Source organism: Aotus nancymaae, unplaced genomic scaffold (assembly GCF_030222135.1).
Source record: "Aotus nancymaae isolate 86718 unplaced genomic scaffold, 86718_ANA_hifiasm-v0.15.2.pri h1tg000049l, whole genome shotgun sequence".
Lineage (NCBI taxonomy): Eukaryota > Metazoa > Chordata > Mammalia > Primates > Aotidae > Aotus > Aotus nancymaae.
Window position 1 is genome coordinate 7,893,541 of NW_026988463.1, and position 72,089 is coordinate 7,965,629.

Below are 72,089 nucleotides of genomic sequence, written 5' to 3' on the forward strand. Positions count from 1 at the left end.
CTGGGGATTGCAGGATGTGTAGCAGCATCTCTGGCTTCTATGGGTGAGATCCCAGGAGAACCCCTACCCCTAGTTGTAACAGCTAAAACTGTCTCCAGACATTGTCAAATGTCCCCTTGAGACAAACAGTCCAGTTGAGAACCACTGGTCTAGAGGGTGGCTCAAGAACTAGACTCAGCCAATCAAATGCATTCTTCTCCAGAACTGGGAGCTTGAGAGTCCACAAAGAAGCCTCCAGGAAGTTTATCACCTCCATCAGCAGTGAGGGTTGCACCACCAGCAGCACCAGCCGTAGTCAGTTCTGAAATTATAGCAAACTGCAGGTGTCTTTGACAGGAGAGCCAGCAGCGTCCGGGCCAGCCAAACTAGCAAGTATTTAATGTCAGTGATGTCACCAAACTAGTCCTGGACCATGATATTGACTTAGGCACATTCCGCCTATATCCTGGCTTTAAAAAAGAAAAGAAAGAAAGAAAACACCTAGGTCTCCAGCTTTTCTGGTGAACCACCAAAATAGTCTTTCAGTAAATCCCTTATCTGCTTCAGTGAGCTATGGTCCATTTTGGTTGCTTAAATTAAGAGCCATAATAAATATCCCTTATATTTAACTGGAAAAAATAGCCAGGTCCAAGTATAGCATGGAAACTCAATTCAGAGATCATGATACAGGATACACCTAGCTGTATTCAGATCTAAGCTCCAATGGCTATAGAATGAAATAAATAATGCCTCCAGGAGTTTTCCTCCCTGCTCTACTCAACTTTGCCTAACCTACCTCTGAAATTTAAGGAAATACACAAGAAAATAGTGCATAGATGCTGTTTGCAGAAAGCTTACGTATTTTAGAGTGCACTGGGAGGCCGACTCTCTGGGTTTACATACAGGCATGTAATAGCAGGTACGTTTGGATATTTAACTGCCTTGTAATTCAGTCTCTTCATCTACTCTACAAAATGCAGGTGAAATTTCCAGTATTAAAGACAATGGATTAAAAACCAAACATGAAGGATGGCTGGGTGTTGTGGCTCACGCCTGTTATCCCTGCATTTTGGCAGGCCGAGGTGGGCAGATCACTTGAGGCCAGGAGATCAAGACCAGCCTGGCCGACATGGTGAAACTCCATCTCTACTAAAAATACAAAGATTATTAGCCAGGCGTGGTGGTGCACTCCTGTAGTCCCAGCTACTTGGGAGGCTGAGGCAGGAGAATGAGTTGAATCTGGGAGGTGAAGGCTGCAGTGAGCCGAGATCGCACCACTGCACTTCAGCCTGGGTGACAGGGTAAGACTCTGTCTCAAAAAAACAAAACAACAACAACAGCAAAAACCATGAAGGTGTTCTCAACTGATTTTGCCTGCTCTATATACATTTCTCCTTTTTGTCTGATTTTTGTTTTGTTGTTATTGTTACATCACGCCAGTTTTCTTTTTCCTTAGGTAAATCATTTAGGTATAAGAAATTGACTGAAGCCTACCAATCAGCATTTTCTATATCCTAAACCACAGTGATCAGTTTCAGGTGAAGTTATGACTCAAATGTGTCTAATCAGTCAGTTTTTTTTAATGCTGGCTGAAGCCAGCAGCAAGAAAGGCTTACTGTTTCCAGGACAGTTTCTGGGGATTGTAAATACAAGCGTGGTGCTTCTGGCAACCTTCCTGCCATTGTGAGGAAGGATTAGCTTGAGAATGGGGAGATAAAGAGAAAAGTGCAGCAGAGAGAAGAGAATAGAACACAGTTTTGATATCGGCATTGAAAGCCCTGGATCCAGCTGTACCTTAAGCAAGTCCTAGCCTTGCCCCTCCCAATGCATTCCCCCTTCTTGATTAGGTCAGTTGGAGCTGAGTTTCTGTCTCTTACAACACAGAGTAGCTGAATTACATTGCCACCTAGTGCATAGGGAGCCCTCACCACAAAGGTACCAACACTAAAACCACAATAAATGTTTGAAGAACTAATCGTGATGATTGTTCTTTGATTTGTGTTCCTGGCATCTGGCACAGGAGACATCAGTAATCACGTATTGTATTGGAGTTTAATTGCATGAATGCAAGAAGCCAGGTCTCAGGATGTGAAATGATGAATTTCCATTTGTCAAGGCTACCGAGTTGAGACAGTTGAAGTCTTTGGGGAAAATGAGCCTCTTGCAGTTGCACAGAGGACATTTGTGCTGCTCAAACACTTTACAGCTCTCCAACTCTGCGGGGATTAAGGTTTGTATGTCCAGGAAGGTTTTTAGAATGCTTTTTTTCCAGGATGCTTTTAGGGTAATGAAATTACAACAAGCAATACCAACCTGGGAGTGTTGCCCAAGGCTGAGTCACAAGGTCCTCAGCCTCAAACTCTGCAGCCAGGCGCTCTAACGTGGTCTCTGGCATAGAATGCCCATATTTAAAAGTCACTGCCAAAGGACTTTCAGATCGATATTATCCCCCTGTAGCATTTCCTCACATATTACATTAAAAAGACTAATTCCTTAGAGAGTTGTAAAGATGTTTTAGTGCAGAGCATATATTATGAATGTTTCATCGTTATTCCTCAGGATTTATTTAACATTTTACTCGACAGTCCCTTTGGATTTTTGATTGATTACTAGGCAAATTAGATAAGAAAACTCTTTCTGTAAGAGATTCCCAGGCAGCATCCATAGCAGTGGTGGTGATGACGATGACAGCACAGTGCTTCCTGTGTCAACAACCACACTAAGCAGTTCACACACACTGCCGTCATTTAGTTTTTACCCCATTTGAAGAAGATATTATCTCCATTTTACAGATCAAGAACCGAGGTTTAGGGAGTTCATACGTCAAGGTCAGGGTCTGCTGCACTTCAAAGCCAATGTTTTTAATACAGGCTCTTTTCAAATTCACTTAGTCCCCATAACGTTATCATGCGCTGGGTGGTCTTTTTATCAACCCATTGTACCAAGCGGGTAAGAAATATTCAGACACGCATCTAGTACCGGCAGAGACTAGTTTCATCCCCAATAGCTGAGATCCCTAGCTAGTGCAGGAGACGGTTATGCTTCATTGTCACCTGATACACCCTGATTCTCAGTATGTATGCCTTTAGATTTATGTTGTCATGAAAAACAAGTTTCAGGTTCAAATAAGACAGGGAAGCATGGTTTACTCTCTGTCCTCTCTTTGGGGTTCACAAACATATGCTCCAATGAGAGGTTCTGAGAGAATCTATGGAGGAGAATCCAGTTTTAAGTTTATTTTATAAATGCATTTGGAAGTATCGGGTTCTGGAACTTTTGGATTTGTTGGTTATGTTTGTTGGTTTTCTCCTTATAACAACAACTTACATACTTGAGTATATTAAAAGAACAATCGGGCCCTTGGTATCTTCCCTTAACACTCCTCAGGTAACACTACGGTGAGACGGTGGGCTCGATGTAGACATGAGGAGCCCCATGCGTGATGGCAGGTGTTAAGTTTCTTTGCTAAGTACATTGCAATCATTAGATTGACTGGCTCAGTTTTCTTCTCTCCATGGAAATATCATCCTAAGGGATATATGGCATATATTCTTACTGGTGGTCCTGCTAGAATCTAGAGAGGACCGACAAGTAGTTTATCTTCGTATGGTTTTGGAACAATTTTATAACGTCTGTAGCTCTATTTTTCAGTATTTCAGTGAGTTTGCAAGTCATTAGGATTCTTGATGCACAGGGTCCAATGGATGTAGAATGAAACCAATATGTCCCCAAGGCATTTTTTCCCTTGCTCCACCCAACTTTTGCCTAACCTACTTCTGAAACTTCAGGAAATACACAAGAAAATGGTGCATAGATACTCTTTGCAGAAAGTTTATGTATTTCAAAGTGCATTAGGAGGCCAACTTTCTGGGTTTACATACAGTAATGGAATAGCGGGTATGTTTGGACATGTAACTCCTTTGTGTTTCAGTCTCCTTATCTACTCTATCTATAAAATGCAGGTGAGATTTCCAGTATTAAAGACAATGAATAGAGAACATGAAGGGGTTCTCAACTGATTTTGCCAGCTCTGCATATATTTCTCTTTTATTTGTTTGGGTTTGTTGTTGTTGTTGTTACATTATGCCAATTTTCTTTTTCCAGTCAGCCTGGAACAGCGGGTCTCAATGGGAGTGATTTTTAAGCTCCTCCCACTCCCAGGGGACACTGGGCCATGTCTGGAGGTAGTGGTGGTTGTCACAACTGAAGGGGGCAGTACTGGCATCTAGTGGGTAAAGCTAACTATTTCACAGTGCACAAAACAGTTTTCTGCAGCAAGCAAATGTTCAGACCAAAATGTCAGTAGTACGGAGGCTGACTCAGTACTGTGGGCTAGACTATGTGAAGAAAACACATAAACCTCACATTTCAGGGGCTTAACATGCTATGCTTTTGTTTTTGTTTTCTCACTTATGCAAGACCTAATGGGAATGTTTGCAGCTTGTCACTTTTCTGAGAGATGCTTCTCCAAATAGTATCTGAAGGATGCAGACTTCCAAGCTTCTTCCATCAAGTGAACTGCTGATTTAGAAGCCATAATTTCCAACTAGAAATATAGGTGAAAGAATATATGGATGATCGTGTACATCTTTCAGGGCTCAAGCCCAGAAATGAGGTACGTCCTTTCCACCTGTGTTCTTACAGCCAGAACAGTAATGTAGGCATATCAAAACTCAAGGAGGGCGGGGATCAGGGGTCTGGGAAATAGCCTTCCTGCATTTTCAGAAGGAAAATGAAATGTGCCAATGAACACATCATATCGTCTCTGGGCACAAGAGCCAAAATATTTATATAGCAATTAAACAGTGGCAAAACATAATTTTAATTTAAGAGACTAGCATTGTTGCTGAGAAAATAGTTCTCAGGCCCATGCATCAAGATTTAAGCAATAGAATTAATATTTATTAAGTACCCACTACAGTCACACACTTGGAGTGTGTTAGTCCATTAAATCCCTCTGTGATATAGCTATGACACCTGTGTCATAGATTAGGTAATTGAAAATCAGAGAGTTCAAGATTCCAGCATGAGTACACACAGCAAACAAGTTACAGTGCCAGTATGCAAATCAAAGACAGATTCCAAGACCCTGTTCTTTCCTTTTCATCAGCATCTTTCCAACGGGTCTTTGTCACGCACTCTTCTTATGACATGATCCTGGCCAAAACCGTCTCATGAGCTAAAGCTTTTGAAAAATTCTAAATACTGTTTTATTTTCTTGAAACATCACAATGCCTATTAGCTATTTAAAGCATATACGGCTTATTTTAGAGAGACCAATTAGGCCAATTAGGAAGATTTCTTTATTTTCATTATACATATGAATATTCCATGCAATTAAGTAGAATCAGTCTTGGGAAATATTATTTTCTTGCAACAGTTCTATTTGCAATTTGGAATTTAATTTTATGCCCACACCAATGTGTACAATAGGTACGATTATATCTAAATCACTATTTTTGGAAAGCGATTTGATGTACCTATAATGGTACGAGCTGGGCAACTCAGAAATAGAGATCTGGTTCTTACTATTTTTAATTTTATATAATTTTATTATTTTTAATTAGCACAATAATTTTCCCCTAGATTTTACACTTTATTTGGTTAGGATATTTACTTTCCTAGATTTGAGGTTCATCATATATGATGGGACGTGGTAGTGCTGAATTAGTTTAGGGGTAGCACATAGGTCTTATCTTCTATTCCAAATAAAATATGACTTTGTTTTCTTTTGCTTTATCTGGTTTTATTTTGTTTATTCAGCGTCTTTGGGGATCAGCTTCAGTTTAGAGCCAGTATCAATTAACCCTGAAAACATTTTGACCTTTCATCAATTTACAGTCACACTAGCAAATGGCCCTACTTGTGTCTGGGGAAAGTTTTACTGAAGATTCATAAAATACACCTGTGTTCACACTGCAGGGTCCTTTGGGGCCCCAAGGATGTGAGCAGGTTTAGTCTTAGCAATCAGATAAGAGGCTGTGAATCCCCACCACAGTGACTTAAGCTGGGTTCCTGCCCACCAGCGTAGAATCATTGCCTGAATATATCAGGAAGCCCCATGGTTGGGCTTAATTCCTAAAATCTTGTGACCAGTTAATTCCTAGGGTCTTATGTACTAAATTTCTAAGGTCTTGTGACCAATTATATATTGTCACATATCCCTAGAGGTCCTGCACGCTGATTACTACTTCCTTTCTGGGTTATTCTGGTAATTGTACTCGCTTTGTGTTAAGGGCTACCTGTTTGTGTCTCTGACAAAAAAAAAAAATTCCGAATCCAATATGTTGACTGTGACTGCCTGGAACAGTGTGTTGACAAAGATTCTGAGTCCAGATTCAACAGAAATGAAGAATCCTCTGAGTGGTGCATAGTGTCCTCTTGAGCACAGATGGCAGAAGCAGTATCCCATCTTGTGTAAATTTGCCATGTCTGAACTAAAGGAAGCCTGAGGTCATTTTCAACTCTAATATCTCTGACTGCTGTGGAAAATTAGGTAATGATATACTCCTCCTCCTACCTACAGATATGATGTGCTGGGAGAACAGGGTGGGTCATCGGCCAAGCATAATCTACCACGTCCATGGCATGGTCTAAAATGCAAGTAAAAGGGAATGCTAACTCTATAGATAGATCAGAGAAATACATTGCTGATAGAGGCTGTAGAGCATTTTTTGTAAGAAGCGAGATTTCAGCTGGATTTTGAAGGATGTATAGGAGCTTGGCAGGCAGAGATGAGGGAAAGGCATTCCAGGCAGAAGAAATAACACTGCTAGAGGCTGATAAAAGGAAGGTCTGTTTGATGACAGTGAATGCCCTGACTAGTGGGAGCATTTAAAGACTTTGGGCCTGGAGCAGGGACCACTGGAGACAGTGGAACAGACTGAAGCCAAGTAAGTGAAAATCAGTTCTCCACACACTCTGAATGCTGAACTCTGGAGGTGGCTGACTTCCTGGTGTTTCTGTAGCTGTGGGGACTCATGCTGATTGAAGCAGCCTCAACAGAGTATCCTTGGAAGAACTGTCCTTGCTGGTGGCCTGATCACTTGCCCACTGCTGACGGGGTTGGCTTGGGGCGTCTGTCCCCGCTGCTTTTCCTCACCGCCCAGGGCTCCCTTCCTGAGACTGGGCCTAATGAAATGTTTCCCGTTTTAATTTCAGCTCTGCTGGGAGGAGCTCTTTTATCTCAGCTGCTTCTCTGCCATCAAAGCCCACTCAACTGTGAGTAGCTGCCCGCCCCCTCGCCAGTCCTGTCCTCCCCAGAATCCTGCCTGGAGGTTTTAATTCAGAGTCTCAAAAGACAAGCAAGGGGGTTGCTTTGATTGATCAGTCAAACACAATCCCTTCACAATGGTCTTTGGAGACTCAGGCTCTAGACATGAAAGATAAAAACAAGAGATGCCAGCTTGGTTTAAGATGGAAGTTTGTGCTGGATCTTTCTGTTCTTCCTTCAACTCAGAAAAAATAAAATAAGATAAAATAAAATAAAAGGTTTCTCTCTCCATTCATTCAGTACCTTGTTTTCTTTTCTACCCATCTTGTTCCATTTCCCAAGGGAATTTTTACTTACTTTAGAAGTAATAAAAGCCATCCAATCTTTATTGAGGTTCCTCTGATCACTTTATGTTTATTCTAGGCAATCTACTTACATAACTTATATAATATTAACCAGTATCTTATGAAGTGGGTACTATAATTAACCCAATTTTACAGATGGGGAAACTGAGTCAGGAAGTGCTTAAGTAATCCATCCCTGGTAATGCAGCAGTTAAGTGATGAAGCTGAGATCTACTATCAGCCAATCTGGCTCTCCAGTGTCCCTGCTTTTTACCAACATGCTATGCTGTGTCCCTGACAGTTCACTCTTGGAGCGATATACTATATGTTGACTTACCACAAAGAAATTTACTAATCTACTACTACTTAGTAACTGAAGTGTTTGTTGTTGTTGTTGTTGTTGTAACAGAATTTTGCTCTTTTTGCCCAGACTGGAGTGGAATGGCATGATCTCAGCTGACTCACTCCACCTGCAAGGTTCAAGCGATTCTCCTGCCTCAGCCTCCCAAGTAGCTGGGATTACAGGTGCCTGCCACTACAGCAAGCTATTTTTTTTTTTTTTTTTTTGTACTTTTAGTAGAGACAAGGTTTTACCATGTTGGACAGGCTGGTCTCAAACTCCTGCCCTCAAGCGATCCATTTGCCTCAGCCTCCCAAAGTGCTGGGATTATAGGTGTGAGCCACTGCACCCAGCCTGAAGCATTTTTTATATCACCTGGATGCATGAACAAAGAATAATGGGTTAAATGAAATGAAAATATGTAATCTCAAGGATATCAACTTTGTGGGAGGTTTCTTAGGTGTGCCTAATTTAATATTTTAATTTAGAAAGTGGACAAAATCTGACAAAGGGCTAATATCCAGAATCTACAAAAAACAAAAACAGATTCACAAGAAAAAAACAAACCCATCCAAAAGTGGGCAAAGGATATGAACAGAAACTTTTTAAAAGAAGACATATATGAAGCCAACAAACATATGAACAAATGCTCATCATCACTGGCCATTAGAGAAATGCAAATCAAAACCACATTGAGATACCATCTCATGCCAGTTAGAATGGCGATCATTAAAAAATCTGGAGACAGCAGAAGCTAGAGAGGATGTGGAGAAATAGGAACACTTTTACGCTGTTGGTGGGAGTGTAAATTAGTTCAAACATTGTGGAAGACAGTGTGGTGATTCCTCAAGGACCTAGAAATAGAAATTCCATTTGATCCAGCAATCCCATTACTGGGTATATACCCAAAGGACTATAAATTGTTGTATTATAAAGACACATGCACACCCACATTCATCATGGCACTGTTTACAATAGCAAAGACCTGGAACCAACCCAAATGCTCATCGACAATAGACTGGACAAAGAAAATGTGGCACATATACACCATGGAATATTATGCAGCCATAAAAAATGATGAGTTCATGTCCTTTGTAGGGACATGGATGAACCTGGAAACCATCATTCTCAGCAAACTGACACAAGAACAGAAAAGCAAACACCACATGTTCTCACTCATAGGTGGGTGTTGAACAATGAGAACATGTGGACACAGAGAGGGGAGCATCACACACTGGGGTCCACTGGAGGGTGCTAGGAGAGGGATAGTGGGAAGGAGGGTGGGCATGGGGAAAAATGTCAGGTATAAGTGATGGGGGTATGGAGGCAGCAAACAACCTTGCCATGAATATGCCTGTGCAACAATCTTGCATGATCTGCACATGGACCCCAGAATCTAAAGTACAATAAAAAAGTGAACAAAGAAAATATGCAAGATTCTTCAACCTACTTCTATGCTTCAACCAATAGAAGAATCATAAACACAGGGTAAATAATTAATACCATAGGATCGTGTCTTAGTCCATTTTCTGTTCCTATAACAAAAAACTGCTTAAGCCCGAAGAATTTATAAAGAAAGGGAGTTTATTTTGCCCCATGATGCTGAAGGCTCAGAAATAAAGGATCAGATGGCCATACCTTCTTGGCTCCTGGTCAGGGCCTCATGCTGCATCATAGTATGGTGGAGAAAAAGAAGCAGAAGAGATTAAGCCAAAGGGGTCAACAGGAGAGCCAGCTTCACTGATAATAGCTTGAATATATGTTCTCACCAAATCTCATGTTGAATTTCAAAACCCAGTGTTGGAGGTGAGGTCCAGAGGAAAGAGTTCGGGTAATGACGTCAGATCCCTCACAGCCTGGTGCTCTGCTCACCATAGTGAGTGAGTTCTCGTGACATCTTGTCGTTTGAATGTGTTTATACATCCCCACTCCCTCTCGCTCCTGATCTCTCCTGTTCCTGTTGCCACGTGAGACAGCTGCTCCCCGTTCACCTTCACCATGATTAAAAATTTCCTGAGGCTTCACCAGAAGCCAGGAAGATGCTAGTGCCATGCTTCCTGTGTAGCCTACAGAAGTGTGAGCCAATTAAACCCCTTTTCTTTATAAATTGCTCAGTTTCAGGCATTTCTTCATATCAATGCAAGAACAGCCTAACACACTCACTTTGTAACAACCCACTTTCATGGGCACTAATCCATTCCCTCAAGCACTAACCAAGTCTTACTAGAAAGATATTAATGCTTTATTTATTTATGTATTTATTTTTTTGAGATGGAGCTTCGCTCTTGTTGCTCAGGCTGACGTGCAATGGCATGATCTTGGCTCACCGCAATCTCCACCTCCTGTATTCAAGTGATTCTCCTGCCTCAGCCTCCTAAGTAGCTGGGATTACAGGCATCTGTCACCATGCCCAGCTAATTTTGTATTTTTAGTAGAGACGGGGTTTCTCCATGTTGATCAGGCTGGTCTCAAACCCCCAACCTCAGGAGATCTGCCCACCTTGGCCTCCTAAAGTGCTGGGATTACAGGTGTGAGCCACTGCACCTGGCCGATATTAATCCTTCTTAACAGCCTAATCACCTCTTAAAGGCACCACTTCTCAGCATGGCCACATCAAGGACCAAGTCTCACAGTGAGTTTTGGTGGGGACCAACTATATTCAAACCATAGCTACAAGAAACAGTCTTATAAGAGAAGGGGATTTGGCTATTTCAATTCACTCTCTATAGCTCCAGCTAAAATTTGAGACTGATAAAATATTAAGGAGTTGCATCTACAATGATGAAATTTTCTTTGCATAAACACGCTCTAACACTCACATCCAAAACTCCACTTACAATGTATATGGAATGCAGAAGCCAAAAGTCAGTTACAGAATATGAACGAAAAATAAAAACAACACACTTTGAGCTCAAAATATCCCCCATGGAACATCAGACATCTCCCAGAAGTGTCCAGATTCTTAGATTGCACAGAGAGCTCTATTATAGACATAAATGCATAACCAGCAGAATGGAAAGGACTCACTGAGACTTCTTGGTTTGACCTGCACGGATTTGGTTCTAATTGTATTATTTGAAAACATTTGACATTTGGAATCATTTATATCCTGTTGATAAAATGGCAGATTCAGAAAACTGACTTTAAAAAACTATTAGGAAAATATTTCACTAAAGGTATTGAAAAAAGTTGGAATGGAGTAGCAGCTGCATTTTATGGAGTGTCCATGATCTTTGGTTGACAAAGGGCCCTGACACTTTCTTTATTTTCTTTACCCAACATGCTTTTCACTGGTGCACTTTCTTTGCTGGGACCTCATATATCCCACAGGAATATCTGCTAAAAGGGAGGTGATAAAATTATCTGCTTTCTGCTTGCTGGGCTGCTCCTAGAGTATAGTGTTTCATTGTGGCTAAGAAGGATCAAGAAGAGGCAGAGAATATACAAGAATGAATGATGATTGTTTTCTGTTGACCTAAGTGTCACTGAGCAGAAGCTTCAGGAAAATTATTGTCCCAAATGTAAAGACTTCTTGGACAAATCTATTAGACCTGGATTGGACTGCTTTTAGGTGACAGAGGGCTTTCTTACAGGAAGTTAATAAACTGGATCTGGGATGTTGGTGTTTTCAGAAGATTATAAACATTCTACAAACACCATGGTAATAATCGTTGCAGGCAGGAACCATCAATAGATGCTTGAATTAGTGGAAAAAGTGCAATGACAACAGGATATGTATGTAGTCCCAAAGTATCTCCCCACCATATACTTATTAATTAAAGAGGGAAAAATATTCACTTGGCAGTGGAGAGGTCTGACAGCTATTGCCTTAGCCAAGAGACGAGGGCTAACATCACCAGTAATAAGACATATCAACATCATGATACCCAGACATAATACTCTGAAAAGTGCACATCATTTCTGTGACACTCTTGTCTGAAATGCAAATCTTCCTTTTAATTGGAAGCATCTAATGAGGAAACATCAGATAAACCCAATCGAGGGGGGCGTTCTGCAAAATAACAGTACTCTTCAAAAGTGTCCAAGTCACGAAAAACAAAGACAGACTCAGGAGTTGTCACAGACTGGAGAGGTCTAAGGAAAAATAACGAATGCAATTTGAGAGCCTGGATAGGTTCCTGGAACAGAAAGAGAAATCAGTTGAAAAACAACTATTGAAGTTGCAGCAAGATCTGCAGATGAGTTAATAGTATCATATCCATAATAATTTCATGGTGTCAATTGTGCTATGGTTATGTAAGATTTTAACGTTAGAGGAAGGTGGTGGGAGCATGCGTGGAAAATCTTTGTACTGTTTTGCAATTTTTCAGTGAGTCTAACATTATTTCAATGTTAAAAAATATTTTTTAAAGATGCTGTCCAGCAGATTTATCAAATGTAAAAGTAAAATTGACTTTTAATGTTTTTACTCTGGTGTTGAATGTCTCCGCAAGCATTTCTTGTCCTTTTCTCCTGAACGTTCTTTTTTGTCATTTATTTTAAACTTTGCTGGTGCAGTGGCTCACACCTGTAACCCTAGTACTTTGAGGGGCCAACGTGGGCACATCTCTTGAGCCCAGGAGTTAGAGGTTACAGTGAGCTATGATGGCACCATTGCACTGCAGCTTGGGTGATGGAGCAAGACTGTCTCTAGAAATAATAATGAATAAACATAAAAAAGACCTTTGGGTCTAGATTACTTTTTAACCTGAAAATTTCTGCATCTTTCTTGGTCTTTCATGATTTAGACACTTTTGAAGAGTACTGGTGAGTTATTTTGTAAACTGACCTATTTTCTCTTCCTCCTCCTCCTCCTTTTTCTCCTCCTCTCCCTTCTTCTTCACTCTCTCTCACAAGCACTTTTTAAAATTTACTAAAACACTTGCCAGGTTCTGCCAGAAAGCACTATAAATTATCTTGTCCTTTCTAGAGGAGAAGATGCAGAGGAGAACCAGCAACTTGGAGAATAAAGAAATGGAGTGAACTCAGGAGGGCCTTCTCAGTCTGACACCATCATCAGTGATACAAAACTGCCTTGAGAGGAAAGAGAAGCAAACAGGTACACCAAGCACCCGGTAATTAGTTATGAAAAAAAAAGTTCTGATTATTTTCAGAAGTTCTTCTGGAGACAGAGACCTACTGGTTGGTAACCAGCGAACTATGAAACCAACCAAGAGAACTTTGTTCTAATGTATTCATCAGAGTTCTCTAGAGGGACAGAACTCATAGGGTAGGTGTATGTATAAAGGGGAGTTTATTAAAGAGTACTGACCACAGTCACCAGGTGACGTCCCACAACAGGCCGACTGCAAGCCGATGAGCAAGGAAGCTAGTTCAAGTCCCAAAGCTGAAGAACACGGAGTCTGATGTTTGCGGGCAGGAAGCATCCAGCAGAGGAGAAAGATGGAGGCCAGAAAACGAAAACACTCTAGTCTTCCCACATTCTTCAGCCTACTTTGATTCTGACCGAGCTGGCAGCTGATCAGAGGGTGCCTACCCAGACTGAGGGTGGGTCTGCCTCTCCCAGTCCACTGACTCAAGTGTTAATCTCCTTTGGCAACACCTTCACAGATACACCCAGGAACAACGCTTTGCATCCCTCAATCCGATCACGTTGACACTCAATATTAACCGTCACATCTACTAACCATCACTCTCCTTGTAGCCAACCTCCTGTCACCTTAGTTGCTTTCCCACTAAAGGACGCTCTACTCATCCCACTCAGCCTCCTGCACCCCAGGCATGATCAGCCAGTCCACAGCGAAGCCCTCCCCTCCCTGCTTGGACTCCGACACTCAGTGCTGGCCAACCTCATGAATAGGTGGCTTCCTTTTCCTGCTAACCTCCACCGCCTCTTACTCTTTACCTAAATAGGATGTCTGCGCTTTCCACTAGGTCCAGTATCCTGTATCAGGCTACTGCTAAATAGAAATGGCACTTCTCTCCACTAGGCCTCCATCACCCCTTATAAAGCCACCCCTCAATAGGAATGTCCACTTCTCCCCACTAGGGAACATGGCTGCCCTTCCTCTGGGACACCACCCTTACCCCACTCAGGTTATAAAACCTTGCTCTGCTGCCTTCTTTACCCTGCCCTAAGCCACTTGCCCCCAACCTCCAACCAGGATGTCTACATTACTCAATCCCATCTAATGATTATTATTATTATTTTATTTAAAAACATTTTTTTAGCAGATCACTGAGACGCCCAGGTTGGAGTGCAATGGCATGATCTTAGCTCACTGCAATCTCGACTCTCCAGGCTCAAGCAGTTCTCCTGCGTCAGACTCCCAAGTAGCTAGGACTATAGACATGCACCACCATGCCCAGCTAATTTTTGCATTTTTAGTAGAGATGAAGTTTCAGCATATTGGCCAGGCTGGTCTCGAACTCCTGACCTCAAGTGATCCACCCTCCTCGGCCTCCCAAAGTAATGGGGCTACAGTCATGAGGCACTGTGCTCAGGCCTATCTAATGATTTTTGAACTGAAGGCAAGGGAAGAGGAAGAAGGAGTAGTGCTCTTTGCTTTTGTCTTCCTTTATCTGTCTGAAAAATTCCTATAAAAATATGCAGATGTGTGTCTGCCCCACCATTCAACATCAATCTAAGCTGGCCCTACCCTCTCGCCAATAAAGATGAGTTCAGCACAAGGCATCCTGGTCGCTCCAATAGCTTTCACTCCTCTCTGCCATCTCCCGGATGCTTTCTGTTGTCACCTTGACTTTCACTGCACAACAGCCTAGAGGGTAATGTAGCAATGAATAAAATAGGGCTGGGGGTGCTCGCCCTTTCTACAAGGATCTTTGATGGCCTGGGTATCCCTCTGTGTGACTTAGAAAGATGCACTGGTTCCTCCAGGAAGGCACAGCCCCAGGGTAGGGTATACAACTTAGTAGCCGTAACTGGAGTGGGAATGTACTCCCCACTGCTCAACTAAACTCAGGAGTCTGGTCCTGCTTATTAGCTGTGTAACGGCGCAGCCTTGAGTCATTGACTTAATTCTCTAAGGCTCACTTTCCCCATATATAAAAATTAGAGACACTTAGAGTACCTATCTTCAAGGGAGGTGGTAGAACTAAATGAAATAAGGCTTCTCAAGCATTCTTCACCATCCCTAGCCTATGGAAAGCACTCGTTAAGTTGCTTTTAGGCAATCTGAACATCAAGCCTGCATGAGGTGCACACTTCAGACTTCATCAAAGCCTTTCTTTCCCCCTGGCTGGCTGGTAAGGGCTATGAAGGCAACATTTCTGTCTCACCTGTTTTGCTGTATTATCAGCACCTAGTATGGTATCTGATATACAGTTGGTATTTGATTAAAGTGAATGCATGGATGAGAATTTTTGAGATCAAATGAGATAATATATAAGTTAAAGGCTGCACATATGCTAATAATAGGTGTAGACTCTTTACATTCCCTTCCTTTGGAAACTCATTAGAAGTGTCAGAGATGCTGGAAATGGTCTGACCCATGTTCTCTTGAAGCCTAGGGCTTCAAGTGTGTATGCCTGCTACTTCTAACTTCTATCAATCGTAAAATAATTAAGAATATAGTGCATCCTCTTTCATAGCATTGGACTGTTTACAGATATGTGTATGAAGATCACAGTGTGGACCCCAGGCTTCCAGGCGGCCCCAGTGATGCTTGCTTCCAGGTTTGTGCCTCTGTGTCGTTCCCTCCTGGGCTGAGTCAGGTCTGGGTCGTGTGATTCCTAGAGTATAGATTGGGGGTGGGGTGTGATACCTTAGGCTAGGTTATAAAAAGCATTATGGTTTCCCTCTTTGTTTCTTTTTTTTCCCTCTCTCTCTCTGTTTTTTTTTTTTTTTTTTTTTTTCCTGAGATGCAGTCTTGCTCTGTTGCCCTAGGGTGCAGTGCAGTGGTGTGATCTTGACTCACTGCAAACTTTGCCTCCCTGGTTCAAGCAATTCTCCTGCCTCAGCCTCCCAGATAATTGGGGTTACAACCATGCATCACCATGCTTGGCTAATTTTTGTATTTTCAGTAGAGATGGGGTTTCACCATATTGGCCAGGCTGATCTTGAACTCCTGGCCTCAAGCGATCCACCCACCTCAACTTCCCAAAGTGCTGGGATTGCAGGTATGTGCCACTGCACCTGGCCCCTCTGTTTCTTATATAATTGGCTCTAGGTGAAGCCAGCTCCTATCTTGAAGACACTGAAGCTGCCCTCTGGAAAGGACCACACACTGAGGACTCTCACCAACAGTCAGCACCAGCTGCCAGTAATATGAGCAAAGCATCTTGGGATTGGCTCCTCCACCCCCAGTCAAACCTTCAGATGACTTCAGCCCCAGCTGACACCTTGGCTGAAACCTCAAGAGAGACCTCAAGTGAGAGTCTGCTCCAAAAATCCTAGACCACAGAACATGTGAGAGATAATAAACTTTTGTTGGTTTTGAATCACTAAGTGTTAGAAATATTTTGTTATTCAGCAATAGATCACTGGTACAATGTGTCTGATTTTTGAAGACAGAGCTTCAATTTCTCATTTTCTACCCAAATGTCCAATCATGTGTTCCTAATAGTGCTGAAAAATTATATTTATTTGTTTTAGAGACAAGGTCTTACTACGTTGGATTATAGTGATGCCATCATAGCTCACTGCAGCCTCAACCTTCTGGGTCAAGTGATCCTCCTGCCTCAGTCTCCTGAGTAACTGGGACTACAACTGTGCACCACTATGTCCAGCTAATTTTTAAAAAATCTTTAAAAGTGCCATTAGGGACTCCATGTTTGGGTCCCTTCCACAAATACTCCCTTCATGGAAGCCATCTTTCTCTCTCCCAAATTTTCCCTCTGCAGTCCCCTTCCACATTCTCTCGTGGAAGCCTGTCTTCCCCTCCTAAACTCCATCTCTCTCTATTCCCTTTCACTCAGTGTGGAAGCTGCTTTCCTCCCCTGGATTCCATCTTTCTGGATTCTCTCACTCAGTGAGAGAGTTAGCTGTTTCTCTCTCTCTCTAAATAAATCACTTTCTACAAACACTTTCGAGTCTGGCATTTACTGGCACTATACTGTGGTCCCCTCTCTCATTCTTGAGAGGGAAGGAGATCAAGAACCTAGAGAAACATCCTCTCAGGGGAGCTGAGGGCACCCTGAAGCCCTAAACCCCAATATTACAAATCTTAAAAAAAAGTGCCATTAGTTTACTTTAGGTATCACTGTGTTACACACTTGCAGGCACTCTCATTAATCAGTGCATTATTATGAAGTTGTCTATTATTAAATCACTTTTCAGATGAGCAAATTGAGGCTCAAAGAGATTATATTGCTGAAGACCATACAACCAGTAAGTAGGGAGAGCCAGAATTTGAATCTGCATCCACGGCTCATGTTCTTAACTATGGTGCCAGATTGTCTTACTGCTAAATTGTTAACAATTAATTGTCAATCCCTGGGCTAAGTCTCTAACATGTAACGTACATGATCCAGTTTGACCTTCACTACTGTGAGGTCATTTTAAAGATGAGAAAACCATGGCATTGGAAATCACGGTCAAGTTTTTTTGTTTTTTGGATTTGTGTTTGTTTGCTTGTTTTTTTGAGACAGACTCTCACCCTGTTGCCAGGCTGGCATGTAATGGTGCAATCTCGGCTCACTGAAACCTCTGCCTCCCGGGTTCAAGAGATTCTCCTGCCTCAGCCTCCTGAGTAGCTGGGACTACAGGCACCTGGCACCATGCCCGGCTAATTTTTGTATTTTTTATAGAGGCAGGGTTTCACCATGTTGGCCAGGCTGGTCTTGAACTCCTGACCTAAGGTGGTCTACCCGTCTTGGCCTCCCAAAGTGCTGGGATTACAGATATAAGTCACTGCACCCAGCCTTCAAGTTTCATATTCCAACTTATTGTTTGGGAAAAAACATCAAGCAATAAAAATGGCCACATCCTTGAGACCATAAGCCACGTGACCTTTCTGTATATCATTCACAGTGATTGGAAACAGGCCAGGCACACAGGAAGTGTTTAGGAATTACTTAAGGGAAGAAAGGGAGGAAGAGTAGAGAGGTCGGGAGGGACAAAAGGAGAAAGGAATATTTTAAGAGAATTATGATTCCCTTCAAGTCTGAACCGGAGTGAGGGGGCAATAAAGAGATCTGGTTGCTCCAGGATCTCTTCAGGGGTAGAGGAGAATTATGGATCGGTGCTTAAAACAGGATCTCAGTAAGCAAACATGTGACATGGGCCTGGCAAAGCATTAGAAGGAAGTGGTGACTTAGCAGTATGAATCATGCTTGTCCAGTTTAAAGAAGGCCAATCTTATCCACTCAGCCCATTAGACAACAGGTATGCTGGCCCAGTGTTGCAGATAGTTCGTTCACTCACTCCTTCCTTCCTTCCTTCCTTCCTTCCTTCCTTCCTTCTTCTCTCCTTCCTTCCTCCTTCCCTCCCTCCTTCCCTGCTTCCTTGTTTACTTACTGAAAATTTGGATTTTTATGTGAAACCTACCTTTCTTTAAGAGTTGACAGCCAATTATTTTTATTTTATTTTTTAAAACACTAGGTGGGCCAAGCAAAATATGTCTGCAAGCTTGTAGTGACCCACAGGCTGTAAGACTGTGGTCTCTGCTCTAGAGAAACAAAAGGGCAGGAGGTGGCCAGACTGAGAGGGACCAACTGTTACAAGAGAGAAGAACAAAGAGAAGGAGAAATCAAGAAGACTGTTGCTTGATTTTCCTCCCATCTTATAACTTACACCCCAAAAGCTTGCGGGTATCACCATCAGAAAATGAACTTGAATGGGGCTGGGGGATATTTGGAAGCCTGTGGGTGAAGAATAACCAGTGGCCCATTCTGGCAGCTGTTGACTTTGTACCCTCGGTTCCTGACGGAGAAAACGTGTTGTGAAAACAGGAAGAAATTTCATACCAGTAGCCCTTGGCAGGATGTGAGCTCTGTTCTTTGTTAAAGCACGCATCTGATCGCTGACAATTTTTTTTTTCCTTATTTTCCCTTTTGACTCTGGGACATAAGGGATTGAGCGCAAACTGGCAGTGAATGATATCCCTCCCAACTTTGGTGATTATGTTCGTTAATAATGATTATCACTTCTATGTAATATTTGCATGATAAACTATAGACATCTGGTGCAGTGTGCATGTGCGTGTGGTGTTTGTTGGAAAACAGAAGAAGCTAAATGCTGATGAAATGTGAAATCTAACCGTTCAGACTAAAAATAAAGTCGGCAGGCTTTAGGATTTCTGCATGCCAGCAATTCTGAACTGCTTACATACGCCGTCTTAGTTACCGTGGAAACACTTGGCTGTGCATATACAGACACAGAGTACACAATTTGTGGGCCTGGCCCCTGGGGGTCCCATTACCGAATTTTGTATGTTTAGAAATATTTTGTAATAAGGCCCCTTGTGTCACTTATTAGTGATAAAACGTACAACTGCCTTCATCAGCATCAACCTCAAATTTGTTTCTTACTGAAATGAACCAGCATGCTTTCAGGTAAGAGACAGAGTGTGTGTATATATGTGTATATGATTTTATCTTCCTCAAAGTGTTGTGTTATAGTTTGACTTTATTTTTTTTTCCTCCAGGAAATTCTCTTTTTTTTTCTTTATCCTGCAGAATCGACTGAAATTTCTAAATGATAGACAAACATGTATTTCTCGAGGCCAAGCTCAGAGGCAGAGATACATTGAGGGGAGCATGAAGCCTCGGGTTAACAGTGTGCTTTGTCTTAAGGTGCGGATTTTAGATAATGGCTGATTTGCAGCATCATTGGCATCATGAATTCCAGGAGTCCTGGATGGGAAAACCTTTATTCAGTTGTAAATGCTCTGCTGTTTCGGCGCTGTTTGAGTAACATTCACATAAAGACGCTGAAAGTAAAGAGATGACTCTAATTTTTTTTTTCATTACCTGCCCTGTGTTGCCAGGACCCAATGACTCCCCTTGATACTTACTTTCTTGGTTCTGTTCCAAAGTGTTAATCTAAATGTCTTCGGTAGCAGAGGATGGAAGGCTCTCCTCTGTTAATGGTTTTCTGCCTGTTTCAGGGAGGCCTGCAGAGTAACACTCCCTGGTGGATACTACAGAGTTAAAGGAAGGATGTGCATCGCAGAGACTCCAGATAGAATGGTGCTTTCTATGCAAGCCCAGCCGCTAGCTACAGATGCCCTGGGCCAAACTGACTGGTCTGAGTTTGAGCTGTTCTTGTAAATTGAAACTGATGCCTGGTGGAGCTGGGAGATCCTTGGTTCTGTAGTTCATCAGAGCTGGGGTGGAAGGCTGGCTCTGCCATTCACTCATCATGACCTTGAGCAATTCTCTTAATTGTTTTGAGACTTTTCCTCATCTCAAAAGCTGAGGGACTAATACCTTCTCCACCAGAACTTTAAAAAGAATAAAGGGTATGAAGCTATGTAAAGTTACCAAAACATAGTCCAATAATAAAATTTTTTAAAATACTAATAGTAACAACAGTTAACTTGACTACTTTGTGCTGTATTGAGCAATTAATAGGTATTTTATTGTGGTAGCCTCACTGTAATGCTTTGAAGTGAGTCATGGTAATAATAATCATATTTTCATTTTATAGCTGAAAGAAAACTAGAGGCTTAGAGAAGTAAATACATAGCCTAAAGTTGACAAAGCCAGTTGACGCAGGGTTCAAACCTAGGGCTGACTAAATTATGGACACTTTCTCAACAAGTAAATAAATGCTAAGCACTGTTGTTAATAATAAGAAAAATTGTAATAGTTGGAAAAGTTACCCCTGCATTTTTGACAGGGGAGGAAGGATGGGATCGGACCATTAAAAACACTTGAATTCCTGGAAGATTCCATACTGATAGAATGTTCACCAGGGAAATGATTCCATTTACAATCCAAACAGTGAAAAAGAAAGTAGATTTCCAGTTTCGAAATTTCATATTAGACTCTAGAACTAAACACACCAAATGGTTAAATCCATTTGTGTGGCTAGCTCTTATCATGATGTACCCATGGCAGAATTGGGATGGACTTTCTCGGATTCAGGAGCTGAAACTATCTCTTCTCCCTGGCACTGGGGTAAAGGTTGAAGAGAGCCACCCATGCATGAGGTCTCTGCTCCAAAGTAAGATTGGCAATGATGGGAGCTGACAAATCTAGTGCCAGAGTTGCTTATTTGTTCCAAAGAAATCCCATTTACATTATAGATATAGATTGTTTTACAACAATCCCATTTACATGATAGATTTTCATTGCTGATGTAAGAAAATCAAGCCAATATAGCAAGAGACTGGTTGTCCATCGATAGCTTCATTGAACTGCACTGTTCTAAGTGTTAGGGATACCAGTGTGGAGACCAGATCCCTGCCCTCTGTGTAGCACTGTGCAATAGCACTTTCTGTGATGATGAACATGTTTTATATTTGTGTTAAACATTACAGCTATGGAGCTTCTGTCATGTGGCTACTGTAACTGATGCACTGAATGCTTGATTTCATTTAATGACTTAAATTGTAAATTTAAGTAGACACGTATGGGTGGCGGTTACCATGTTGGGCAATGCAGATCTGGAGGATGAGATGTGGGATGAGATAAACCAGTGACTTTGAAGAAGGCTATAACCTTAGGACTTACAGGAGGTGCTGGAGTCTGCAGCATCCCCTACTGCGAGTGGTGTAACCTCTGGAAAATTAAATAATGTATCTGAGCCTTGACCATGCATCTGCAAAATGGGGGCAATTATAAAATTATTTTGAGATTGTTGTGAGTATGAGATATTCTACACAAGACTCTTAATAAAGCTTAAAACGGGATGGAGAAAATACTAGTAGTTATTATTATTAATAGTGCTGTCATTATTTTGTAATCAAAGGATGCACAGGTTGCTAAAAGGGTCATTGAGAGATTAACTCTGCTGTGATTGAGGCAAACATAGAAGGAAATATTGGAAGCTAATTCATAGAAGCGATGATATTTGAGCTTCATCATCTACTAGTGGTAGATACACGATTACGCAACAAGGTGACAGAGGTTGATTCAGGCAGAATGTGTGCTTGGGTACAGCACTGTGATTTGAAGGAGTCAGATTTGTTTGGGGAATTGGGGAATCACAAGTAATGAGCCTGTATGGTTGGGTAAAAGCAGAGTCCTGGTGTCTAGTAACCACAATGGAGGTTTGGAAGCCATCTTGTAGGTTTCAGTGATCCATCATATAGATTTATGGGAGGAAGTGAGATCACATTTTCATATCAAGAAATACATCTGGCTGCTGTGGGGGAATGAATTAAGGTAGAAAGAGACTGAAGGCAGAAAGATCAATTAGAAGGAGTTCTGGCGCAAGATGACAAGACACTTAATAAGGTCAGTGGCCATGGGGATAAGGAGGGAATTTATCTGAGAGGCAGGTAAGAGGAAAAATTGACAGAGATTTTCCAGAAAGAGAAGTTGAGACTTTTATACTCAAAAGCTAGATTTAGGCCAATAAAAACAATGGTGATAATATTGATTAATACATTTACCATGCTTTTCGGTTTACAAAGTGTTCATTTCCTTCAACCTTCCCCATAAACCAATGGATACTTTGAAGATTAAAACTGAGGATGTATATGACGTGCTTAGTCCTACCTGTGTATGCTACAGAGTACTCAGTGAGTGACGGTTATGGTTGAGGTTATTGTTGGTCATAGTCAAGTATCCTCATTGTTGACAGTGTTCTTTTGTTAAGAAAAGTGGACCTTATTCACTCGAAGAGGTCCAGCCCAGAGAGAAGCCTTGATAGACCTTAGCACAAAAGAAAAGAATGAGATACTAGAAAACCCTCAGAGAGAGCCTCTCATCTCCGGGGTGAGATACTACTAGAAACAAGATGCTTCCCGGGGCTCTTCCTCCTGATAGAGATGCTGGCATCCATTCATGAAAATCTCTGACTATGAAACTGATCATCTGCTCTGCCCCATGTGTGCTTTCTTTCCAGTTTGTTCATTGTCTTTCCTTTGACTTATCCTTCGTGTACACAGTTTAGTGAAAGGAACTCTGGCTAGAGGTTAAGCAGCAGTGGACTTGCATATTATTTCTAGCACTTCATTTATTTATTGGTATAAATTTAAAGGGGAAAGTGCAGTTTTGTTACATGGATGTATTGTTTAGTGGTAAATTCTGGTTATTTATTTATTTATTTATTTATGAGACCATCTCACTCTATCGCCCGGGCTGGAGTGCAGTGGTGTGACCTCAGCTCACTACAACCTCTGCCTTCTGGGTTCAAGTGATTCTCCTGCCTCAGCCTCCCAAGTATCTGGGACTACAGACATGTTCCACCGTGCTTGGCTAATTTTTCTATTTTTAGTGGAGACGGGGTTTTACCACGTTGGCCAAGCTGGTTTCAAACTCCTGACATCAGGTGATCCTCCATCCTTGGCCTCCTAAGGGCTGGAATTACAGGTGGGAGCCATTGCCAGCTCTCGGCTTTTAGTGTAACCATCACCCAAATAGTCAAATAGTATACATTGTACTCATTAAGTCACTGCTCACTTTTATTTTTGTTTTTGTTTCTTTTTTTTTTTTTGCTTTGGTTTGGTTTTTTTGTTTTGCTTTGATTTGATTTACTGTTTAATTTGGAAAGTGAGTAAGAAGTAACAAAACTTTCTGGTTTCTCCTTTTTTGTCTCACCTGTCAAAATCAGGATAGTATTATCTACTTCATAGCACATGTTTCATGCTGGTGGTATCCTCATATGCTTTATGGAGCAGGGAGTTAAAAGATTTAGATTTATTTTTGATCTGCTTTTTTTCTAGTATTTCTTTGGCTTGTGTGACCTTAAGACTTTGACCAGTAAATCTGAGAGGGGAATCTAGAGAATACCAAATGGCAATAATCAAATTTAAGCCAGACTTCAAGGCACTTTGCCTTAAAATCTTATTAGCCAGGAATGGCTAAAAAGAGCCTTGACAAACAATTCTAGCCACAGAGCTGAAATGTGTTTCTTAAGATCAGTTCCTGGGTTTTGACTCTTTGCACCCATTTCTCTACTCTGGGCAAGGCTGGCTCCTTTTTCCTCTGATGCTGTTCACTATTCTGGACCAGACTAAATTCAACCACCATGCTAACACTGGCAAATGTGCTGTAGTGGGCAGTTGGTGCCAATGTTGGTAATTTTTTTTTTCAGTTTCAATTTCAGAAACTTTAGATTTAAAGGTGAAGAGGTCTCAATAGCAGGAAGGGGCCCACAAAACTTTCTTAAAATCTGTGGTTCTCTTGGGATAGGTTTTTCTCCTTTCCCACCATGACAGCATCTAGCCATATATCATCTCTTCTGTTCTGATGACTCATTTATCAGGCAACACAAGGACGTGAATCACTCTACAAAAATTTAATTTCCAAATAACTTAAGTTTGAGCTCTTTATATACTCAAGCGATTTGTCCTTACTTTACCTTTTATTTTTCATAGAAGCATTCTAAATAAACATGTCACTTTCCCTTCTAAAGAAGAGTTCATCCAACATGCTACACCCTTTCTCTAAGGATTCAAGGTCAAATGTCGGGCATGCTTTTTGTTGGAGGATAATATAAAAAGAGGACGTTCTGGGAAGGACTCGGGTGGGAAGGCAGGCTTGTTCTGGCACTAAATGCCCCCAGATATCCTCAGCTTTTGAAACGACTCTGCTTTTTGTGTGATTTTTAAGACTTGCTCTTTTTCCTCACTGTAATTCTGGCATCCGATTTTACTTCTAATTATCATCAACTTCCAGCAAATTCCTTTTCTTTTCCCGATTTGTGGCTCTTAATCTGCTTCCCTGTGTGAAGCTAGATTATGAAAGCTTATTATAATGGTTACCCAGGCAAAGGAAAACAGGCTTGGAGAAAAAGTACTGGAGACAATCCCCTAGGTCAACGTGCTTGAATTCCAGAGACTCTGTTTTGTGAAATGTTCTCTGGCCACTCAGAAACCTGACTACATTTTGTTCATTGTTGCTCTGGTTTCAATGACGATGTCCTCTTTCAAATTCATGTTGAAACTTCTTCACTAATGCAAAATATTATGAGATGTTGCCTGTGGGAGGTGATTGAGTGACGCAAGTTCTGCCCTCATGAATAAGATGAGAACTCTTACAAAAGAGCTCAAGGCTGAGAGGAGCAGAATCTTGCCCTTCCACCTTTCACCATGTGAGAACACAGAAGCAAGGTACCATCTTGGAAGCAGAGAGCAGCTCTCAACAGACACCAATACAACACCTTGATCTTGGACTTCTCAGTTCCAGCACTGTAAGAAATTAATTTTTGCTGTTTATAAATTACCCATTCCAAAATATTTTTTTATGGCAGCACAAACAGACCAGGCCAGTTGTGAAGACTGATAACTGGTGATTCGTTGTTGAGAGTGGACAAAAAATGGGCAGATAAAAAACATCACCTGCATTTTGATATGTGTAGCATTTGTTTGCTTTGTTTTGTTTATTTGTATTTATTCTGATATCAAGACTCTGCCTCATAAAGGGTGGAGAAGTAGGAGAGGAAATTCTGTATCAGTGAGAAATACACATGAAGGCATATGATATAGAGACTGTTATCTACTAGAAGAAGAAAATTAGTTAAGGTAGGATTTTGTAGATAGTGCAAAAGCCATCTTCACACTCTTTTGAAAGGCATTAGAATGGCCTTCCTGCCAATGATCTCCCTGATACCTAGGTATAAATGGATCTGAAATCCCATTAAAGATGCCTCTTCTTCCAAGAGCCCTTACCAGGAGCGTGAGCCCTTCAAACTCATGTTGGGACTCTTGCTTCACCTTTTCTTCTATTTTGTAAGAATCCAGAGTCATCAGAGTCATTGTAAGATCTTCCATCAATCTTTATTGAAGCGAGTACTACTAATTCACATGGAGGAGTTAATGGTGGTCATATCTACTTTTTAACAGCAAGAAGCAATGGTTAGTTATGTGGTTAGACATGTATCAGAAGAAGTGGGAAAGGTCCAGAAAAAATAAGCAAGAAAGAAAAAAAACAATTGTGCCTTTTCACAATTTTGGACAAAAGCAGACTCAGAAAAATGGTTTTAGAGACATCTTCTTTGCCACTTTCTAGAATAGTGGCCAGCTTTAGGATTCCATGGAGGGAAAGTTACTGTGTGAAATCCTGTGTCAATCAACAAGAAAGGATCTAAGTGGCCTGGTGAATGAAACCCTTGAAATTAATGGAGAAAAAGCTACTGCCTCCCATAATCACTATCTTTTCCTAGTTAATCAGTAGTATTACCCTATCACTTACCTTTATACATCTACTCCCGCAAACCTCCTCCAGGAAAGAAACCTTATCTTCATTGTTTTCTGAATACTTTGCTAAAGATCTCCTGCTGTTTTCCCAAATTGTTGTCCAAAACTCCAGATTCACCTGGATCTCGAGTCTGCAGGTCTTGTTTTCATGAAATTTTTATCATATCCAATGTCTGCCCAACCTGAGGGTTCTCAAGAGATCATCTTTGTCTCTTTGTTTTATTCATGTTTTGTTTTGTTAGTTTTCTTTTGCTTCTCCTTTTCTTTATTTTTTAATTCCATAGGTTTTTGGGGGGACAGGTGGTATTTGGTTACACAAGTAAGTTCTTTAGGGGTGATATGTGAGATTTTGGTGCACCCATCATGTTGGATCAGAAGTAAGAGGAGTCCAAAGACTTTTGAAAATCTCAATGCTAAAGGTTTGAAAATAAATTTGCATGGAAGTTGATGTGATCTCAGTCGGGAAAGGATATAAGGGATTATGAGTTGTGTTGGGTTACGCGTTGGGAAGTCCACCAATATGGCACTATTTTCTAGTAGTCTTGGGACTATGCTTTCCACTGAAGTGAAGGGATATTCCCACCACTGATTATCTTGGAAAGCAATTATTCCTGGGGCAGGGAATGAGAAGGATGAAGTGTAGATGACAGTTTGGCATAAGTAAAATCTTTCTCTTCTATCTGGGACAGAATCCATGGTAAAGAGGCACCCAGTATAGAGAGAGGTAAGCTGCCAAATAAAGGAATCCCAGAGGCACAGCTTTGCACAGCACCCAAGAAGGGTTTCCATATTTGTAAGATTTATTTGCAATATATTTGCCATCTCAATCCCCAGCCTTCCATATATTTTCAAAGCTGCGGCCCAGACTCAGGTGTGCTTGAGGAATTAGGCAAGGGCCCTGTCCTCACTTGGGGGGTGGCCCGGTGTGGTAGCACCAATGAACTCTAAGAGCAGAGTCACTGCAGTGACAATCCCAGGTCAGTAGCAGCATTGGCAGCAGGGTGGCTGCAGAGCAAGGAGGCCAGAACAGAGGAAAGGGAAGCACCTGTTCCTCAGCACACTTGAGCTTGTATTCTGCAAAACCCTTAGGCAGGGGTGGAGCGTCCGTCAGGGCCAAATCCCAGCAGCTCCTGTGGACTGCTTTTCCTATTCATCTCATTCTCTCACACTTCATTTCTTCCTTTCTATCTTTCTCCTTCCCCTTATTTCTTTTTCTTTCCTTCCATTTTTTTTCTTTGTCAGGGGTTAGAGTTCTCTTTCCTTCCATTTTCCTTTCCTTCCTTGTTTTCTGTCTACCTACTTCCAATGTTTCCTCCTTTCCTTTTATGATCTGACTATAGTAGTCCTCTTTCCATTGCAAATGAAAACATCTAATAACCTAATAATGTATTGGCTTGCAAAAAAATCGAGTTTAACTCAACATTTGATTGGCTAATAGAACTGAGGTCTGGAGGGCTCTACTGAGGGAGCGAGAGCTGCCTTTCTTTGCACTGAGATCATGAGAGCTCTATTCCTCTCCACGTGATTGCCTACTTTCCTCTCTGCTACCTGATCATAAGGCAGGACTTCTCCAGACGACCAGCAGCTACAAATTTACATTATCCCCTTGGAAAGAGAGTGCATCTTTCCTAGTGATGCAATGAGGAAAAGATAGTTTTCGGTATTCTTGCCAAAAGATACAAAGCAAAAATGTAAAAATGGTGGGAATGGAAACTATTATTCTAGGTGAAGTTACTCAGGAATGGGAAACCAAATATCATATGTTCTCACTTATAGGTGGGAGCTAAGCTATGAGGAAGCAAAGGCATAAGAATGATACAATGGAGTTTGATTACTCAGGAGGAAAGGGTAGGAAACGGTTGAGAAATAAAATACTACAAATTGGATTCAGTGTGTACTGCTTGGGTGATGGGTCCACCAAAATCTCACAAAGCACTACTAAAGAACTTACTCATGTATCCAAATACCACCTGTTTCTCAAAAACCTATGGTAATAAAAACCTTTTAAAAAGGAGGGAAATCAGGCAAGCCAACATTAAGGGACATTTCAGAGAACAACTTGCCTCCAGTTTTCACACAATTTCACTGCCATGAAAGAAAAAGAAAGGCTGGGAAGCTGTTTCCAATCATGAAATGTAGCAGGTGGGCAATGTGTGACCTTGGTGTGGATCTTGGAATTTAAAATGCTGTAAAGGACATTAGTAACACAATTTACTAAATTAAAAAATGAATATATATTAGATCATGATATTTGTATCAACATTAAACTACTTGAATTTGATTTTTTTTTTTGAGATAGGGTCCCACTCTGTCACCCAGGCTGGAGAGCAGTGGTGTGATCTTGACTCACTACAGCCTCTCAGGCTCAAGCAACCCTCCCATCTCAGCCCCCAAGTTCCTGGGACTACAGGTATGTGCCACCACACCCATTTAATTTTTGTATTTTTATTACAGACTGGGTTTCACCATGTTGGCTCAGGTCTCGAACTCCCGAGCTCAAGTGAACCACCATTCTTTGCAATGAGATCATGAGAGCTCTATTCCTCTCCACATGATTGCCTACTTTCCTCTCTGCTACCTGATCATAAGGCAGGACTTCTCCAGTAACAGCGAAGATGCCTTAGCCATCCAAAGTGCTGGTATTACAAGCATGAGCCGCCACGCCCTGGCCTTGAATTTGATAATTCTATTATAGTTACATAGGAGAATGTTCTTGTTCTTAGCATTTACCTGCTAAAATATTTTGTACTGAAGTATCATTATAGCTGTGACTTGTTCTCAAATCATGCAGAAAAAATACAGACTTTATATTCACAGGTTTATATATATATATATATATGCACCCCCCACACACTGAAAGAGTGAGAATAAGAAAGAGACAGAACATACTGAAGTGTTAACATACATAAAAATTGTCAATCTATTTGAAGGATATCAAGATAATTGCTGCATCTTTGCAACTTTCAACTTTGTAGAAAAATTTTGAAAATCTTTTTAAATAGAAAGAAACAAAAGCAAAACAGTTTCTCTTTCATGGTGTTCACAGAAAGTATCAGAAAGATTTTGGCTTGGCTGTATTAGTATCACAGGCTATAGCTGGACAAGAGTTGTGGGTCCTCAACGATGGGGAAGCCCAGGTCATATCGGTGTTGGTTCAGTGCCACCTAAACAAAGAATGGGGTTGAAGGAGCTCCTAAAGGAGAATTAAGGTCCTATCCCCAAATAATGGGAAGTGGATGCTGATAGGCAAAACAATTGTCTACTTCACTCTCATCTCCCTTTCACTGTAGGACAAAATTGCACAATTCTGAAGCATTATCTCCAGTGTTTGCCTTAAACTACCATTAAAAGTTTGAGCAGCACTTAATGAGCTCAAAGCAACCTTCACATCTGAGATTCTACAAAGCCATTCCAACTTTTTTTTCCTGTTTAGATGAAAGACAGTGAACTCATTGGCTGATCTTAACACACACATCAATTAATTTAATTGACTTAAGGGTTGTTCTTACATAAAATGCTACTCTTTGAATTGTTTTAAAAGACATCAATTTGTCATAAAAAAAAAAAACCTAACAGAAGCTTTAATTTTTTCCTCCAATTCCTTTAATGTCTGTTTTGCTAAACGCTTAGCAACAAAAGGCTGGCTTGAGTTAGGGCTTCTTTGCCAAGATAAAAATAATCTAAAATTTAGATGTGTCTGCAGTGATCATGGCAGTGTAAATTAATTAGCCACGCTGAGCCTGAATCAGCAGCGTCTCCAAATTGATCTTGCTTTTATGCTGCTCTGTGTTCTAAAATGTGTTCACCCTTGAAAGTAGCCATTCTTGTGATTACTTCTCTTTCTCACTCCGAAATCATAGTTGGCAAAAAAAGTCCTTCTTTTTTTCTTTAGTGTTGAAGTTAATAATAGATTAATAAATATTGGAATTTCAATTTTGTGCCAGCGGCCAAGCTGAAGGCTACATGCCAAGGATGAGGATATAAAAATAAATAAGAGATTATCCCTATCCTGGGGGAGTTTACATTCTTTTGGGGAGGTATTAAAATATGTATACCAAAAGTTAAATTATGCAATATCAAACAACAAGCCATGTCATGAGGCAAGATAGGTTGCAATGCCAAGAAATAACTATAAATACAGTTATGCAGAGAAAGTAGTTCATGTTGGGTGACAGGACTAGTCTGAGAAGCCTTTCTGAAAGAAGAGAGTTGGAATAACAGTGTTGAATGTGTCTAGATTCCATGCTAAAACTTTATATATCTTTTTTAACAGCTTCAGTGAGGTGTTATTTATATAACTTAAAATTCAATTATTTTAAGTGTACAAGACAATGATTTTTAAGTGAATTCCCAGAGTTGTGTAACCACCACTACGGTACAATTTTGTAACATTTCCATCACCCTAAGAAGCTACCTGGAGCTCATTTTAGTCAATCATTGTTTCTATCTCCAGTCCCAGGGAGCCAGTAACCTGCTATACTTTGCCTTTTCTCGACTTAATGTGTAATCAGAATCACACAACATGTCGTATTTTCTGTCTAGCTTTTTTCACTTAATATAATGATTTTAAGGTTCATCTATGTTGTAGTATGTATGACTACTTTGTTCTTTTTTATTTCTAAACAGTATTTCATTATATGGATAGACCACATTTTATTCATCCAGTCATCAATTGACGGGCATCTGGAATGTTTCCATTTTCTGGCTATTATAAATAATTCTGCTATTAATATGCACATAGCAAATTTGGGGGTAGATATATGTTTTCATTTCCCTAAATACTTAAGAATAGAATTGTTGGCCAGGCGTGGTGGCTCACGCCTGTAATCCCAGCACTTTGGGATGCCAAGGCGGGCAGATCACCTGAGGTCAGGAGTTTGAGACCAGCCTGGTCAACGTGGTGAAACCCTGTCTCTACCAAAAATACAAAAATTAGCTGGGCATGGTGGCGCATACCTGTAATCCCAGCTATTTGGGAAGCTAAGGCAGGAGAATCGCTTGAACCCAGGAGGCAGAGGTTGCAGTGAGCTGAGATCTCACCACTGCACTCCAACCTGGGCGACAGAGCAAGACTCTGCCTCCAAAACAAAACAAAACAAACAAATGAGAAAACAACAATAACAACAAAAGATTGTTAGCACACGTGGCAAACTTATGGCTACCTTTAAGAAAACTGTCTGTTTTCCAATCTGGGCTTGTCACTTAACAATCTCATCAGTAGTATCTAAAGGCGAGCTTTACTTGTATTATTTCACTTAATTATCGAGTGAGCTCTGTGAGGAGGAAAATTTGAGGAAGTAAGAAAGGTTGATTGTCTTGCCCAAGATTATATATCCCACAATTACAGGGGCTGAGTTCTAACAAAGATTTGACTGAATCCAAAACATCTGAATTCACATTTTGAGGCACACTTTTAAGAAGTGCCTTCGAAATTGGATTCAAAGGGTAATCAGCATTGATTAATAATGTCTGCCAAGGATGCAAGCAGGAGATGGGCCGTCACTCTGCTCTCTTCACCAGCACTGGACAGGTGCACGTGCCTTGGCATTCTGCAATAACATGCAGTTCCTCTCTTGACTCCTCACTCTTGTTGTTGAAGCCACGCTAAAGACTATCTTAGCAAATTCTCTTCTAAACTCCTCTAGCACAGGGACTATCCTCTTACTACAAAACTGATTGCATTGTATTATACTTTGCTGTTCAATACCTGTCTCTCCTGCTTGGGAGAGAGTACCTGTTGGAAAGATGATCGTTTCTGTTCAGTATCCCTACCCAATAACAGAGTGCCTCACTTAGAAATGGTGCCCAATGAGTGCTGCTTTGATTGAATAAATGGAAGAATAAAAGTGAGCATAAAATTAGATTTCTCCTTTCCATTTTAAACATGGTGAAGCAAAGAGATGTAGACTTTGAATAATGTATCACATCTAGAGAGCCAAAGAAAGACAGAGAGAGGAGCCTTGAGTCCCCAAATTTCTTAATCATTGAGCTTCAGCTCACTTCTTGAGAGAAATTGGCCTCTGTCTGTGACTGCGAAGCAATTGATGTAGCCTGTTAGATTCTGCTGATGCTGGAATGTATTGAGGCAAAGCCTTCCAGGATGCAAGGCTCTCCCTTAGTTTAAAGTGAACAAGCCACGGTCTGCCCGATGTGCAGAGAAGAAAACACAGAATCAAGGTTTCCCCAGCAACATTTAAACAAAAAATTAAAAGACAATGTTTTGACCCAATGCAGTTCATCAGTGGGGTGGCCTGTGAATGTTATATAAGTATATAATTAACAAAGAAGGATGCAAAATGACACAACTCAAAAGCATGGCACTGGAGCTCACAGTCTTCCTTTTCTCTCTCTCTCTCTCTCTCTCTCTCTCTCAGCAAAAAGACAAAAGAAATATGTTAACAGTATTCAGTATTAAAATGATGAAACTGTGGTTTATTCATTCCTGTAATTTCCAATTTTTTCATGAAGAAAATTACAGCAAAATACATATTATTTTTAAGGCTTTGATACTCCTTTGAGCAGTGAATTTCCATTGGCACAAATATATCAAGGAACAAGATGTTATTAGATAACAAAAATGGTTTTATGCAAACAACACTTTCTATCTCTGTTGGAAAAGCATTGAGCCAGGCTCTCTAATTCCATGAGCTCGTGCCTAGCAGAGGTGATGGTGAGCATGAAGGTGAGCAGAAGGGGGTTGCAGAAAGAGAGTGGTCTGTGAAGGAGCTAGTGGTAGGACTCAGTGGAGTGAACTTGAGAGATTAAAGGCAGAACATCTGGGCTGGGAGCAGTGGCTCATGCCTGTAATCCCAGCACTTTGGGAGGCCAAGGCGGGTGGATCATCTGAGGTCAGGAGTTCCAGACTGGCCTGGCCAACATGGCAAAACCACATCTATACTAAAAGTATGAAAATTAGCCAGCGTGGTGGCACATGCCTGTAATCCCAGCTACTGGGCAGGGAGCTGAGGCAAAAGAATTGCTTAAACCTCAGAGGCAGAGACTGCAGTGATCAAGCCACTGCACTCCAGCATGGGTAACAGCAATAATCTGTCTCAAAAAAAAAAACCAAAAACAAAAACAAAATAAAACAGTATTTTAGAGCAAGGGATAGCATAAGGTGGAGGTGAGGAGGTAGGTGTGCACCAACTTGTGTAAGACCTCAAGCGGGGTATTCAGAATAGGATGCAACTTTGTAGTTTTATATTTATCAAACTTATGGATGAGTTGTAAGAAAGAACAAGAATATTCTTTACTCAACTGTTCGCAAAAGTATCTGCTTTGTGAATTACTGACATTTCCTTCAATATACCTTTTATCTGTAAGTATGTGCCTGTGTCTTTTTGGGGATACACATACACACACACACACACACACACACGTATATAATGTACACATGCATATATTAGATTATATAACATACAACATATAAATAGATAGATTTAAATATAGATCTAATTTTTTCATTTGGAGTAAATTGAATTGTCACATCCCTTTATTCCTAAATTCTTCAAGGTCTATTTTTGAAAAGCAAGGATAGTTGCTTACATAAACGCAACACAATAATCCAAAACAGAAACTTCAACTTTGACACAATGCTATAATTTAATCCAGAGCTCATACTCAAACGTGACAATGATCCAAATCCTGCCCACTCTAGCTATTGTTTTCCTCAGTGTGCAATTCAGGATCACGCTTTAGATTCCTTTAGCCCACTTATGCCTAGGGTTCCATTACTGGACAGCTAAATATGTGGGAGCTATATCCTACTCCTCAGGGCTGTAGCCAACCTTGAGGATTGGTTGATTTTTCACTCATGCAAAAATTCAAAAAATTGTCACCTCAGGCATAAATGGGAACATTTTCTCAGGTTTTTTTTTTTCCCGTCTTTCTTGAGCTTGATATGTTTGAAAAACACTGGCAGTTGGTTTGTGGAATGCTCCTCAATTTAGCTTGGTCTGATGTTTCCTCATAACAGAGGTCTTGAGTCTTTTTTTTTTTTTTGGAAGGAATAACACAGAAGTGATGCTGGACCCTACTTAGTGCAGCATATTAGGACCCTATCAGGTGGTCGTAGCTTGTCCTGATATCAGTGATATGAAATGTGACCACTTAGCATGCCCACTGCTGGCTAGATACGCAAAAAGAAAGGAAATCAGGGTATCAAAGAGATATCTGCACTCCTATGTTGCAGCACTATTCACAATAGCTGAGATTTGGAAGCAACCTGTGTCCATCAACAGATGACTGGATAAAGAAAAGGTGGTGCGCGTACACTATGGAGTACTACTCAGCCATAAAAAAGGATAAACTCCTGTCATTTGCATCAACATGGATGGAACTGGGGAACACTGTTAAGTGAAGTATGCCAGAAACAGAAAGACAAGCATCACATTTTCTCACTTATTTGGGAATCTAAAAATCAAACAATTAAACTCATGGACATAGAGAGTAGAAGGGTGTTTACCAGAGGCTGGGATGGGTAGTGGGGGGCTGAGAGAGAGGTGGAGATGGTTAATAGTACAAAATAATAGAAAGAATGAATAAGACCTACTATTTGGTAGCACAATAGAGTGATTATAGTCACTAATAACTTAATTGTATATTTTTAAATAAAGAATGTAATTATATTATTTGTAACTTGAAGGACAAATGCTTGAGGGGATGGATACCCCATTCTCCATGATAAACTTATTTCACTTTGCATGTCTGTACCAGACTATCTCATGTACCCCAAGTGTACACCTACTATGTACCCACAAAATTTTTTAAAAATTAAAAAAATTTTAAATGTAAAAATAAATAAATAAACAAGTGTGGTCACTTTGTTAAGCTGGTATCTGCCAGGTTACCTCTTTGTAAAGTTACATTGCACCTTTTGTAAGTAAGACGTGATTAGAGAAAAAATGATTTGACTATGTGAATATCCTGTTATCCATCAATTTTTCACTCTCCAATTTTAACATCCACCAAGGGTTTTCTAAGTCTGTCATTTATTCAGTATTTGTTATTTGGCCATATAAAATAAGAAAAAGCCTCTCCTCCTATTAATTAATTTATAAATACTATCATGGATTCATAGACTCTTATTTTATTTAACAGGTCATAATGTATTTCTACTGTTGTTTATTTCAATGCTTACATTATCCCAGATTTGGCCAGTGGGAGCCAGTTTAAATGGTTTTGGCCTTTATCTAATGAGCTATGGGAAACATATTGAGGGATTTTAGGCAGATGGGTGAAAATATCAGATTTGCTCTTTGACAAATTATTCCAGCTAAATCATAGAAAATGATTGGAGGAGATTACTCATTATTATTTTATTGTGGTAAGAACACTTAACACAAGATATATCCACTTAGCACATATATATAAATATGTATATAAATGTGTGTGTCTGTGTGTGTGTGTGTGTGTGTGTGTGTGTGTGTTTTGAGACAGAGTCTTGCTCTGTCACCCAGGCTTGGTGCAGTGGCTTGATCTTGGCTCACTGCAACCTCCGCCTCCCAGGTTCAAGTGATTCTCCTGCCTCAGCCTCCCAAGTAGATGGGATTAGAGGCATGCACCACCATGGCTGGCTAATTTTTGTGTTTTCAGTACTGTCGGGGTTTCACCATATTGGCCAGGTTGGTCTCGGCATCCTGACCTCAGATGATCCACCTGCCTCGGCCTCCCAAAGTGCTGGGATTACAGGCGTGAGCCACCATTGCCCGGCCAGCATATTTTTAAATATTCAATACAGTATCATTACCTATAGGCATAATGTTGTACAGCAGATCTTAGAGCTTCCTGATCTTGCATAAATAGAACTTTACGATCACTGAATAACAACTCCCTGTTTCCCACTCCTCCCTACCCCTGGCAACCTCCGTTCTACTTTCTGCTTCTCTGAATTTGATTATTTTAGATACCTCATGTAAGAGAAATTATGTGGTATTTGTCCTGACTGGCTTATTTCTATTATTTCCTTAAGGTTCATCTACATTGTACCATGTGTCAGAATTTCCTTTTAAAAGCTGGTAAATATTGGCTGGGCACAGTGGCTCACACCTGTAATCACAGCACTTTGGGAGGCCAAGGCGGGTGGATCACTTGAGGTTTAGGAATTCAAGACCAGCCCAGCCAACATGGAGAAACCCCATCTCTACTAAAAATACAAAAATTAGCTGGGCTTGGTGGTGCACACCTGTAATCCCAGCTACCTGGGAGGCTGAGGCGGGAGAATCACTTGAACCTGGGAGATGGAGGCTGCAGTGAGCCAAGATTGTGCTACTGCACTCCAGCCTGAGTGGCTCCATCTCAAAAAAAATGAATAAATTAAATGAAAGCTGGAAAATATCCCATTGTATGCATACACCATATTTTGCTTATGCATTCAGCCTTTGATGGACTCTTGAATTGCTTTCACAATTTCACCATTGTAAAGAATGCTGCTATAAACAGGAGTATACAAATATCTCTTCAAGATTCTGCTTTCGAGTCTTTTGGCTAAATACCCAGAAGTCTGATGTCTGAATAAGATGGCAGTTCTACTTCTAATTTTTTGAGAAACCCTCATACTGTTTCCTATAGCAGATGGACCATTTTCATTCCCACCAACAATGTATAAGGGTTCCACTTTTTTCATGTCATCACCAACAAATGTCTTCTTTTTAAAATAAATCATAAAATAATAGTTGCAAAGTGATATCTCCTTGTGGATTTGACTTGCATTTCCGTGATTAGTGGTGCTGAATATCTTCTTATACATATTGGCCATATGCAGAAATGTCTATTCAAGTCCTTTACCCATTTTTAAATTGGGTTGTTAGTGTTTTCATTTTTTTTTCTATTGAGTTGCAGGAGTTTCTTAAATACTTTAGTAATTAATCTCTTATCTGGTATGTGGCTTGCAAATATCTCCTTCCATTGCATAGGTTTCCTTTCACTCTTTTGTTTCCTTTGCTGTGCAGAAGCTTTTTAGTTTGGAAGTTGTCCTACTCGCTGATTTTGCCTTCATTATCTGGGCTTTGGTATTATCCATGAATTAATTGCCAAGGCCAATGTCATAATCTCATGGAGTTTTCTTCCATGTTTTCTCCTAGGAGTTTTACAGTTTCACTTCTTCTGTTTAAGCCTTTAATGTATTTTGAGTTGAGTGCTGCATATAACATAAGCTGTGAGTCAAAATTCATTCTTTTGCAAATGGATACAAAGAGAGGATGGTGCAGGAGCTGTGAAGAACACAGGAGGAAGATTCTGGAAGCTCTCTCTTTACCCTTCCTATCTATGTGTGTTTTTCTGTCGCGCGTGCGTGTGTGTGTGTGTTTCTGTCTGTGCTGGTCTCACTGTCTCTCTTTTATGTGAGTACATAGTTCCCTTAACAGCGTGCACTTCTCCCCCAACAACGTACCCTGATGCTTTTGGAAATCCTCTGAACTTCTTTTCCTTTTACTATGGTAATAAGCCTTCAGAAACATAATTGAATTCAGATATTAAATACCGTAAGCACTATCATTTAGCTTCTGATGAAAATGTGCATTGTTGTGTTTGAAATGACAGAAAAAAAGAGTGAATCAAAACAACCTTTTTTTTTCTTCCTCCTGTGAAGTCTTTGTGTGGAGTAACTCAATCTCTTGTAGGCTGCATTCTCTGTGATGTGGGAAATAGAACCAGGGCTATTATGCAGCGATAAGATGCAGTTTCCAATTCTGCAGCGCTGTGGGAATCTGCTCCACTGCAGGTTTTATCACCTTCCGATTTGCCAAATATCTCTAGCAGGGAGAGCACAGCACTAATCATGGTGGGAGACGGATCCGGGCAAAGAACATGAACTTTGGAGTTAGTCATTCAGTTGCTCATTCATTCAATCAAAGAACACTTATTGATCACAGATGCTGGACACTCAGCTAGGGACTGGGGATACAATACCACACAAGATTGACAGGATCTGAATTCAAAGAATTTGCTAGCACTGCTTTTGGGCTACATGGTGCAGGTTTTCATTCTGGTCATTATTTAACTTCCCTGATCCCACTTTCTGATCTATGCGGCTCTATAAACCCTATTAGGGTGACATCAAACATAATTGGGGGCATAGCAAGACTTTCCTGCTTAAGAAGTATGGGTAAAGATGGTCACTATTTTCTATTTAAATTTTTTTTTTCAAATTATTACTTTTTTTGAGACAGGGTCTGCTCTGTTGTACAGGCTGGAGTTCAGTGATGCAATCACAGCCCACTGCAGCCTCAACCTCCTGGGCTCAAGTAATCCTCCCATCTCAGCCTCCCAAGTAGCTGGGACTACAGACATGTGTCACCACTCCCAGCTGATTTATTTATTTATTTATTATTATTTTTTTTTTTTGGTAGAGATGGGATCTCATTGTGTTGCCCAGGCCAGTCTTAAACCCTGGGGCTCAAATGATTCTCTCATCTCAGCCTCCAAAGTTTTGGAACTACCAGCATGAGCCACCGTGCCTGAACAGCATTTTCTTATCTCTTCCACTGAACCCTCAAGTGAGGCTTTTAAATTCCTTCTCACATTTGCTTTCGGTTCATGCATGAGTTCTATGCTACACAGGCAGTCAACTGGACCTTGCAGATTCATGCTCCAGGGAGGCTAGAATAGTCTCCATTTCTTAGGTTTGTATGCATAAAATAATTGGTCATAAGATGCTATAAACTTTCCTAAAAGAAAGTAAGAAACATCAGAGGAGGCCGGGCACAGTGGCTCACGCCTGTAATCCCAGCACTTTGGGAGGCCGAGGTGGGTGGATCACGAGGTCAAGAGATCGAGACCATCCTGGTCAACATGGTGAAACCCCGTCTCTACTAAAAATACAAAAAATTAGCTGGGCATAGTGGCGCGTGCCTGTAATCCCAGCTACTCAGGAGGCTGAGGCAGGAGAATTGCCTGAACCCAGGAGGCGGAGGTTGCAGTGAGCCGAGATCGCGCCATTGCACTCTAGCCTGGGTAACAAGAGTGAAATTCCGTCTCAAAAAAAAAAAAAAAAGAAACATCAGAGGAAAAAGAGAAACATTTCTGAGGCAAACCATTATATTTTCTTTCTCCTGATACTGTTCCTATCTGGCTCCCTTTTCACAGAATTTGGGCGTTTCTGTAGTTAGGTGAGGCACAGAATTAGGAAACGTTTTCAAAGCTCTGCAGAGTCATTCTTGTGACCTATGTCGGTCTGGGTAAAAAATATATATGCCGAAACAGACAAGAGGAGTTGCATTAACTGTCCTGCTTGTCATTCTTTCGTGAAATGAAAATACTAAAATATTGTACATTAATCTCAGGTATCTTGGAATTTTCCTCTGTTTTAGTCTCTGGGCCATGCATGGTCTAATGCTTTGAAGCATGATGCTGGCTGCCACCTGATATTCATTCTTCCCTTCATTCCTCTTTCTTAGTCACAGAATTCAGGTTTGCAGCTAGACACATGACTTCCAAGCCAGAAGTTTACTCTTCTTTAAACTCTCTCAAAGCTAGATGTGATGTGTAACTAAATGCTAGGCAAAGGGCTATAGGTAGAAGTGTCACAAGAGACTTCTGGAGAGTCTCCTTAAAAAAGAAGAGTGTGTCCTCTCTCCTTCTTGTTGGCTGGAACCTGGTTGTGATGGCAGCAGCTACGTCAGCTCTCTGGTACCATGAAGTGAACATGCTAAGGACAGTCGAGTGATAAGATTAAAAAGTCTAGGTCTCTGAAACCATAGAGCTGCAGTACCAGTCTTGACTTACCTACACTGGGCTATTTTTATATGAGACAGAAATAAACTGATCCAACCATCCATCCATCCTTGCTTGCTTCCTTCTTTCCTTCCTTCCTTCTTCCTTCCTTTCTTCCCTCCCTCCTTTATTTTCCTTCCTTCTTTTTTGTTATAGACAACTGAACCCCTCAATACACTTTTATTTTAAACAAGAAGAAACAACCCAGAGAGGGCATATGACTTACTTTGGATTCCAGTGTCAAGACTGTGATTAGAATCCAGCTTTCCTGACTTGAAATACAACTCTTTTCCAATAGTCTAAAACTGCCTCTTGTTAATTTTGGAAATATTGGACGGGTCAGATATATATTATTACAATTGTTAGAGGATCACCAGCAAATGACATGAAAGAACATTAAAGCCATGTGTCTAGTCTATCATGGATATTCTGGAACATGTGCATGTCCAAAAATGAGTAGATTTCATTCTTTTGTTTTTAAGAATGAAGTAAGACAAATTGAGAGATTAGTCCATCAGCCAATATTGATTTCCTCGAAAATGGTCATGTGTGGAACAATTACACCTACTGGCTCGTTGAGATAACGAATTGTGAGCAGAAATGAAGTGGAATAATGTGGTCTTGGTAGAGTCCCCAGGGTGCATGTGTTTGTAAAGTTGAGTTGAGTTCATAATGGTGCTTTTAGAGAAAATTCCTTTAGAAGCTTTATTTAGAGAAAACAGGGACATAATAGCCCTCTCAGACATGTACACACAATTAAGTGGTTTTTACTCCTGAATTGGGCTTCTTGTCATGCTGTGGTGACATCTTCTTGTTTAAAGGTTTTGTTTATAAATTATGAAATCATTTATACGTGGAATCTAAAGAAGTAGATTCCACAGACACAAAGAGGAGAAAGATGGATATCAGGGGCTGCGTGGAGAGGAGGAGGGATTGGGAAAAGGAAGATATTTCTCAAGGGGCACAGAGTTTCAGTTGGACAGGCGGGAAGTTTTAGAAAACGACTGGAATCACTTTGGGAGGCCGAGTCGGGTGGATCACAAGGTCAAGAGAGTGAGACCATCCTGGCCAACGTGGTGAAACCAGTCTCTACTAAAAATACAAAAATTAGCCGGGTATCGTGGCACATGCCTGTAGTCCCAGCTAGTCGGGGGACTGAGGCAGGAGAATCTCTTGAACCCCGGAGGTGAAGGTTGCATGAGCCGAGATTGCGCCACTGCACTCCAGCCTGGTGACAGAGCGAGACTCCACCTCAAAAAAAAAAGAAAAGGAAAAAAAGAAAACTGGAAAACGATTATACTGCATAGTGATCATAGTTAATAACGATGTACTGTACAATTCAAAGTTGTTAAAAGAATAGATTTTTAAAATCCTCACCACCAAAAAATGATAAGGCAGTGAGGTGACAGGTATGTTATTTAGCTTGACTGAATCTTTCTGCAAGGTACACACAGATCAAAACATCATATTGCATCCCATAAATATATACAATTATTATTTGTCAATTAAAAATAAACTAATTTTAAAAATCACAACAGCTTATAAAATGGGGACAGCATGATGTGGTAAAGATCAATACAGAAAATACATAAAAGTATTTGACTTGGTGTTTATTGGTGTAATGTGAAACAATAAAATTTACTGTTTTCTGATAGCTGGTGTCTTTTTAGAGCTAGGGCACTGTTTGAACAGCTTTTCTGAGGAGGCAGGAGTCTGACTGACATGGAATGTGGGCTGGAAAACCATGATTTGAGTTTTAGGATTCCATGAAATGTGGCAAGTGGCAAAAGTAAATTGGAACCCATGCTGTTAAGATGTCACCTCCTTCAGAAAGCCTACCTTGATATTCAGGTCTTGTTTATCTGATCCTCCCCCTGGCTCTCAAGCACCCTGGGGGTTTCACTGTTAGAGCACATATTGCAATGTGTTACTGGAACTTGTTACATGTACACCAACAGCAGTATTTATCCAGCCCTTAGCATCATTTATTCAACCTTCACCATGACCGTCTTAGGCAATGTTAGTATTGTTACCACTATTGTTTTTTTAATCACCATTCTGCAAAAGTTTAGTCTTTCAATGACTTGTTCAGGGTCAAACAGCAAGTAAATATAACAGGCAGAATTTAAGCCTAGGTTTTTTTTTTTTTAATTTTCTACCCAACTAATAATAATGAACGATTATGGTAGATAATTTAGCAACATGTGTCCAATGCTTTAAAGATGCACAGAGCCTGGGAGTTATCCTTTTTATTTCTAGGATTTTATTCTACGGAAGCCATTGAAAATGCCGTCTTAGTTTTGAAGGTAGAAAAGAAAGCTAGAGGCCGGGCACGGTGGCTCACGCCTGTAATCCCAGCACTTTGGGAGGCCGAGGCAGGTGGGTTACCTGAGGTCAGGAGTTGCGAGACCAGCCTAGCCAACATGGTGAAACCCTGTCTCTACTAAAAATACAAAAATTAGCCAGGTGTGGTGGCTCATGCTTGTAGTCCCAGTTACTTAGGAGGCTGAGGCAGGAGAATCACTTCAAATGGGGAGGCAGAGGTTGCAGTGAGTTGAGACTGCACCACTGTACTCCTACCTGGGCAACAGAGCAAAAGTCTGTCTCAAAAAAAGAAAGAAAGAAAAGAAAAGAAAGCAAGGGTAATATTTTACCTCCCCCAAAAGAAGACTATTTGATGTCTAAAAACCATAGGGTGTCAACTGTACATTTGTTAGAGTTGTTTTTAGTTCTAAAGGAAAGCTAATTTTACACTCTACATTTCTAGAAGAAACAAAGTAATTTAAGGCTAAGCATGCAACTGAGTTCTGAGGTTTTCCTTGCTGTGGAGGTTCTCTAAAACTCTTAATTCCTGTAATGCAATTTGGATATTAACTTTTTGCTGTTTGGCCCCCGAACACCACAAACATAGAAGGCAAATGGAGCAATAATGTCCTCTTCCAGATTTCCCATACCCCCAAGGTCTCAGGCAACACGGTTTGGCCTTGCAGGGAGGTCTCGGGCTTCAACTGCACTTTCTGACAAGAATTGCCTTCTCTCTCTGCAGTTCGCCTCCCCTCCAAGCCCAGTAATGAGGAATCCAGTATAGAATAATTAGACTGTCTGCGATTGAGGTGCCTGCCAATTACGCTGATGGAACTGAAGTCTTATTAGACTAATAAGGTTTTCTAAATTGGACTTGGGGTTCTTGGTGATGTGAGTATTCCTGAGAGAAGTTGCTCAAGTATTGAAAATGAGTTTACCTAAGGATAAAGGTTCACCTTGGATGAACTAGAGTGAGAAGTGAGTTCACACGTGAATTTTGCCACTCATCTGCTATGGGACCTTGGACAAACATTTAAATTTACAGGTGGGGAATCGGTCTCTGGCCCTATCAGTAAAATGGCAAAATTAATTCCCACACACCTGAAAAGATTATGAGAATAATGAAATAATCTTAAAAAAAGTATAACGTGATATTTTATATTAATTATCTTATAAACCTTAACTTTAAGCATGGTTACTTACTCATTCTACATAGTAAACAATAAAACACAGGTAATTTTATTATTATTGTTACAAATGTCTCATAATCTTGAAGAGTTTTGCAGACAGAGAAACCTACATGTGAATTTCATCCACAACATTGACACATACTGTTTTGCCACTCTTAACCTTGTTTCTCTCTCCTTAAATAAAGACTAAAAATAGTAACAAAAGTTATTAAGTCGTGGGACATTGTTATGAGGTTAAATCGATGAATACTTGAAGAATGCTTTTACCACACTGCCTGACTTAGGAAAGGAACTTCCTACTACTGACCGAATGGAAGCATGATTGAAATAATTATTTTCAGTTGAACTTGAAACGTATTGCTGGTACCAGTTTTCCAATTCAACGTTATCCAAATGTACAAAAGATGTTTACATCAGGACTGCAGTGCTATTCATGTTATATGTAATTCCACACATTAAGATTATTTTGGAAATAATTAGATCAAATCAACTAAAGAAAAAATACTTTTTCATATAATGGTTAAGTCTAGAGTTTAAGTTGGATTCAGGATCTTGAACCTTATTAACAACAGTGTGTCTTTTTGTTCATCTCTTGCGTCTATTCATCTTTAATCATGTATCTCCATGTGGAAGCATGTTTCTCGCTTCCAATGCTCAGATATTAATCACGGGAACAACTCTGAGATGCTCTGCTTAGGTCTAATTTTAAAAAGTGCTGGCTAGGCGTGGTGGCTCATGCCTATAATGCCAGCACTTTGGGAGGCCGAGGCGGGAGGATCATGAGGTCAAGAGATCGAGACCATTCTGGTCAACATGGTGAAACCCCGTCTCTACTAAAAATACAAAAAAATTAGCTGGGCATGGTGGTGCACGCCTGTAGTCCCAGCTGCTCGGGAGGCTGAGGCAGGAGAATTGCTCGAACCTAGCAAGCGGAGGTTGTGGTGAGCTGAGATCGCGCCACTATACTCCAGCCTGGGTAACAAGAGTGAAACTCCATCTCAAAAAAAAAAAAAAAAGTGCTGTTGGGTCAACCGGAGTTGCTATCCCCATCTAAGCTGCTGAAAGCCTTCAGAAGCATCCTGGCCAGGATGCCTCTGAAGTCCTTACATAGCTCCTGACTTCTAACTTCTAAGTTCCTGAATTGTGAGGAACTGCTAAGCCTCTAAGTCCTTACGTAGCTCCTGACCCCTAACTTCGGTCTGTGCTAATCCTAATACCAACAGGGTCCCCTATCACAATGACATCCAAATTCCTATTTTAGAAATTTCTTCCAATCTGTATTTCCCGACAATAAGAGTTAAGGAAGGAATGGCATGGAACTCTGGTAGCTAGTGAGGAATTTTTCCTTTCTTAGAAAGGACAGAGCAACTTTAGCATGACCTAGAGAGCGTCCACTTAATTCTGCAAACACATCTTAACCATGCTATTGGAAGGCTTCTTAACACGGGGGTTTGAGAAATAAAGATGTAACATTGGGTTGTTTGGGGCTCCCATGTTTAGAGGGACAAAAATTTCCCAAATGACCAAAGTTAATAGTGAGAAGTGTTATAATAATAACAACACTGAGTGAACAGGCAAATAAACCAGCCAGAGCTGGGTCTGCAGTGTCTAATCGGTCTCCTGGAGAAGCACCCTCTCATTCAGATCCTACAGGATGGGCAGAAGTCATTTTGTCCTGAAATGGAGAGGAGAACCATTCCACCTGATTGGTTGCCCTCCAAACTGCTGTCTTTTGAGGAAGGTCTGAAGAACTGCTTCACAGGTGGTCAGCAGACTCCCTGGCACAAGATAACAACATGTTTTACCGAGGTGGACCCATGTGAGTTAAGAAAAGAAGACATGTTTTTAAAAAGAAAAAAAAATGAAAGAGAAGAAGCAGCAAAAGAAAAAACAATGTGCTTACCCAGTGCCTGTGTCCCAATGAGAAGAGATTGAGCTGCCAATAATTGAGCAAGACTCTCTGATGATATAGATTAAACCAGAAGGGCCAACAGTAAACAAGATGAACTTCAAACGAGCAGCGTTCTGGCTCTCTGGGGACCTCCATTAACGAGTCACCAGATAGGCAATTACTGTACAGTTCTTGCAATGACCGGGATCAAACGCGAGCATTCTGCACAGTAGGCAGTCAGAAAGCAGGCAGACAAAAAACTGTGAGACTATGCCATTAAATCTTAATTATTCTTCAAAGGGAACAAGCACAACCAGGGGGCAGAGAAGGAAGGAATATTCAGAATCTCACCAATGCCTGGGGCTCGGAGCAGTAGCACTGCTACTGTTTCAATGATTGTATTTACTTAAAACTGAATCTCTCCTTCTGACTTCTGTGTTGGGCTGGGGAATTTGGTTTACATAAGCAGCCCAGTTTCTCAGACCCTCTGTATCTTCTTCCGGAGTATATGAAGGCTGTGTGGTACCAGGCCATATTTTACACATGAGGTTTGAATTAGAATACTTCATAGTTTTATAATGCAAATAAATAGCTTATTCTCCAGTGTTGACCATGGATGACACTTAAATTCAAAGTAGTCTTTTAGCACCTTTGGGGTTAATATTCTCTGTTCCGTAATTCATAGCCATCAGTGTCATGCAAGTCATGTGTCATTTCCCTGAGGCATACAAATGAGATGTCCTTGATTAGAGTGTGGAAGCCACTGCATCCTAAACTTAACAGGTGGTCCTGGTTAAATGGAAGGCTTAAAGAACTTTTTGAAGGGTATTAATTTTGGATGCTAATTTTTAATACTGTATGTATCTGTGTGTGCGTGCGTGTGTGTGTGTGTGTATGTGTGTGAGAAAGAGAGAGAGAGAAACTGAAGTTTTACAAAATATATGAATTTAGATCCCATTTTTATCACTTAGCGTTATGGTTTTAAATATTCTGTATCTGTAGGAGAAGCTAACCCAGCACTCTCAATGGACATACGATCTGAAATGTGTATAATTTTAAGTTTTCCAGTAGCCCCGTTAAAAAAAAGAAAGAGTTAAAATTAATCTCAGCAATATATTTTATTGAATCCAATATATTCACAGCATTATTTTAATATAAAAATTATTAATGAGATATTTTACACTCTTTTTTTTTTTTTGGCACTGCCTGAAATCCAGCCTGCATTTTTATAATTCCTGCTGATTCCAACGTGAACTAGCCACATTTCAAGTGCACTTGGGGCTGCTGGTTTTCATGTTGGACAGCACAGGAGTAGACTATGTCTGCAGCTCCATTCCAAGTTATTTCTACCTGTACACTTTCATCTAAGGAAGATGTGGTATGCAGCACAGAAAGTTCTACGTGGCTCCCACCAGCCTAGTAAAACAGATTGGACATCTTATGACCTAAGATCTGAAAAACCATAAATAAAGGGGCCTGTAGTGGGATCAACCTTGAAAACTTCACATAACAATAACTATGTTCAAGGCCACAATGAGGACTACACCAATGACATCCTCTCCACTGGAAAATCTGAACCTGGGACAAACAGAGACCACCCAAGTGCTCTGTGGGAGAAAGAGGGAAGGGCAAACTGGAGTTCCCAGGACATGTTTGTGCATACGAATCATGACAGTGCTTTTGAAAAATGCAGATTCCAAGGCCTTACTGCCAAAGATACTGAATCAGTTTGGAGGTATCTAACAAGTCACCTTTTCAATTAAAAAAAAATTTATTCTAGAAGCAGCCCATTGAGCTTTGAGGTGTTGACTCAGGAAACACACAACCCCATCACCCTATTGTGTAATCCCCACCATGTATTCCCATGGTGATTAATACTGAGTGTCAACTTGATTGGATTGAAGGGTGCAAAGTATTTTTCCTGGGTGTATGTGTGAGGATGTGACCGAACGTTAATATTCGAGTCAGTGGACTGGGAGAGGCAGGCCCACCCTCAATCTGGGTGGGCACCATTTAGTCAGCAGCCAATGTGGCTAGGATAAAAGCAGACAGAGGAACAGGGAAGGATTAGACTGGCCTGAGTCTTCCAGCCTTCCTTTCTCTCTTGTGCTGGATGCTTCCTGCCCTCAAACATTGGACTACAGGGTCTTCGGCTTTTGGACTCTCGGGCTTGCACCAGGGGTTTGCCGGGAGTTCTCAGGCCTTCAGCCACAGACTGAAGGCTGCACTGCTGGCCTCCCTGCTTTTGAGGTTTTGGACCTTGGACTGGCTTCCTTGCTCCTCGGCCTGCAGACAGCCTATGTGGGACTTCACCTGGTGACTGTGTGAGTCAATACTCCTTAATAAACTCCATTTCAGATACATGTCTATCCTAGTAATTCTGTTCCTTCAGAGAACACTGACTAATACAATAACGTTTGCTTCACAATGTTTCATGTTTGGGAGTAAAGAGGTGAGAAACAGAAAATGAGAGTGATTTGTCAATTTCACTCTGATTGGAGTATTCTATTTCACCACCCCCCACCCACAATTATTCCATCTTCCCTGCATGGTGTGGGTTTACTGAAAATGTGGAAAATAGGTAGACATGTTGGATCATCCAGATTTCACCCCATGTTTCCTTCCCACGTTCCTTACTTGTTCTCAGCCCCTTTTACTATACTTAGGTACTTGTAAAATCAAGAAACAAGATCCCTTCTCCAAAGACATTTGTAGAAGACAACACAGACCTTTCAAGAGAAGATGATGGCCTATGACTGGGGTTCCGTAGCCAGTGGTACATACAGGAGCCACTGAAGAGAATATGTGGTTTTGGAAGTTGTATTAGTCCATTCTCACAATACTCTGAAGAAATACCTGGGACTGGGTAATTTATAAAGGGAAGAGGTTTAATTGACTCATAGTTCCTCACGGCTGGGGAGACCTCAGGGAACTTGCAATCTTGGCAGAAGGAAAAGGAGAAGCAGACACCTTCACAGGGCAGCGGGACAGAGTGAGTGAAAGCAGGGGGAATGCCAGATGCTTGTAAAACCATCCAGTCATGTGAGACTCACTCACTATCACAAGAACAGCATGGGAGAAACCACCCCCATGATCTACTTACCTCCACCTGGTCCCACCCTTGACACCTGGGGCTTATGGGGATCACAATTGTAGGTGAGATTTGGACAGAGACGCAGAGCCAAACCATATGGGAATTGTTTACATCTCCTTAGCTCTTCAAAAGCTAATTGCCCCAATCTCACAATCTGACTATAAATGTGAAATCTTCATTCTTCCCTGTTTGCCTCACCTTTGAGTGATTCCTCAACCTAACCAGAGTTCTCTAGTAAGAAAATTAAATGATCAAAACTTGCTGCTATTATTGTTGTAATCAAGAGTAGAGCCTTGACTTTCAGAACACATCCTCACTTAGAAATGGTTTATAACCTCATGCATTTGTATATGTGACTGTGTTTTGTGTGCGATTGAACCATAATGAAGCTTGATATTCATAGTGTTCATTTCTAGAGGATATTTTAATAATCAGGAAATATTTGTACACACATTGTCTCTCCTGACTCTTGAAACATTCCTTGAGTGGCTGAAGGAAGCCAATAGTGGAACCACTTAATAGATAAGGATATTGAAGCTCAGGTATGTTAAATCCAAAATCAGAGGACGATGTGATGTCACAGCCGAGGTGAGGACGCTGGTCTCTCGCTGCCACTTTCTCAAAGAATATCAGATGCTCACGTATACCTGGCATGTGTGTTCTTTTTCACATTTCTGAGCTTCATCTAAAATGATGCTTCTGTGCAGAAATTCGGCCCTGACCACAGGGCTCCTGGAAATGCCTATCATGAGCAAGAGTGAGAACTGCCCCTGTGGTATTTGTGTTTCAAATCTATCTACAGAAATGATTGAGAACCAGAAGCCATTTTCCTTTTTTGAATGCTAGCTGACTCACTGTTCAAGAAAGGAGAACACTTTCAATTATGCTGTTTGACTGCAGTGACAGGGATCCAAAGGAAATGGCTCCATCCTCCTCCCCCTTTCATCCCAACCTCAGTGACATCAAACTCTGATGCGACCCAGGGTTGGCTTATGAAGGAGTCATTAGGAAGTCCTGCCTAAGCCACGGCCCAGTGAGAAGGATGTATCCTACGGTGGTGATTTCTGTGCCCCCTCAGATGAAAGTTGTCAGATGGACAGGAGGAGTATTCTATAGCAAACAGCAAGCTAATAGTTACACAGATAACTCTCTAACTCTGCCTTGCAGTATCTGTGCTGCAGACCTTACAGCAAGGTTCTTGCTCAGGGGGCAACTCTATGGTTAGGATTTGAGTTTAAGCAGCTTCTTCTCATGTTTCAAGGCAAACCCAAAGTCCTCTCCTATCCAGTAGATAGGTCAGGCTATGCTGGTTCCATAGTCAAACAAAGCAAAACTTAGGTGTCTGGAGGCTAGGTCCAAGCTGAGCATGTGCTGGTTGCATTATCTCATGGAAGCAAGAGTGAAGCATCCATACAAAGTACATCTCATGACCATGTTTGACTTTTCCACTTGGCAAATGTGAGTACTTGAAACCTGAAAGGGACTGTGACTTTCTAAAATCATACAGGGAGGGGCCAGGCATGGTGGCTCATGCCTGTAATTTCAGCACTTTGGGAGGTCACGGTGGGTGGATCACCTGAGGTCAGAAGTTCGACACCAGCCTGGTCAACATGGTGAAACCCTGTCTCTACTAAAAATACAAAAATTAGCCAGACGTGGTGGTACACACCTATAATCTCAGCTACGCAGGAGGCTAAAGCAGGAGGTTTACTTGAACTGGGAGGTGGAGTTTGCAATGAGCTGAGATCATGCCACTGCACTCCAGCTGGACAACACAGTGAGACTGTTTTAAAAACACAAACAAAACACCAACAAAATAAAATCATACGGGGAAGAAAGAGCAAGTGTTTCTCCTGTCTTCTGGTCACCTATAATTCTTTTCTCCTAGACCAACTGTGCACCTGTCACCTCAATGTTTATGAGTCAATGTCTGGATACTTGGAATAAAACTGCAACTTATTTTCTAGGTTTGCACAGCTTTGAAGAAGCTCCATCCTGCCTCCCTGAGCCTCATCCCCTACATCTTCTAATCTCCTTCTCTTTGTTCACTTCCTTGAGCCATAGTAGCCTCCTTTTCCTTACTGAATGCAATATATCAGCCTCAGAGCCTTTTCCTAAGTGTTCTTGGTCTGCAGATGCATCCAAGACCTTTGATGTATCTGCAGATTTTTCCTTCCCATTCTTCAGACCTGGGCTCAGAAGTCACCTGCTCTGAGAGGCATGGCTGTGGGACTATTTTCAAAATTGCCCAACCTCTTCATCCCATTATGTCATTTTGTTGTTCTCTTAATATCAACCTCTAAAATTATCTTTTGACACGTGTGTTTAATTGATTTTCACTTTTGTTTCTCTTTCTCTGGAGGACAATCTCAGAGAGTACTTTGTTCATCATGGTATCCCTGGTACTTCCAACAATGCCTTTCAAAAAGGAAATGCTAAGTAATATATGCTGAATGAATTATACATGAGATGCACCTTTATTTGCTTGTGATTTGTTTTCTTGAAATAAGGATCCACCTTGAGCCTGATATCTATATTTTCAATGGTAGTGCTGCTTTTTGCTGTATTTCTATAAATTCAAATACCTATACATCTATAGCAATGCCTATACACATATTGATATTTTGTCTATTATTATATGAGGGGGCTTACCTTCTTAGAGCTACCTTTTGGACTCTTGAATTGCATTCAACTTTTCAGGAGTTGACAGTCCAGTCTTGGTTGACACTACGACTCTCAACTCCATCACGTAGCTGCAACACTGGTCAATTCTGATTTTCAAACACAAATAAATTTAATCCTTAATAGTTTTCAGTTGGGAATTTTCTGGGGGTTTGGTGAAAATTATGGCAATAACTAGAGACTTATTTTCTTTGTGTGTGTGTATGAGAGACTGAGTCTTGCTCTGTTGGCCAGACTGGAGTGCAGTGGTGTGATCTCAGCTGACTGCACCCTTCACCTCCCAGGCTCAAGCGATTCTACTGCCTCAGCCTCCCAAGTAGCTCAGACTACAGGCGTGCACCACCACATCCAGCTATTTTTTTTTTTTGTATTTTTAGTAGAGACGGGGTTTCACTGTGTTAGCCAGGATGGTCTCTATCTTCTGACCTTGTTATTCTCCCACCTCGGCCTCCCAAAGTGCTGGGATTACAGGTGTGAGCCACTACACCTGGCCGAGACTTCTTTTAATGTTATTAATTCACACTTAGAACCACCAGCATAGGAAAAGTTTGCTTTCTTGATTATGAAGTGCAAAAGCAAATGGTTTGGTCACTATTATTTCTGTAGGAGAAGTGATGTTATGGAATTAAAGATACCTGCTTCCTCAAGATTTCCTTCCCTCTGTCTTTCCTTCCCTCTGTACATCCTTCTCCTCTATTTTCTTTTTTCCTTTCTTTTCTCCTTTTTATTCCCTTTTTTACTTGTCTTTTTCTTCATCCCCTTTCTTTCTTATTAAAAGGGCTTTCTGAAGCAGTAAAACCCCAGTCTAAAATGAATGCCAGCTCACATTCCTCAATGGGGAGATGATTTTCAAAAAGCTCACCATTTTAAAGGCAATTTTAAAAAGGAAATCCTCACTTTCTCCATATAAAAATCACTCTTGTCAGATAGCCTTCAGAGATAAAGATGAAGTGATCACTGTGCCCCCAATTATACAAGATGCTGTATTTTTACAAAGCAGTTTCCCTTGGAGAATAAAATTATTATTTTTTTTCCTGATTTTAAATTGCTCTTGCAACATTGCTATCTCCTTTTCTCAAGGTATGTAGAGTGCACCATGATAACCCCAGTGAATGAATGTAGTGCCAGCAGGAAAGGAAGCAAAAGCCTCTGTGGTATAACACTATCTGGTTGACAGATCAGCCCACAGTGCGAAACACAAGGAGAGTAAAACAAACGACAAATAAATGAGAAAACAAGCAGGATAGCGGTTGATTCCTACTACGGAGGGGCGCTTGCACCCAGGGAGAAAATCCAATTGTGCATTATGATTGCAAATACGCTTCTATGGGTATTCTCAAGAAGGCGAAGAAGAACTTATTCCAGTCCTGCCTCCATGTGGACACGTTTTCCCTCTGCCTCCAAAACTGCAAATGTCTCCCTTGTGGTATTTGGTAATGAATCCTCAGCTCTGTGACATAAAGGCCAAAGAGCTTTGTTCTGTATCCATGGAGTTTGCAAAGAGATTAGCAGGGTCTAAAGAAATGAAAAAAATAAAAACATCTGGAAATAGGGGCTTTGCATTTTCCTTTTGCCCTGGGTGTGTTTGGAAGCCAAGAACTGGGAAGAGGACCACTGAATTTCATTCCTTCCTTTCTTTTCCTCCCTCCCTCCCTTCCTTCCTTCTTCTCTCCTTCCTTCCTTTCCTTCCTTCCTTTCTTCCTTCCTTTCCTTCCTCCTTTCCTTCCTTTCTTCCTTCCTTTTCTTTTTTATATTTCTTTTTTATGAAGTCTCACTCTGTCACCAGGCTAGAGTGCAGTGGCACGATCTCAGTTCACTGCCACCTCCACCTCCCAGGTTCAAGTGATTCTCCTGCCTCAGCCTCCCAGGTAGTTGGGATTAGAGGCAAGCACACCTATGCCCAGCTAATTTTCGTATTTTTAGTAGAGACCAGGTTTCACCATCTTGGTCAGGCTGGTCTTGAACTTCTGACCTCGGGTGATCTGCCCACCTTGGCCTCCCAAAGTGCTGGGATTGCAGGCATGAACCATCACACCCGGCCTGGATTTCCTTTCATGTTGCCAAGCCTAGTACCCACTGTGATAGCAGAGTTGAGTCTCCTGCTAGGAGCACTTGTAGCCAAAATGATGACTGCTGTTGTAATTTCTGTTGCAGTTTTTCTCGATTGGAGTAGTATCTTGAAAGGGAAGAAGGCAGATAAAATTTTTGAGGCTTCTTTCTAATGCAGAAAAAATAGATTGAACACTTAATGTATGTTAATCATTGTTTCAGGTGCCCTGGGAGTGAAATTAAATAAGCCTTCATATAAGTTAGTGATGTAGAGCGAGAGGCAGATACACACACGAGTATTTATAAGTAAAGGTCAAACTCTGTATTTTACTTATGTACTGTATTTGGCTCTCTCTCCCATAAGAATGAAAATTCCTTGAGGGCAGGGATTTGGAAGAGAAGGGTTTAGTTTGTTAACTAATTTGTTCCATTCACTAGAAAATAATGAGTAACCAATAGATAATTACAGAGTCAAGGAATTAGTAAAGTAGGTATAAAAGCCAACAGAGGTTCAAGAGAATCTGAATTGTTTCAATAGGTTTGCTCTAGAAGGAATGGTGTTTGAGCATGGACTTAAATAAGACACAGTATACATTCAAGCTTCTGGTAACAATCCGCCTACACTGTGTTCATAAGTTCAATTGTTCTGATTTTTAGATCCCACAAATAAGTCAGAACAGGCAATGTTCACATTGCATACCTTTATGAAAACATCTCATGTACCCTGTAAATGTATACACCTACTGATATGGTTTGGCTGTGTCCCTGCCCAAATCTCACCTTGAATTGTAGCTCCCATCATCTCCACGTGTCGTGGGAGAAACGTGGAGGGAGGTAACTGAATCATGGGGGCGGGTCTTTCCCATGCTGTTCTTGTGACAGTAAGTCTCACGAGATCTGATGGTTTTATAAAGGGCAGTTCCCCTGCAGATGCTCTCTTGGCTGCCACCATGTAAGACGTGCCTTTGCTCCTCGCTCAGCTTCTGCCATGATTGTGAGGCCTCCCCAGCCTTGTGGAGCTGTGAGTCTGTTAAACTTCTTTTTCTTTATAAATTACCCAGTCTCAGGTATTTCTTCACAGCAGTATGAAAACTGACTAATAAACCTATTATGTGCCCACAACATTTTTAATTTTTTAAAAAAGTAAAAGTAAATAAAGTACACAATGTTGCATAATGAATACAGAAAAAAATGGTGACATAACTTGTAGTCCTTTAATTATAAAATCGATATCATAAATTAAGTTTTAGAAAAAGTAAAGAGCAGTGAGCAACCCAGAGGCTCAATTTCCATAGAACTACATGCGTTACAAAGGTGCATTTTTCCTTTTTTAAAAAAAAATTTTTTCTTCAACACGTGCAGAACATTTCCTGCACTTGTGATACAAAACTTCACTTCTTTCAAGTACCATGCATGCGTCTATGTTGTTATGCAAGGCTTCACAGGTATTATTTTTCAGGAAAGGACTGAGATCCTCCACCAAGTTAGCCAAAGCATGATTCACTCAGGTACTCAAAGACTCGTATCGTAAAAGACAGCTCAGCAAAAAACCAGAGGCAGGAAAGGACAGGTGATCCTAAGGGAAAGCTGAGTTTTGCCATGATGGGTGTATAATGGCATGAGGGACAAAGACGGTGAGACTGAGATTAAAAGTGGATGTTCACAGTTTAAACTGCTCTGTGAGGCTGAGGTGGGCAGATCACTTGAGGTCAGGAGTTTAAGACTACCCTGGCCAACATGGTGAAACCTCATCTCTACTAAAAATGCAAAAATTAGCAGACAAGGTCAGCGCAGGAGAAGTGATTGTCTACAAGAAGCCACTGTATCATGAGAAAAATATTTTGTTTTATAATTTGAAGTCCCCAAGACCTTTCGACTCATGGTCATGTTATCCTCAGTCAGAACACCAGGGTCACTTAATAAGGTTGTGAGGCCTATTGTGCCTGCAGCAAAGAGTGATTTCTGGGCTTGCCTAGAGTCTCTGCTGAACCTGGGGAATAAGGAGGCTTCCCTCTCTCACCAAAGGCCAGATAAGAACGTTTTGTCAAAGCATCCTGGTCTCCCAATATGAGGCACTCAGATTCCTCCATGCCTCTGTCTTTCTAGAAGCCCAGGGCATGAATCCTAATTTCCTAATAATACTTTGGAGCCATGCAGGGGGTACTGAAATGCAAAATGCATGCCCTAAATCCCCACCAACAGCTCCTGTTTATACGTGTGTGTGTGTGTGTGTGTGTGTGTGTGTGTATGAGAGACTGAGTCTTGCTCTGTTACCCAGGCTTGAGTGCAGTGGTGCCATCTCAACTCACTGCAACTTCCACCTCCCAGTTCAAGCAATTCTGCCTCAGCCTCCCAAGTAGCTGGGATTACAGGCATCTACCATCATACCTGGATAATTTTTATAGTTTTAGTAGATATAAGGATTCGTCATGTTGATCAGGCTGGTCTTGAACTCCTGACCTCAAGTGACCACCCACTTCAGCCTCTCAAAGTACTGCGATTGCAGGCATGAGCCACCATGCCTGACCTGTTTATAAATTTTGTTATTAAAGATACATTCTTAAGTGTCATCTCTAACAACAATAATCAACAAGTATTAAGGACACCATATTTGTTTTATGGTAAAACTTGTTTTAGAAGATCAGTGTGCTTAATAAAAGGGAGATCACCATGTATTTTCATATCCATTTCTTTATGCAGATTTTAAACACCAATTCATATGCTACTTCCTCTAGAAAAACACCCTTAGCATCCTTTTTGGCCTCTTTGAAAATTCCTCTTCTCCATGTTCCTATAGTGCCTCAGTTAACCTGTGTCTGGCACTGAAGATGCTGCGCTCTATTGTACATTTGGGAGTCTCCCCTTCCCACTGGAGACTGGGCTCCCTAAGGGCAGGTCTGTCCTGAGAATCTCTGTGGGGTCCTCTCTAGCACTGGTCAACAGATGTTCTGAACTGATAAACTGATGTGTGAATATGTTTTGTGTGTTCCTGGCAAAGAATTAAGTTGCTAAACAGGCACGGTGGCTCACGCCTGTAATCCTAGCATTTTGGGAGGATGAGGCAGACAGATTACCTGAGATCAGAAGTTTGAGACCAGCCTGGACGACATGGTGAAACCCTGTGTCTACTGAAAATACAAAAAATTAGCCAGGCGTGGTGGCACATGCCTGTAATCTCAGCTACTCAGGAGGCTGAGGCACAAGAACCACTTGAACCTAGGAAGTGGGGGTTGCAGTGAGCTGATATCACACCACTGCACTTTAGCCTGGGTGACAGAGCAAGACTTTGTCTCCATAAATAAAAATAAAAAAAGGTTAGGCTGTTAAAAAATACTAATGGATCTTCTCAAATGAAATTATAGATGGCTGTAATTTTCATATACCTATATATTTATATAAATAATGTGTCTATTTATATAGAGAGATAACATATATATGAATTAGAACCATCTACATAATTTATGATGCTAGTTTGTAGCACATTGTTTGGTTTCTAAGGTCACCAGTGACATGTTCTCTGTAATCTTTAACAAGTACATTCCCCCATCTTAGGTCTCAGATCCTTCATCTATATGTGGATGGGATGAGACCTAAGCTGCTGTAGTTTTTCAACAGTAAAGAAACTCAATGAACTCTGATACACGGTTAGTGGAAATGTAAATTAGTACAGCCATTATGAAAAACAGTATGGAGGATCCTCAAAAAACTAGAAACAGAACTACCCTATGATCCAGCAATCCCACTTCTGAGTATACACCCAAAGGAAATAAAATCAGTCTGTTGAAGAGATACTGCACTCCCATGTTTATTGCAGCACTATTTACAATAGCCAATATATGGAAGCAACCTGTGCCCATCAGTGGATGATGTGCGGTACGGAACGGAATAGTATACACCCTTGACAAAGAAGAAAATTCTCTCATTTGTGACAACATAGATGAACCTGAAGGACAGTGTGCTTAGTAAAATAAGCCAGGCATAGAAAGACAAATGCTGCCTTATCTCATTTATATGAGGAATGGAAAAAGAATCCATCTCATAGAAACAGAGGGATGGAGAAAGAGGAAATGTTGGTCAAAGTGTACACAATTTTGCTTAGATGGAAGGAATGAGTTTTGGTGATCTAGTGCATGGCATAGTTTAAAATAGTGCATTGCCTATTTCAAAATTGCTTTTTTTCTTTTTTGGAGATGAAGTTTTGCTTTTGTTGCCCAGGATGGAGTGCACTGGCCCGATTTCGGCTCACTGCAAACTCCGCCTCCCGGGTTCAAGCAATTCTGCCTCAGCTTCCCAAGTAACTGGGACTGCAGTCGTACATGACACCCGGCTAATTTTTGTATTTTTAGTAGAGACAGGATTTCTCCACGTTGTCCAGGCTGGTCTCGAACTCCTGACCTCAGGTGATCCACCTGCCTTGGTCTCCTGAAGTGCTAGAATTACAGGCGTGAGCCACTGCGCCCAGCCACAAAATTGCTTTAAAAATAGATTTTAAACATTCTCAGCACACACCAAAAAAACCCATAGAAAGGTGACATCCTGGATATGTTAAGTAGCTTGATTTAATCTTTCTACATCTAAACATCACATGACACCTCACAAATAATATAATTATAATAGAATTACATCTAATTATATAATTACATCTAATTATAGTAATAATTATAATAATATAGTATATAGAATTTTGTAAGAATTATAATATAATAATATAAATTATTTGTCCATCAATTAATTAGTTAACCAATACATTTTTTTAAATAGTGAAGAAACTTACTGGCATAGTTTGTAACTGGATTTTGGTTTTATAAATTATTGGACACATGGAAGCTTCAGCAGCCAGTCAGCAACTATGCAGTGAATTAATTCAAAGTGTCCTGCCTGGGAAGTGTTCTTGGCAAATGCTTTGTTATATCTCATGATCTTCCATTCCGGGGCGGCAGACAACAGCCTGCAGGCTAGCCACCTGTTTTTGTAAATAGAGTTATATTGGAACCCAGCCATGCCTTTTGGGTTATCTATTGTCTGTGGCCCCTTTAGTGCTTCAAAGGCAGAGCTGAATAGTAGCGGGGCAGACTGTGTCCCCCATTGCGCCGAAAATATTTCCTATTTGACCGTTTAGGAAAGAAACTTGCCAACCCCTGTCATATTTCATTACTATCGTTACTGTAAAAGTCCTGGATTCATTCCAACATATATTTTGTCCAGAAAAATCATGGAAGACTCTGATTTGAACAAAGAAGTTTACTGGGTAGCCTGTGTCACGTAACCTCCTGGATTATGTGTGCCTTTCTCTCTCTTTGACCTCTTTTACAATTCTCTAAGTGGCAGAAAACTGAGACAAATGCAGATGATCCTTATCCAAAGAAAAGCAAATGAATTGTGTCCTGTGAAATGCAATTGATTTATACCCTTTGGATACTGACCAGTTTCACTGCCATATTTGGGTCTATTTCAAGATCATTTCAATATCCTTGATTGCCTCTAAAAATATGAGATTTCTAAAGTTTCCTTTGAGCTAACTGTTACATCTTATTGGCTCCTTTATTAATTGACAAAATAAAAATCTTTGGCAGATATTCATTTTATGTTTGTATGAGAGTCATGATTTCACCATTGTTAAAAAATGTGTCTCTTAACAACTTCTATATTATACATATGCACACCTAAAACCCTATGCTAAACAGGAAGTACACAGTCATGGTTAAAAGGTAAGCCTTGAGTTAGATGATTTCAGTTTGCCTCCTGACCACTGTATTAATTAGGTATTTGAAGTCGAACAAATCACTTAATATCTCTAAACCTCAATTTTCTCTTCTGTAACATGGTTATCCGAATAATCCCTACCTCATATGGTTGTATGAGGATTAAATAACATAATTCATGTGCAATTATGTAACATTCAGTAAACAACCTGGCAATGTTAACTACGACTGTAATTGTCATTGGAAATCGCCATCTCATTCATTAAATAAATGAAATTTTCAGCATCCACATCATCTTACCTTCTGCCACTTGCTTGTATGCATTGACCTGGTTTGGGTGCTTTTCAAAGCAGAGCCTGAGACAAGACTTGCAGCTGGTCATTTTTGTAGACAATGTCCCTAGAGGCAAGAATGAAGCAGCAGCAAAAGTGAGAGATAGAGGGGAGAAAAGAGGAAAAAGATGCTTTTTTCCTCCACATTGATACCACTGTAGGAGCTGGGGTTCAGTCTTGCTGGGGACTCTCCAAAAAACTATAGGATTTGCCTCAGAACTGTCTCTTCTACAGACAGGAGACCAAGACATTAGCCGTCAACATCCATCGCTCATTGGTAGAAGATATCATCCAGGGACATCAATTCTTCCTCAATTCCTGGCCACCCGGATTAAGGACTGAACAAACTCTGGCGGCATGGGAGTGAACCTTGAGACAAAGTGAGGTGCTTGAGGAGGAATGCTGTTGGTGCGTCTGGGAACGGTTCATAACAATGGATGCACTGGATACCCAAAGACAGGCCTAGCAGATAGGACAACAGCACAAAATTATTGCCTATTCCCACCATTAAAAGCAGATGAATGAGTTTCCTGTCCAATCTCTTCTCACACCACTGCAAAAAGTATTCTTTGTGTTCCCACACCTTTCATAGAGGCAAAATGCCTTAAGAGTATGAGCATAGCAGCCATGCCAGGACCACCAGATGAAACAGGGTGGGGAAGTCAGTTCTTGCCTTAGTGGTGAGGCAAGGAAGATTCCTCTCCATCCTGCTTTAGAGACTTATCCTGTTCCAGGATTGGGGTGTGCAGGTACAGCAACTGGACCTTCTGATTTGTCCCCTGTGGAATGCTTCAATGAGGGCCTTAAAGAATGACAGCAGCCTGGATGTACCTCCACAGTAGCCAAATACTCAGGAGGAAAGCTGGCTGCACTTTCTAGACCTTTTGATTGCTTGCATCTGGGGGAATCACAATTGAATATCTTATAATATAGCCATTGCCCCTCTTATAACTTCTTAGGTTGTTGGTCAACTATCTGAAATTTGCATTTTAAATACATGGTGTTTGAAATTCATATGTAACTATAATGCACTGACCCTACTGTAGTTCAGCCGTTTACTGAACACTCAGTCTCTTCACCTGTATTATCTCAAAACTTCATAACAAAGGCAAACTATAGAGACAGTAAAAAGATCAGTGGTTGCCAGGGATCTGGAAGTAGGAAAGGAAAGATGAATAGATGGAGTACAGGGGATTTTTAGGGCAGTGCATCTATTCTGTATAATACGGTAATGGTCAATCCATGATATTATAGATTTGCAAAAATTTGTAGAACTATACAACACAAAATAAACCCTAATGCAAACTGTGGACCTTAGTTAATAATAAGATATTGATATTGTTTCAGCAGTTGTATCAAATACACCACATAAGATGTTAGGAAAGACAGTGTGGTGGGGGAGGAATATATGGGAACTTCATACTTTCTGCTCCATTTGTCTATAAACTTAAATTGCTCTAAATATAAAGTCCATTAATTAAGGAAAAAAAACTTTATAGCAAATCCTTATAATGGCATTCTCGTTACAGATGAGGAAAGCAAGGCTCTGACTGGCTAGGGAAGTTCCCTAGGGGCCACAAGGCTGGTAACAGCCCAGCAGAGATGGGGACGCTGGTTTATGAGGCTCTGAAGCTCAGGTCTCTGCCATTCGGCCTTGTCACTTCCTTCTTCACTGGCCTCCTGTCTCCCGGGGCGGTGCTCTCTCTCCTCCATGGCAAGATGCCTTTGCTCTTCATCCTTGGCGTCGCTTTGACATGGCCTGTCCCCTTGGGTCAGCCTGCCAGCACTCTGCAGTCACGCTCGCAAAGTCACGCTCAGAAAGTGGCTCATCAACCTGAGGCTTCCTAATGAGCCTGTGAAGTACCATCAATCCTCGGTCCCCATTTCGCTGAGGCATCTCAGCACTGTGATGTATGGATCAATCTAAGCGTTTCTGGTCTTTGAAAAGCCCTGGTCCAGCCGCAGCCCTGGGAATCCGGCTCACTTGGTTACCCTTTCGCTAATTTATAATTTAGCTGACACAACTCCGTGGCTGTTTTATTTATCTCAAATGAATGTCAATTGGTACAGAGGACAAGGCATTTGGGAGGTAAATTAACGAATCATTGCCTGAATTAGTTAGACCGCACGAAATACAACACCCATTCCTTCTCCCACTTTTTTTTTTAACATTTCACAGAGTCTTCCCCTCCCCACCCTGGCACCCTGACACACTTCTATATCCTCTCTCAGTCCTGTACCTCAAAATAATTTACTCTGGATGGAGTAGCACAGCTAGGAGTATAATGCTCCAAATATATAAATAATAATGAGAACCTTTAATAAAATCAGACATAAGTTATACAGCAGACATCAATTACAACAGATTTTAAAGGTTTTGATCTAGAACCCGGGTGGTGTTACATTTAGACTAATAACTGTAACCATGATTTATGTGTTTGCAACCAAAGTGGTTTCGGTGCCTCGATATATGTCCAAAGTAAAATTTATAGTCTGCTACGGAATGTATAAATAATGAACAGCCATATGTCATCACACATTTAAAAATGTGACTCCTTCTGCAGTGGCAATGGGATAAAATGAATTAAAATCTTAAGTTCATTGGGAATCAACGTATTTGGGAGCACTTTAAGAAATGTGTACAAATGCAAACATTGATTTAATATTTTTTTTCTTGAGTCAAAGAAAAATGGCTGTTATAAAAATGACAAACACTCTGGGGAAACCTCACAAGTCATCAAATTAAAGAGTAGCATGAAAGAGAAAAAGAGAACTGGCTCAAATATGGAAGAAATGATCCTGGGGAGGCTTTTTTCTGACTCTGCTGTGACCTCAAATTATTAATAAGAGGTTAAAAATGATCAAAATGCATAAAATTAGTTGATGATGGCATTCCATCTTACAGTTTCCCATATAGTATATGTAAGGTGTTTGGAGGCTGGGGAGATGCTACTGATAAGGAGTGCAAGCTGGTTCACTTATTTTGAGTCCTCACAGAAGTTGTATACCAGTCTGAAGCTCTGCTTTGTCATCCGAAAATAGGATGAATATAGTCCAGTAGATAGCATTGCTAGGATTTACTAAAAGGTGTCAAAGTAACTAGTATAGTGCCTGGCATAAGTAGTTGGAGCTCAATAAATGTTAGTCCTGGTCTCTCCTTTATCCCTCCCCCAGTGGAAGATATGGTGTCAGAGCCATGAACCATGTCTTATTCATCTTTCTGTGGGTGACATCTAGAAAAGGAATTCAGGGTAAGCAAATATCAATGCATCTTCCCTGAACAAATCAATGAATCAATGCATGTGTTTCCATAGCTCTAACAGCACTGAGAAATCCAGACACCAGAAAGAGTTATGAGGCAAGAATATCTTGCAAACGTAAGACTGTTGAGGAATTGAAGTGGTCTTCATTAATTAATTTACAGAAAATCAAAGCCTGCTTCCTTAAACTCTGGGACAATGTCACAGTTTAATTTTTGACAATCAAAATGTTTTTAAAAATAACTAATCCTTACCTCTGTGGTTTCTCCAATAATATGCTGATGACAATGTAATCTTTCTTCCTAACTTCAAGTTGCCATGAATACATGATTCTTAAGTGACATAATTTAGTAATGTTTATTGTGAGGAGCCTAGTGCTGGGTTTGGCAGTCTTCTCCCCTCTCTTCCTGCTAAATGGTCTCCAACTGCTGTGTTTTGATTTCTTCTTTTGATTTTAATGGTCTCTGTTACTTCCCTCAAATTTAACTTCCAGTTCCTACTGCTTTCAGGTCTTACCTTAATTAGTCTTCCTAATTGCTCTTGCAGAGCTGGAAATTTGGTAGCCAAGTGTTTCAGGTATCTATTATTGCATAACAAAATTCAAATGCAGTGATTTGAAACAATTTGTTAATGTAGCTCATGGTTCTGTACCTTGTCTAGGTTAGAAGGCATTCCCTTAAACTGCCTCCTATGGTTCCAATCAAATGGCAGCTGGGGCTGGAGGTACCAGAAGGCTCAGCGGCACTAGATATCCAGGGCTGCTCATCTTATGTCTAACAATGATGCTGGCTCTCAGCACGTGCTCAGCTGGGGCCATGGTGAAGGCACCTACACATGGATTTCTTGTGGCTTGAGCTTCTCACAGCTGGCTTCTGAGAAAGAGTGGTTCAATAGCATGCATCTCATAAGATCCAGCTGGTGGGAGTAATCCTTCTTGCGGACTACCCTCCATCACTTTCTTTCTTCTTTTTTTTTTTTAGACAGAGTCTCGCTCTATCACCAGGCTGGAGTGCAGTGGTGTGATCCCAGCTCACTGCAACTTCCATTTTCCGATTTCAAGCAATTCTCCTGCCTCAGCCTCCCGAGTGGCTGGGACTACAGGCACGTACCACCATGCCCGGCTAACTTTTTGTCCTTTTAGTAGAAACAGGGTTTCATCATGTTGGTCAGGATGGTCTCGATCTCTTGACCTCATGATCCGCCCGCCTTGCCCTGCCAAAGTGCTGGGATTACAGGCATGAGCCACCGCATCCAGCCCCATCCATCACTTTCATCCCATTCTCTTGGTCAAAATATGGAAGAAGACAACCCAAGGGTGAAATACCAGGAGATGTAGCTCACTGGGGAACAGTCTTTGGAAACTGACTCCCATATCAGTTGTTGAAATTAGGTTGAGAACATTATCTAGGAGGTCTTCAAGGTCTTCTGGAGGAAAAGTTCGTAGATGTTAATGCATAGAATTGCATATTTTATTTTGACTTCTCAAAGACCTTTTCCTTCCACCACTTATCTTCCTATTATTTGCCTATCAAGGTTGTCATATACATGCTATTTAAGTGAGTGAGGCTTGGCAGTACTTATTAATCAATGGACTTTCCGGTAAGACTTGTTCATGTATCTCCTGAATTCCCCCTTGCAAAAGACTTTTACTAAACTAGCTTGGCTACTTAGCTCAGGTTGTTGGTTACTTCTTTTTTTTATGATGGAAATTAATTTTGCTTACTCAAAGCACATTTCTTTAAGCAAGAATTTGGAATAGAGAATGTGTCTGTTTTGTGTATGAGCACTGCAGGTAGATAAGAGTCCTTATTTTAGGAATTTTTCTGAGTGTTTATCCCCATGGGACCAATTACCAGCTCAGTATAGTAAAACGAAAAAGGAAAATCATTCTTACAGGCTATTTTGTGTTCTGTAGATCACAAATGAATGAAAAAAAATACTCAGGAGGTAGGTCATCTATGTCCCTTATGTGACTGGACTATAGTTCACTGAAGTAACTCCATATTTTTAAATGATTTGCTTACTTCCTTCTATAGCTAAATCTTTGTGATCATCCACTCTATCTTCCTCAGCATAGATTTCCCATGCTCATTTCTATCTTTGCATCATCCATATAGCAGTCAGCAACCACAGAGCTTGAAACTTCACCAAATTATTTGTATGTTACCTTTTAGAGTCCTGTAGCCTTGCACATACATTCTGAAACGTCCAATTGGCTGATGCAATTCACTGAAGACAGGAGCATCCCTAGTGTTCCGGGCCTGCCTCCTTCAGCCTGGTTTTGAGAAAGAGTAATTCAATAGCATGCGTCTCATAAGATCCAGCTGGTCTAAGATTGGCCCAAATTGAAATCAGGTTAAAGTAGGGTACTGAGTCCTCTTCAAACTTCAACCAGCAGCTTGACTGACTGAGTGATACAGTGAAGAAAACACCTTTGTTGCACTGGGCAAGATATTTCCATTCTCTAAGCCTTCATTTCTTTATCTGTGAAATGGTAAGAATACATTTTTCCCTCCAATTGTGATGAAGAGGCTGGGTGTGATGGCTCACACCTATAATCTCAGCAGTTTGGGAGGCTGAGGAGGAAGGATCACTTGAGCCCAGGAGTTTGAGACCAGCCAGGGCAATATAGTGAGACCTCATCTCCATTTTTATTTTTTTTTTGAGACAGAGTCTCGTACTGTTGCCCAGGCTGGAGTGCACTGGTGCGACCTCCGCTCACTGCAACCTCTCCCTCCCGGGTTCAAGCGATTCTCCTGCCTCAGCTTCCTGAGTACCTGGGATTACAGGAGCCTGCCACCATACCACGCCAGCTAATTTTTCGTATTTTTAGTAGAGACGGGGTTTCACCATGTTGTCCAGGCTGCTATCAAACTCCTGACCTCATGATTCACCCACCTCAGCCTCCCAAGGTGCTGGGATTACAGGCGTGAGCAACCGCACCCAGCCATCTCCATATTTTTTTTAAAAAGTAAAATTAAATAAAAATGTGACGAAGAAGCTTCCAAACAAAAATGCATACCCAGTCCCTGGTTCAGTGAGCAGCACATCACAAGTTACTTACAGAGGTGAGTTCTCTTCTCATCCATTCCCGCCAACAAACATGTATAGTGTGTGTGTCTGGGTGGGTGAGTGAGTGGGTGGCATGCACACAGCTGCACATCCCATTACCTTATTATCTTGAAGGCTGCAGGTGCTTCTAGTCTTGTTGCCCAGGTAAGCACCTTAATTAATCAAAGTCCTGGCAGGGGAGTGATGCATACTCAGATTGAATGATTTGAGGAGAGTTTATAAAGGGAGCTAGTTTAGGGGCCGGGCAAAGTGGTTCATGCCTGTAATCCCAGCACTTTGGGAGGCCAAGGCGGGCAGATCACCTGAGGTCAGGAGTTCAAGGTCAGCCTGAGTGACACAGAGAAACCCTAGGTCTACTAAAAATACAACGTTATCTGGCCTTGGTGGCACATGCCTGTAATCCCAGCTACTCGAGAGGCTGAGGCAGGAGAATCGGTTGAACCTGAGAGGTGGAGTTTGCAGTGAGCCAAAACCACTGTACACCAGCCTGGGCAACTGAGTGTCTCAGAAAAAAAGGAGGTGGGTCATAGTTTAAAAAGTCAGGGTAGGGATAGTGCAGTACCCCTAAGGTAGGGGACTAGTAATAGTGGAAAGGAAGGTGATACCTGATAAGATTTAGGGCCTTTGGGAAGTAATTGCATCCAGCCCTGGTGACCTGAAGGTAGTTTCAAGATCAGAAACTACCCCCTGCATTTTCTTCCTTCACTCTAGGTCAGCTGGTGCCATCCATGGTATGAACCATCACCAACCTCGGGTCATACTGGAGTCTGAGGTTTGGGCTCATGAGAAGGGCTGTTTTTTTTTTTATTATGTGTTCTCAAACTGAAATTCACCATGCCTCTAGGGTCTGCAGATACATTGTTGAGATCTCAGGATTCTCCAACAAGTGTTTTCTATCTAGGTGATAACCTAATAAAATGAAAACATTTTGGGATTCACCTTATTACCAAATACTGCCAAACAATTCCTGAGCCTGTTCTTTTTTTGTGTGTGTTTCTATTTGAGTTTGGCCCAAAGCTGCATTACTGTATATTGTAGAGATGCAGGTTTTGAGGTAAGTAGAAGGAAGTATGTGTGCTCAAAGCAACAAAATAGCATAGGAAGGCCAAGCTGCAAGTGTCTTCCACCAGAAGTTTTAAGATCACAGTCTCTTGTGAGTGGATGTGTTTCATGGATATCATCTTTGTTTGCGTGTGTTTACTTTGCAATCGTTCACAAGCAGTAAGTTTAGAATAAGTTTTCTTTTTCTGATTCTAGTAAAATTAGGATTTCATGTCTATTTAATTCATATTCCAAAAAGTGACAATGCTAACCTCAGCTTTCAGTGAGGAAGTTAGCTTCATGGAAAAGCAAGTGGCCCCTCATAAGCTTATCTCACTCAGTAGCAGAATTTTGGTTATGTATGGGGGCCTTATGACCTGATTATCCTAAACTAGCAAGTAAAAACTCAGGCTATATTAATGCCACTCAATGCAATATAATTATTGGGGAGTGGACATTTCTATATTACCATCCCTGAGACAAAACATTAAAAGGGATTAAGTGTAAGTCTATACCTGAGACAAGTTTACTACTATTAAACCCAATAATGTCCATTTATTTTTTAAAATCTTTCACTTTAAGGAAGCTAATTTGGATTTTGTGGGTATCAGAGCTTGTGTGCATTCAATTTGTGAAATCGTCTTGACTTTTATATTTGCAAAAGAGCTACAAGTATGAGGGTTTATGCTTACCTCATTGGTCATACGTCTTCCACTGAAGATATTAGAAAAGTAATGAGTCAACACCGAAGGTCTTCATTGCTCTTCTTCACCAAAAGTTATCTGAGCAACAGTGAAGTTTGAGAAACTGCTGTCAGATAATCATTCTCTTTGGGGTTGGTTTTGGCAATGATCTTCAAAAGTATTACTGTGTTATCAGGTTCCTCCTGCTGGGAAGACAGGATCAGTCACTGTCAGAAACCCTAGATACAGAAAAGAAAAAAAAAAAGTACCCATAGCTCCACCACCTCCTGCTCCCAGCTCCAAAGTCCCCTTTATCGTGACGAAGGTTCACTTTCATCCTTTCAGAAAGTGACAGGCTGCATTGCTTCCCACCTGGGGAGATGTAGAAATAAAGAAAACTCAACTTGTTCTGGAGTAAAGCTGTCAGCCATAGGGACCCCTCTCCTTTAGCAAGCTGCCCAGCATTATTGGGAAGTTATCTGAAGTGTCAGAGAAAACACTATTGATTTTTCAGTCTGTTTTGTCAACTAGTCAATACACCGTGCTTTTTCCTAGATATTTTCTCTAGCTCCCTGCGTCTCACCATCTTTCCCTTATCCTTGTTTCACTTTCACTTTCTCTCTCTCTCTGTCTTTCTTTTCCCCTTTTCCTTTGCTTTCCTGCTTTCCCTGCAGTGTCAGCAAGCAGATAAAATAACTTCTCATTAATTTAAAGTTAGCTAATATCAGATTCATGATAATTTATCCACAAAATTCTTTTTAAAAAATACATTGATTTGTATTGATGAACATTAGCTTTGAAGCTGGTAGAGATGTTAAATATATCCATTGCTCGTCCTGCCTGTTTGCCTCCCTGTACAGCAGGACTTTGCAGTTCCTTGCAGCTCTTCCTTGTTGTTTAAATGATGGCAGAAAGAAACCACTGGCAGACTCCATCACCGTATTTAAAGCTTCTTCCTAAAACCTAAAGGTGTTGTGACATGACCCTTAAATAGAACTTGCTCTATGCCAGGCACTGTTCTCAGTGCTTTACATGTGGTAACTCATCGAATTCTTGCAACAATTTTATAAGGTAAATTCTATTGTTATCACCATTTTATACATGAAGAAACTGAGGGGCTAAGATTTTTTTTTCCAACCCTCTGCTTGCTGAGGAAGGCCTACGCTAAATCATCTCAGACCAATATTTGACCAATAACTATTTCGTTTTCCCCAGAACTGATTCTATGGGGCAGAAATAATGATGGCTGTCCTGAATGCCTCATTGTCAGGCATGCAGGCCACATACCCAGTGTGTCTAGCTTGTAACACACCAGTGTGTACAGGGTAACACAGCCCTTGGCTTCTCCCAGGGCCAAGAAGAACGAACTAACTACACCCTCCCCCACCTATCCAGTTCCTCCCTTTTCATGGCTTTATCCTTCAACCCTAGAAACACGCTCAAGTCTGTCTGATTACATTCTCTCCCACTTTCTTTCCCACTCCCTTATCTTCAAGTGACAGCCTTGTATTGGTCAGGATGGGTTATGCTTTTCTGCAGAAACAATAAAGAAATCTTTGTGCCTTAAAATAACAAAGGTCATGTCTCACCCATGCCAAATGTTCATTAGGGTCACCTGGGACTCTGCTTGATATGGTTTCGCTGTGTCCCCACCCAAACATCATCTTGAATTGTAGCTCCCATAATTCTTACATGTTGTGGGAAGGACCTGGTGGGAAATAATTGAATCGCAGGGGCAGTTTCCCCCATACTGGTCACATGGTAGTGAATAAGTCTCATGAGATCTGATGATTTTACAGGGGTTTCCCATTTTGCTTGGCTCACATTCTTTCTCCGCTGCCACCATGTAAGACATGCCTTTTGCATTCTGCCATGATTGTGAGGTCTCCCCAGCCACGTGGAACTGTGAGTTCATTAAACCTTTTTATTTTTCTCTTATACATTACCCAATCTCGGGTATGTCTTTATCAGCAATGTGAAAGCAGACTCATCTATTACTCTTCCCAGCTGGGAAGAGTCCTAAGCTAATGGAGGCTCTATCTTGACAAATTCTTCAGGAATCTCTGTGGTGAGGCAGGCATAAGGAATTATGACAGTAGCTAGCTCCTCTTTTTTTTTTTTTTCTTACTATCTTAGTCATTTTTAAGTGTACATTTTAGTAGTGTTTAGTATATTCCCATTGTTGTGTAGCTATCCATGCGATTCTTAAAGACTAAAAATATTGGTAGTACTTTCTCTTTCTCTCATTTTCAGGTTCAAAGAAAAAAATTTGTAACTTTCACAAGCCAAGGATTCAACAAACGTCAAGGTCTTAGTAGCTCTGTGCATATCTTCTTTGATCATCTAATGGAGTTTTCTATCAGTGATGTGTGAACAAAGAAATGCTAAGTGTGAGTCATCATATTCACATTTAGTTTAATACTACATATTTATGTTAATTGACAATATGTATATAAGAGGAAAATTGTTATTTAGAGTTTCAACTGCCTTTGTAAGAGAAAAGATGTTGGAAAATGGCTGTGTATTTTTCAGAATATTTTGATTCATTTTGAAATTAAGATTTGAAGCTAAGAGATGCTAAGTTGAATTTATCTCCTCCTCTGTTGTCCCTCCATTCCTCCTCCCTCCCGCCCTCCCTCTCTCTTTTCTTTTCCTTTTCTTTTTCTTCCTCTTTTGTGCACAAATATGTATGGAGCTTTTGGCATGTTAAAATATGAGTTCTTGCCAGGCATGGTGGCTCATGCCTGTAATCACAGCACTTCAGGAGGCTGAGGCAGGAGGATCACATGAGGTCAGGAGTTTGAGATCGGCCTAGACAACATGGCAAAACCCTGTCTCTACTAAAAATACACAAATCAACTGGGCATGGTGGTACATGCCTGTAGCTCCAGCTACTCGGGAGGCTGAGGCACAAGAACTGCTTGAACCTAGGAAGTGGAGGTTGCAGTGAGCCGAGATGGCACCACTACACTCCAGTCTAGGCGACAGACCAAGACTCTGTCTCAAAAAGGAAAAAAAAGAAAAAGAGTTCTTAGATATGTTGGGAACAACACAGGAAACTAGGCAGACAAGGATTCTCAGAAAGTCTACATTTCAAATGGGGGAAGAGAAGGAAATTCCTAAGTTTGAAAGACAAGAGACTGTCTGATAGAAAGGAGAAAATTACATAGAACCATGTGGCAGAGCATGCTGCCCACATGAGTCTGAGAGGCAAAGAGCCTCTCCAAGAAACTATCCCTTGACCTGAGACCTTAGAAAAAAGATAACCCAGCAAGTACCTCATTTAAACAATGGCTGGCACAGAAACGATGGTAGGGATGAACATGATGCATTTATAAAACAGAAAAAAGGCCAGACTATCTGAAGAAAAGGAAGTGAGAAAGGATATTGGCATACCAAGGACATTTGTGCTCTCATGTTTTGAAATGATATTTAAGCAAAGTATTGAAGCTGAGCACAGTGATAGCCCTTCCTCAAATTCTCTGAAACCAACAAATCATCTTTGAAAAGAAGAAAATAATTAAGGCACTGGCTATTTTCTTTAGGTGGCCTTGCCCCCAAACATTATTATCCAACTATGAGATGACATTTGATTCACCCTTATGAAATACAGACATGAGATGGGTAATACTGCAGGAGAGATCTGAGAGGGAAGCTACCCTTTCTGAAATAATCATGAGCATTATTTTGTGAGTCCAAACTAGCAGGCTTGATTCAGCAAGTGCAAACTTACTCCCTTGAAGCAACAGGGTACTGGAATATAGACCATCTGAGCAGATTCAATACAAATTGTCATCATATTTTAAAATGAACATTTGTTAAAATGTCCTTTCAAATTATGTTTTATTAAAGTATTTTCCTCTTGTTACAAAGGAAACGTGTTTATTGTAGCCTAAAGCAGAAACTAATGAGAAAAACACAGACCATCCCATCCAGAGCTCACCAGAATCAACCTATGCATGCATAGCCTCCTCAATCCATTCTAGATTATTTCTTCCTCAAAATTAGATTATGTTTTATTAACTCATCCTTGCATTCAATCAACAAGTATTTATTTAGCCCCTATGGCGAGTCATATGCCTAGGATACAGGCTTGAACAAAACAGATATTACCATTGAGCTCACGGAGAAATTAGCAAGGAAGACATATTCTTTTAAAAAAACATACTGTAAGACTTTCAGTTTTACAATAGTAAACATTTTTTACTTCATTCTTCCTTCAAACATTATTTCAAAATAACAAAAAGAGAAATTTAAATGCATACTCCACTTTTGAAGACCCTAGGAAAAACTTGTAGCTTAAAATACACACACACACACACACACACACACACACACACACAACTTCCAAATGTGGTGATGTTCATCAGGAAAAAAGAAGAGAACAAGAGTTACTATGTGCAAAAGGTTTTCCAAAATCAGAGTTACAATATGAAGAAAATAACCATCTATTCATCTTTTTCAGCATCAAAAATGGTATGTAGAGAACAACTAGTCCCCCTTTTTGTTCTGGTTACCCAAATAGATAAGTGGTTGGTGGAGACCAAATAAAACACACATGCATAAACCCACACACACCTATGGACATACATGCATGCCATATTTGTAGGAAGCTATTTTTCAGCAAGGCAAGGTGAAGAGAGCTCTCAAGCAGAAGTAATTCTTTAGGTGCTGATCTTGGTTGTCTGGCTTCAAAAATGATAATAAATTACCAAAACTCATTCTGGGAGTGAAAGAAAATCTAAGTATATTAACTACTAATGAATGTTGTTCAATAATATTAATAAAACTCAGAAAAGTGCTAGACTCAGATGATTTTGAAGGGGAGTTTTACCAAAAGTTAAAGGATCAGACAACTCCTATACTATTTAACCTCTTCTAGAGCTTAGGGGAGAAAAATTAAACCTCCCAAATTTTTTTGTGAACTGACCATAACATTGATAATAAGCGCTTCAAAAGATTGGAAAGAC

General features: G+C 40.8%; 1 long non-coding RNA gene across 1 annotated transcript; it reads left to right on the forward strand.

Moving 5' to 3' along the window:
• The first annotated feature begins 24,976 nt into the window (after positions 1-24,976).
• Positions 24,977-48,559, forward strand: LOC105714333 (uncharacterized). The gene is made up of 3 exons (XR_010337347.1): positions 24,977-25,103; positions 28,409-28,519; positions 42,866-48,559. It is a non-coding gene; the product is annotated as an uncharacterized LOC105714333 (long non-coding RNA).
• The last annotated feature ends 23,530 nt before the right edge of the window (positions 48,560-72,089 follow it).